Below are 72,089 nucleotides of genomic sequence, written 5' to 3' on the forward strand. Positions count from 1 at the left end.
CTATGAAATTTCTATGAGATGTCACACAGGAAATACTAAAAAACTATTACATATGGCAGTATTATTTTTATTACAAAGTGTAAGTATTTTATTTTTGAAGTTTATTTTTTAACTCTATTTTATTTCCATTATCATTTATCCTCCTTATACCCTCTCCCACCTCCACAAATCCCCCAAAGTACAAATATTTTAAAATACCAAATTACTAAATGAAGAGTTCACCAAAGTGCTTCTTCTATCACTTTAACCACCCCAGCATGGGAAATTATAATTTTAAAATAAGCCATATACAACAAGAAACTTTTGCCAATTTAGAGCTTATAAAATGAAGCTCTATGTGTTTTTAATGACACTTCCTTTAGTAAGTGAAAATAAATTTCTTTCTGTATGCATGTTTATTATTTGTTTCTGTGAATTACCCTTCATTTGTTATTTTTATTTATTGAGGAATTGATATTTTTTAAAGTTTAAGAGCTCTTTATCATACTTAATCTCATTAATTTTATTTTTTCTCATTGCACATTTATTCTATAAATGTTTCAAAAAGGCAAGCATTCTCTCTAGTATTCATTTCCTATCTATCATTCTAAAAATTTCTATTGAGTATAAAAAAGTAAAGTCTTCATTTCTATTCTATGATGTTTTATATTTTAAAAGAGATAAGGAAACCAATAATTATTGTTGTTTTTATGTACTTGAAGGGCTGACATAGAAAAAGAAACTATCCATAAGATTTAAAAAAAAGACTACTGATCTGAAGAGATAGATTCTATCTTTTTTTATGTCTTGCTCTTTTTCTTACATTTTCTATTTTTAATTGTTGTTCAAGTAGAGTTGTCTGTCTCCATTTCCCCCCTCCACTCCCACCACCCCAGCCATCCCCACCTCCCATCTTGCTATTGTTCAATTTTTATGTTAACATCAGAGATATCCAAAGAAAGAGTTAGATTTGCTTGTTAATGAAAATTATCAACATAAGATGGACCATCTCTGAACAAAAATATTGTATAGGCTACTCAGCTGTTGGGTGATTGGGTTGTGTCAATGACACCTAGCATTTATTCTGACCAAGCAATTCTATGGTGTCTATGTGTCCTTAATTATATTATCAGGTCTCACTGGCTAATTTTCTCTCTCATAACACAATTTCTATCAGTAGACCAATGTACAGTAAGCATTCCACATTGCTTTTCTTTTTATTTGTTTTCCTGTATATTATCTCAACCTGACTATGAACTCCTTAAAAGAACTATATGTCATTTCTGTCTTTAATATGTAGTATAGTATCTATAGATAGTAAATAATGGACGAATATTTGTTAAAAGAATGGAAGAAAACATGCAAAGAAAAAATATGTAAATGTGTGGATACTTTGTTGGGACAAAGCAGTCTTTGCAGTTGCTCTGAAAAATCACCAATTAATTGCTTAGATAATGAAAACATAATTATTTTCTGTTTTCATAGAGAAATTTCATGTTTTTGCCTTATATATCCCATGTTATCAAATACATAAAAAATCAATCTCTAGGGGAAGAGGCATTTAATGCCTGACCAACCATATGTGGTTCAATTTATTTTAATAAAAGACTTGTAAAATGATGAACTATCTTTTTTCTCACTGACATCAGGAATAGGAAATAATGTCTCTTAAGTACTGAACATGGGAATTTTGTTATGATATATTGTATAAAGTTGTGAGGTCCTACCTGTATAGAAACTTCCAGGTGCAATAAAAAATAGAGGATTACATTTTAAAGTGTACCAGTGATAGGGAGATAGCAAAATACTGCTGAACAAATCCTGGAAAAAACTCATTGAATAGGAGAGCCTGACATTAGGCAGATCCTCCCAGTGAGGGACTGGTTTCCTCAGTTTCAGAGAACTACCTCACCCAAGGTTGTGCTGCTTCCCATGGTTGGGTGATTGGGTTGTGTCAATGACACCTAGCTCATATAGGTGCCCAGACTTTCAGGGACTCATATAGGTGCCCAGACTCATATAGGTGCCCAGACTTTCAGGGACTTTTAGGGACTACAAAGACCTGGCTATCTTAGCCCAATCAGGGACAACCCTGAAGGACCATTCCAGCTCCAAAACTCTCTGCGAGGTTGCTTCAGGTTTTTAGACTGGCTTCACAGTTTTCCGTGTCATCTTGGGCTATTGTAGTGAACTACCATAGACTGGATGGCTTAAACGTGATATTTATTTCTCACAGTTCTGGAGGCTGGGAAGTTCAAGATAAAGGCATCCCTGAGAGTAGAGTTAGCTGGGCTTCTCAAGTCATGTTTTATTATTTTTCTTAGTGTATCTCAATTCGTAATTCAGAATTACATTTACTGTGTTGAGAGAATAATTTAATTACTTGATAGATCTCATTTTAATATGCTATCATGTATAGTATTGGCTGCCTGCGGTTAGCTTTAAAGAACACTCTATTATATCATTTTTATAGCCTGGGAAAAGGTGACAAAAGGATTATCAAAAGTACATTTATTCAAATGTGTATATAATAAACTATGGTAAAATATAACTTTAAGATAATAAAGGCATTATGATGTGACAAAAAAAAAAAGAACTAGAAGCAGTTTAGAAGCCTTCGGTGCCACCCTTCATTCATTCCACCACTAGAAGGCACACAACCTTTGATAAACTGTGCACACAGATGCTCTGTCTGTTCATTCATAAAGGACTGTTTAATATTTCCTCTTCTGTGGCGTCTTTATCTCAGATTTTATTCTCTTCCATTTCATTCCCTTCCAGTGAATTTCACTACAACCATGACTACCTCTCAGTCTTACTGCACGCTTCTCCCACCGAGCTTTGTGGAATCTTTGTGAGCAAACTGCAGCCCCAACCTCTCCCATAACACTTTCATTAACCTTAGTTGAAATGTCTTTTTCTTGGCAAGTAATACCATGTCATCATAAACTCTCTATTAAAGAATGCTTTTTTTCTCACTTGTGCTGGTTCGATGTGAGGCACACGCTAAGTGCTCAGTTTGAGCAATTGCTTGGTTGCTTAGGCGTCACCACAGGTGGGTGGCTCACAGGCCAGAGATTAACTAAAAATGTGCTTTCTGGTCTGCAGGTTATTGACTTCCAAAGCAATGGAAAGCACAGTGTTTTAATTTAAATTACTTCTAGCCCTGGCTGGTGTTGGATTGAGCACGGGCCTACATACCAAACAACCACGGTTCGATTCCCAGTCAGGGCACATGCCTGGGTTGCAGGCCAGTTCCCAGCAAGGGGACTCATGAGAGGCAACCATACATTGATAGTTCTTTCCCTCTCTCTCCTTTTCTTTCCTTCTCTCTAAAAGTGAATAAATAAAACCTTAAAAAAATAAATTATTTCTCAATATCAAAATGTATGGGAGTTTTCAATTAAAAATGAGATTTTCCAGTTCTCTTTGAAATTGAAGCACTAGTAAAAGAGCACCTGTATTTCTGCATGGCAGCAGTTACTTGAGATTAGTAGAAGCCATCCTCTTAAATGAAGCTTTGCATTATTCAGTTCACTAACATCTGCATTGGTTTCTGTTCCATCTCTGTCTTTGGTGGACAATCAGTGCCTATTTACTATCTTATATTTTGCTCTCCTTCTAGCCCCCATAGACATTTGAAGGTTTTTTTTAACTTTTTTTATTGATTATGCCATTACATTTGTTCTATTCTCCCCCCTCCGTGCCCCTCCACCCTGCATACCCCTCCCCCACCATTCCCCCCCTTTAGTTCATGAACACATGTCTCAAATTCTTTAGATTCTGTATTTCCCATACTATTCTTACCCTCCCCCTATCTATTTTCTACCTACTGTCTATGCTACTTATTTTCTGTACCTTCTCCCCCCTTCTCCTTCTCCCACTCCCCTGTTGCTAACCCTCCATGTGATCTTCATTTCTATGGTTCACTCCTGATCTAGCTGTCCTCTTAATTTGCTTTTGTTTTAGGTGTAGTTGTTAATAACTGTGAGTTTGCTGTCCTTTCACTGTTCATCTTTTTTATCTTCTTTTTCTTAGGTAGTCCCTTTAACATTTCATATAATAAGGGCTTGGTGATGATAAACTCCTTGAATTTGGTCTTATCTGAGAAGCACTTTATCTGTCCTTCCATTCTAAATGAAAGCTTTGCTGGATAGATCAATCTTGGATGTAGGTCTTTGGTTTTCATGACTTGGAATACCTCTTTCCAGCCCCTTCTTGCCTGTAAGGTCTCTTTTGAGAAATCAGCTGACAGTCTGATGGGAACTCCTTTGTAGGTGACTGTCCCCTTATCTCTTGCTGCTTCTAGGATTTATAGGGGTACCAGAAGGGGAAGAGGAACAGCCACCAGTGGAAAACTTATTTGAACAAATAATAAAGGAGAACTTCCCCATTCTGGCAGAGGAAATAGACTTCCAGGAAATCCAGGAAGCTCAGGGAGTCCCAAAGAAGTTGGACCCAAGAAGAAACACACCAAGGCACATCATAATTACATTAGCCAAGATTAAAATGAAGGAGAGAACCCTAGAAGCAGCAAGAGCTAAGGGCACATTTGAGTTTTAAACTTTGACTCAAGCCCTATTACTCAGTGCAACTATTACTTCATGAAATTGTCACTTGTACTATCCAAGTCACAGCTTCATTACTCCACCCTTTCTTACTGAAATATCAGAAATACATATACATATATTTCTTGATATTTTCTAAGCTAGCATTTTATAAACCATGTTCTGCAGATAATTTTTATTTAGGTACTAACTGATGTTCCTATAAAGCAGAGGAACATAAATATACTTGGAAAAGATGAGACTGAGCAAAATTGAATGGTCTTTTTATGGGGCTTTAAGATGCTACTCTGTGCTGCAGTCCTCCTAGAAAGAAGCCGCAGCCTGCAGCATTTTCTAACTTGTTAAACCCTAAAAAACTCTGGCATCATTCTTTATGGATTATTATCAGTTAAAAAGGTGTGGAGGTCAGGTCACTGAATTTCTTATTTGACAGATAAAGAGCTGGATGTCAGGCAAGGATAATGGATGTCTTCCCATGCTTATATTTGTGGTGATACTAACTGTTTTTGATGACCTCCCAGCCTCATGCTCTTCAACTGTTGCAAAGCCACTGTCCTTCTTGTCCCCCTGACTCTTTTTTTTAACTTATCAGCCTCAGTAAGCAGTGAAGGCTTATTTCACTTGCTACCCTGATTGTAGGAGGAACAACCATTTTAACAATGCCTAATTTGTCTGAAGAGTGATTTTTCAGCTAGTGTGGTTTGGAGAGAAAGGAGAGGTACTAACACAATCAAAATCACCTGGTGAGTTAGGGAGCTTCTAAAATATACATACCATCTCCGTGAGTCTACTCAAAGACATACTGGTTGATGAAGTTTTTTAATGGTCTCTTGAAGGGTGTAGATCGTAAACATTCTTGCTGAAAGTTTATTGATACTAGATGTGAGATGTGAGGGTTTTGTTTAAAGAAGCACTTAGTGGAACTAGCCAGTTCCACTTGATGTTGATATGGGGAGTTTTGAATCAAATGTTTCCTCCTAATAAAAAACAGTCTGGCAGACAGCAGATAGATGGATGTGGGGACTAGACATTACTAGAATCAGCATTCTGCCTTGGCTTGATTTGTGTGTGACACTGGAAATTATACTAAGCTTCTATTTTAAAGTGCTTCTCTTTGGAATTGGGTGTTGTATATTTCACAACTGTGTGTTAAAGATTACATCAGAAAGCATATGTAAAATGCTCACTGAGAAATAGCTCCTTTCTAAATGCTATTCCCTTTTTTCTGCCACTTGGAATGATTAATGAAATAAGCCACTGTTAGTTTCCTTGTGGGAGGAAGAGGTGGAGGATTAGGGCATTTCTTTCCTTAGAAAGTATTGCACTGCTTTGGAATGAGGTGTTATTTGCCCTGTAAATGATGACTTGTTGCTTTCACAGCATTGTAGGGGAGAGGAGGTCTTGCTTCCTCTCAGCAGTCCATATCAATCCCCAGGCCTGGGAGACAGGATGCTATGGCACATAAATATTGCGGAATGGGTGTTGCTCTATTATTTACTCCTTCAGAAGAGAAACATTGATCAAATTCAGCATATCTGTACTGGTGATTTATTATTCCATTTTATTCTCTTACAAGAGGATTAACGATTGAGGTAAAGGTCCATTCAAGTATTAGAGAAATAAATATATATGCTACTTGGTTACTTTTTTACGCCAAAAGAATTTCAAATCTTTACTGTTACATGGAGTTTAACATAACTTTGAGAAAGAAGTTCCAAATTTCCCCAACAGTTTTGACTTAGGGAGTCTTTTCTATTAATTTGTGTGTGTGTGTAATTAAGGTTTAATGTTCTGAGTTCTAAAATTCACAGTTGATGTTTAAAGCTCATAAATAAGTCGTGGTAGTGGAATAGTTTTAGGCATAACCACTGGAATTCTGATCTTCTGAAAAGAAAGAATTATTTCCACATGAGGATGTAGAAGGATTGAAGAAGCCTTGGTTCAGCTGTGCCATGAGAAATCACCTTGCGGAACCCAAAACTACTATGAAAGAGTGAGGTAGATACCTTTCGTCCTTTAGTTTTAGGTCTCAGCAGGCAGCAGGGCTGTAATTCATCTTGTTAATTTAGACATGTTCTGATACATCTGGGGACAGGACACTAAATATTGACCAAAGCTCTCCTACTTACTGCTGCCCCTGCTCCTTGGTGGCAGTGGTTTGCATGACTCATTTCCTACCAAATCTATCAACCACTTTCTGTTTCTTCCTCTTCCCTTGTCCATTTTAAACTTAATGATTCGTATTTTAAAATTTATTATTTGATTCATTGGGGTGACATTGGTTAATGTAATTATGTAGTTTTCAGGTATACCATTCTGTAATACATTATCTGTATACTGTACTGTATGTTCACCTCCCCAAGTCAAGTCTCCTTCCACCTCCACTGACCTACTCTTTACCCTCTTCTATCTCTCCCAACCTTCTTTTCCTCCTGTGACCCCCACATTGTTATCTGCATGTCTATGAGTTTGATTCTGCCTCTTTGCTGAATCCTTCACCTTCCTCATGCAGACCGTACCCCACCTCCCCTCTGACAGCTGTTGGTCTTTTCTCGTTATCTATAAGCCTGTTCCTACTCTGTTAGCTTATTTTTTTCATTAGATTCCACATACAAGTGGAATCATATAATACCTGACTCTCTATGACTGGCTTATTTCACTTAGCATAATATTCTCCAGGTCCATCCATGCTGTCACAAAAGGTAATATTTCCTTCTTTTTTGTGACAGAGTAGTATTTCATTGTGTAAATGTACTGCAGCTTTTTTATCTACTCATCTACGGGTGCTTTCAAGTCTTGGCTGTTCTAATACTGCAATGAGTATCAATCATGGTGCAAAAATTCCTTTGAATTAGTGTTTTAGAATTCTTTGAAAACATTCCCAGAAATGAAGTTACTGGGTCAAAGGCAGATCCATTTTTAATTTTTTGAGGTATCTCCACACTGCTTTCCATAGTGTCTGTACCAATCTGCTTTCCAGATTGCACACCAACAGCACATGAAGGCTCCCTTTACTCCAAATCCTCACCAGACTTGTTGTTTATATGATTAATTCTTTAAACTACACCCTACCAACATATTCTGTGCTCATGTCTCCTCCGCTTTCCTTCCAATCTTTTTAAGAAAAACTCAGTTCTTGGACAGTGCTATAATTTTTTTTCTACACCTGATTTTTTGTCACTTTTTAGGGGGAAAATCTCACTCTTTTGCTTACTGTTGCTAATCAATATTTATGTCCTTCAGCTCTAGCAGGATCCAATAATTAACTATCCATCATTGTACATGGACTGGTCATCATTTTTAGCATTTTTTATCAATAATATCAACCTGCACCTTACTCTTTCATTATGTTCCATGTGGCAATCTTTGACTCAGTGAAGCCAGCATGTTTTAGAAATGCAGCTGGGTCCAGCACAAAAAGCAGAGGACAGTAACCTATTGATGGGGGCAAAATCAAATTCAAGCTCTATGGGCAATCTTGTAAAATGTAAAGCATATAAGAGCATTTTTAAAAGAGATAAATAAAAAGTATGAAAATTAGTGAAATAAAATGCCCTTTCAAAATGTCTTCAGATATAGTCTTTCACTACTTTTCCATATTCTCATCTCTACAAACACAGCCATATCCATTTCATCTCCTTCTTTAATTTTAGATACCACAGACTTGAGATTTTTATTCTCTTAAAATATTCAGAATGGATCTGCCTTTTGATCCAGTGATTCCACTTCTGGGAATATATCTGAAGAAACTCAAATCACCCCTGTGTTCATCGCAGCATTATTTGCGATTTCTAGGAGATGGAAGCAACCCAAATGTCCATCAGTAGATGAATGGATAAACAAGTATGGGTCATTTAGACAATGGAATACTACTTGTAAAAAGAAGAAAATATTACTTTTTTTGTCATAGTATGTATGGACCTGGAGAATATTATGCTAAGTGAAATAAACCAGTCAAAAAAAAACACCACATGATTTCAGTCATATATGGAATATAATGAACAAACTGAACTAAGAAGTAAAATAGATACAGACTCATAGCTGGAAAGCAGATGACAGCTAGTGGGATGGGATTAAGAGGAGGAAGGATTGAGCAAAAAGAAAAAAGGCCTCATGGACATGGACAACAGTGTGGTGATTGACGGGGGAAGAGGGGTGTAAGGGGACTAAATGGTAATGGAAAAAATACAATAAAGATAAAATTAAAAAACTAAAAAAGAAAAAAATTCTAGCATGTTCTGGGGCTAGAAACAAGTATTTTCCCTGTCTCATGTATCTTCCCTGCATAATCAATCTTGTCTTCTCTTTGTCTAGAAAAATATTCAAGAGATTTCTATTCCTCGAAAGACCCCTGCTTATGGCACTTACCCCTTTTTAGTTGCCATCCAATTTTTCTTCACTTGTAATACCCAAACTTCTCAAAAAAAATGATTAGTTCTAATTTATATCTTTCCCTTTGTTCTCTAATCCACTATAATTTGGTACTTGTTCTTAGCACACTACCAAAATTGCCCTTGCCCAAATCACCAATAACCTACTAACTGCTTAATCCAGAGGACCTCTTCAATATTTCAGACCCTTAATCACAATATCCATAAAATATTTATATTAATGAGAACTAACATTTACTGGTGTTTTCTGATATACCTTGGTTTTACTACATGCTTTATACTCATTATCTCATTCAATACTCACAATTTTGCTTACAAGAAATTTAGGAGTAGGAGAGATTACGTAAATTGTTCATTCTCACTGTCACTAAATGGCAAAGTCAGAGATGAACATTTATCTTCTTTTTCTCTTTAGGTAAAAAAATTAACATTTTTAAAAAGAATGACACATTCATATAAACATCACTTTGAATTGCATTTTATCCAAAATGTGATGGAAATGTTTTTGTTTGTTAAAATATTTAATGGTATGTATAAATAATACAGACACATTCCCTTATCTTTGGGGGCATCACAGTCCTCCCTTTTTTTTTTACACTGACTCCATTCATTCTACCATTTATGTTTTCTTGGCAGATTCCCCTTTTTCATTAAACCCTTATAACACTGGTTCTCATTTATTTTTTTACACAATATAATTAACTAAAGATATTTTTAAGACTGCAGATGTTACCGACCCACCCCAAAGTCTGAGTCGGCATACCCAGGGTTGGATATTAGGCATGCCTTGAAGTGTGCAATTTAAACTCCCACACTAATTTTAAAACATTGTGTTGCTGGAGAGCAACAGCTATACAATTTTTCTAATGTCATCTAGTCTCACAATTATGCCTACCACCTATAACTAATATTTCTAAATGTCTATTCCCTAGGAAAATATCTTTTTGCTTTTACCCCTTTCCTCAGTCTCTGTTCTCTCAGATCTTTCTACCTCCTTGACAATTGAATTGGAAGGTTCTGCAGGAAACTCCTCATTTACTCCAAAGCCCTAGGATAAATCAGGACATGTGTTCACTCTGTAACTGCTTAGGTGATTTCCTTTACCTGCCAGATAAGATTTAATTTTGATATAGTGTGCATAATTCATGATAATGTCTTTTTCCTACTCTCTCTATTCCCCTCTTTAGTATATAGTCCATAACCCAAAACATATTCTTTATCTTTCCATAGTACTTATAGCTTCTTCTACATATACTTGCCATTTCCCACCCCTTCTGTCATTATGCTGCCATCTGTCGAACATTTTTCTTTGAATCTTTAGCCTGACTTTCTCCTTTCAGAATCCTATAGGTAATATCTTTTCTTGAAGTTATCTATTAATCCTTTTTCATTAGCTACACATGTTCACTAGATGTACCTCTTATACATAATATCCTGTATTTACTAACTGCCGGATCTTCGCTGCAGAATTGAACTGAAATGATAGTACCTCCACATTGCTGCATGCTGGACCCAAGCCTGAGTAGCCCTACCCATTGTTTCATGGTTTGCTGATTTCTCCCTTGGATTATAGACATTGATTAGAGTCAGAGTCTCAGACTTGATTGAGCAATTCCCTGCCTTCTTATTCTTTCCTGTTAGACCATGCAGTTAGCTGAGTTCCAGTGGGCTTGAACATGTTGCAATTATAACAAGTTTTAGTTTTAACCAATGAAGTGAACAAACATAATTTAGAATGGGACATGATAAAGGGCCATAGCAGAAGTACATAAGAGTATTAAGGGAACACAGAGAAACAACTCTTTGATTTTGCTACTGAGAGGTGGTAGCTATGCATTCCTATAATAATTTAAGTTAGAATTGGGTATAATTTGATAAATTTAGGTACTTTGAGTTTCTGGAAAATTTGAATCATGTTAGAGATGCTATATCTTTTAATAATGAATTGATTGCTGTATTGTCATTTTTCTTTAAAATCTTGATTATTCATCAGGCATCTATAGTTTCAAAGAATGCTTAATGTAGTCTACACATGGTTGGCAGCATTGAATAACTCCAGTGATACCATCAATATTTTATATTATTGCACATGATCTTGTTGACCACTCTCATTTTCATAGTGTTAATATTTATATTGTATGCTGTACAAATAGCATCCCTTAAAACTGGGTAATATAATATCCTGGTTGTAGCAACCAATACATGCATTTGCAAAACATCAGGTATGTAGCTAATCTAAAGCTAGGTCCCCTAATCTTTTGGTTAATTAAAATAAGCTTTAGATTGGCATTATTGAGTCAAGGATTTTTAGGCAAGTTTATAGAAACAAAATTTACAGGTATGTCTGACAAAAGGCAATGTCCTATGTTATAAAAATATGTGCTACATCATTGGGCATGATGTGAATTTAAAAGGCAGGAGGCAATGGAAAGTAGAATGTGAGAATGTTGCGGCAAGTCTTTTGAAACAGTAAGGGTAGAGAATCAGGGAAAGAAAATGAGTAATGCAGTCCAGGCTAAGACATGGCATATGAGATTGCAGAAATGATACCAAAATCTGGAGAGGAGTCCAGGAAATCTCTGACATTGTATTTGTTTGTGGTCAGCCAATGAGGCTGAAAATGGTATCTCACTAAGCAGTGTTAATGAGATCAGGGCTTTGTTCACTTGTTTATTCTTTTTTCAGCGTTTAATATCTTACTGTCTTGTAAATAGTATCCAGGTTTTGATAAAGAACCATTACCCATGGGCATTAATGCACACCAAGTAAACACTTATAAGGAGCAGTCGGTTCCTTTCTTCCTGGCCTTGATTTCATTTACCCAATTAATTTTTTAATCTTTAACAAGGAACACAGCCTCCCTGTGCTCTCTTCATTCCTTTGAAGTAATCAGCAGTGAAGGGAGGTGATGTAGTAAATGGACTCCGTATGGAGGGATAAGAGAGTTGCGGATAACTGTTGTTTTAAGTACCATGACTTTAACAGCAGCAACTTGGTAATAATAATAAAAAAGTAATTTATATTGAGCACATCTTGTGAAAGGTTATTATGTAGAGAATGATGACTCATTGTCCTTCATCACAAGTAGGCAGATAAAAAGATGATCTGGATTTAAATATTAGTACACTATATTATTGAAAGAGATAGTAATATTTCCCCAGTAAGACTAACATACATAAGAATGGTAATTCATCTGTCAAAAACATTTTAAGTTGAAGTCTGTATGGTACTAGGGGGGAGGGATTCAAGAACTATCTTGTAACTTAGAATCCTACAGAATTGATTTTTAGGCTAGTGTAATGTGTTGTTTATTTTATTGTTTTGTATTTAAAGCAGTTATGTAGTTTTTAAAACTTTTTTTTATTGGTGTTCAAATACAGTTGTCTCCATTTTCCCACCACTGCCTCTGACCCTAACCATCTCCACTTCCCACCCCCCGCAATTTTCCCAGAAAGAAAGAAGGAGCTCCTACCCTTTGCAACAGCATGAATGAAACTGGAGAGTGTTATGCTAAGTGAAATAAGCCAGGAGGCTAGTATACTATGTTGTTTAGGTAGTGCTTTGCATTGTCATCATAATCATTTTTTATGAGATGGATGTTTGACTCCCTATTTTCCAATGCAGTAGATATACCCTGAATGATTACAGCACCTGGTCAGTGTCATACAGCTAAGTAATAACCATGGAGTAGGAGCTCAAAACTAGGTCTTCTGACACCAAAATCACTTCTTAAATTGTACTTTTGTCATAAAGGACTCTTGAAAATATTCTATAATGATTCAAGTTATAGATGAAGAAAATGAAGCCAAGATAGTTAAAACTACAAAATTTTTCAAAGATACCCAGGGTAGTATGATGGCTTCTGCACACACACTTCCCTTGCTCATACAATTAGAAGCAGGATTTCCTTCTGCTGCTTTTTGTCCTTTTGTGATGGGATCAAATGTGAAAGTCAAAGAGTTCATAATGCTGCCCTCATCCCCTCCTGTCTCCTGAAGATGTGCTGGCTGTTAGTTAGTTGTGCTAACTAGTTTAGTTGTGCTGCCTGTTTCCCAGGCTTTTGCTGATGGTGCTAATGAAGTCAGAAGAAATCTGCTAGAAATGAGACAAGAGAATTAGTTAACTAATACCTCCATCAGAAATGGCATAGGATGCTCTGTGGAAGAAAATAATATTGAAAAAGCTGGAGGACTAAGATAGTGGAGAATGGGGTGGGAGGGTAGAAATGGCAAGAAAAGTTTTATGCAACTGCTATGATGAGAGTAATACTCAGAGGAAAGATGTCTACACAGGATTTTAAAGAAATTCTACTCTGTTTGTGCAGTTTAATTCTCATCCTTCTCCCTGATACTCTAGCATATTTACAAGGGAATTTAGTAAAATCCTGCATTGTCCTTCAATGCTTTTGAGTCAAAATTGTATTTTTGAGGTAATAAGTAGAATATTTTCAATGATCACTTTATGTGAACAGGAAGCTTAATTCCTTTGGCTTGCTCTTACATTTATGTCTTTAAACACTGAATATCATGCCTAATGTTTTATTATAACAAATGCTAAACAATTATGTAATCATCTATTTGTTTATTTATTTTTACTTTACAAATTGAGGTGTCCATTGATTTCAGCTAGAAAAGGATATTGTGGTTTCTCTTTCTTCAGCATCTTTCCTATTCCAGTTAGTTTTCATGTACACTATCTGGTAATTAACTTTACTACTTAATGCTTAAAACTACCTTCAAAGTAAAATCTGTATTCCTTCTTTGGCATGGAAAACCCATCATTGTCTAGCCATCATTTTCTAGACACAATTCAACCAGTCATATCTACTTACAGTGGGCATGTGCTAAGTGTGCTGGATTTGTGATATGTTGTACTAGTTTAAGGTCTGTAGTTGTTCTGCTGTTCTTTCTTGTCAGAGACCTTTTTTACATATGATCTTAGTGTCCTTCTTTCTGTTTGGCTTCTCCTTTTTCTTTTTCTTTTCCTCTCCCCCTCTCCCCTCCTCTTTATCTCCCTCCCTCCCTCTCTCCTTCCCTTCCTTCCCTCCTTCTTTCTTTCCTTCTTTCTTTCTTTCTTTCTTTCTTTCTTTCTTTCTTTCTTTCTTTCTTTCTTTCTTTCTTTCTTTCTTTCTTTCTTTCTTTCTTTCTATATAACCATCAAAAGCAAGTTACATAACACCTGTCTCATTTTTTCTGTATTCCAAAAGCTCAGAAGGCTACCTTCTTCGTGTTGTCTAACGATTTAGAGTGTCCCTTTGTTGTGGAACAGACCACATATTGTGATTCCAGTGATTGCAATCACAAAAATCATGCAATGATTTTTATACCTATGTGTTGTTGGTTTTGAGAATAGAGACTGTATCTTACATTTGTTTTCTTAGAACAGCATATGACATATTGTAGTTGCTAATTAATATTTTGCTGAATTAAATTGACTCAAGGGTCGAAGAAACTTCTTAAACATATAACCTATGTTTACATAGTTTGAATCAGGAAATAGAAGAAATGTGCATCACAATCCCATCCTTCTTGGGGCATATTTCTTCATTCCTTTTTGATGCAAATGAGATTGATGGGCATCTCACTGAAAGTAGATTTTTTTTTAAGATTGGTCCTTTGTCATTCATTGGAGGAGATGGCCCATAGAAGTTTACAAAGTACAAGGGTCCTGAGATTATTTTTGTGGCATATGTTGAGGAGTGAGCTGCCACCAAATGCGGGGAGAAGAAAAGCAAAGGAAGCAGGAAGTCCCCAGGTAAAGCATTGCTGGGTGACAGAAAAAACACATGGAAAACACCAACATCTATAGAACCATTACTGATTCCTAAGCTACAATTCATTTAGATTCTAGAATACTTGCTATGTGGTATACTGATTAGGTGACCTGGAGTAAATCATTCCATTTGTTTTAACACCTCCTATCTAAATCTTTAGAGAGGTGAAGACTGGTTAATATGAACAATTAAATTGGGGAAAACAGGGCAATTTCTGTGAATTAGGCAGAGAAAATTGGGTGGGGGTTTTTATCATGTGTGTATGACACCTCCATTGTGCCTGGTTTCTAATAGTTTTAGGTTTGTTCCTGCTAAAACAGACCTAAAACTAACTGTCCGCACCTCCCCCTTCCCTCCTGAGGCTTCCCTCTACCCTGGGATCACCAGAGGTAGTCTCCAGGGCCCTGTTATAATGTGGTTACTAAAAATGGACTCTGTTTGTGGCACTTAAAGGACAGTTTACCTTCAAGGACCAGAGAAGGAGAAGTGTGTCTTATCTTTGCTGCTGACCTATTAAATTTGCAAACCTAGACTTAGAAGGCACTAAGAAGTAACAAAATACCTACTGCATTCTCCCTGGTATTAACTCTACCAGAACATTACATATTTCTACAGGTAACCAGACTTCTATTTATAATGCAAAAGGCACTGCAGCATGGACCTGACAACTGTTATGAAAGAGCAAACAGCCACTGAAGACTCATTTGCTCGGGAAAATTTTACTTTGCTCTTGTCAGTATTTCATCCAGTACCTCATGCTCTGGAGATTGCCCTTATTGCTTAGAGGAAGCCTATGTGCCAATGTGCTACAAGCTGATAAACTCAATCCTTGAGGCTTTTATTTTTAATGTTTTCTATTTCATTAGGCAGTACAGTGAATTTTCTTTTCCTTTTTACCGTGGCCTCTGATGGTGATAGCAGGTATCTCCCTTTCAATTTAAGTACAATTGAACTTGAGATTAGCTGCTCACAGATGCAGGTAAACCTTGACATGTGTTGCCTAAAAACAAATTTCAACTTCAATTTGTATAGCACCTTTCACATCAGTGTCCCAAATTGTTTCGCAGTAATGCATCATCAATATTTCACAACATGGTATCACTGAGCAACATATTCAATGATTCAGCCATCGCTTCAAATAATCTAGAGAAACAACATCCAGAGGAAAGCAAGTCATCGTTTATGTTACCATATGGTGATATAAATGTAATTGTTTTCCAAGTTTTCTATCATTAAACCTTGTTTAGAAAAACAGCCGAGCAGAAATGTGGAAAACTGATCCAGAGATACCATTAATATTTGCATTGGGAAATCCAAATCAAATAAACAAACAAACCTCTGCTGTATACCTAAATATGCTTAATAGTTTTTGACACTGCAACTTTGAATACAATCTATAAAGAATCAATTTAAAAATTAAAGTTGTGTTATTTTATTTGAAAAATTAATTCAGGAGATGAATGTCTAGTTACTACCTGGGAATGCAATTTGCTCAAGCTGGGAACAAGCAAAATCATTCTGGGTTTCTTTCTTCTCCTTCTTACCACATCCAGTATTCATCTTATTGCCTGTAGAATCCATATTATTTTTAAATTTTATTGTCACATTTATAGTTCAGGTCCTCATTTTTTCCCTTGGATTATCTCAGCACTCATTGGACTGTAATTTATGTATGTATGTATGTATGTATGTATGTATGTATTTATTATTAAATATATCAAGGTGACATTGGTTAAAAGATCATATAGGTTTCAAGTATACATTTCTGTGAAGCATGATCTGTATGTTGCATTGCGTGACCACCACCCAAAATCAAATAATTTTCCATCACCATATCTTTGGCCCCCTTTACCCTTTACTACCCCCTCACCCCCACTTTTCTTTGGTAACCAACATACTGTTGTCTGTGTCTATAAGTTTCAGTTTTATGTCCCACATATGAGTGAAATCATATGGTTTGTAGCTTTTTCTGACTGACTCATTTCACTGAGCATGATGTTTTCGAGGTCCATCCTGTCATCACAAATGGCAATATTTCGCCTTTTCTTATGACTAAATAGTATTCCATTGTACATATGTGCCACATCTTCTTCATCCAATCATCTAACTAAGGACACTTAGGTTGTTTCCCTGTCTTGGCCACTGTGAATAATGCTGCAGTGAACATAGGGGGTGCATCTATCTTTGAGAATAAATGTTTTCAAGGTTTTCTGATAGATACCCTGAATAGGGATTGCTGGGTCATATGGTAACTCTATTATTAATTTTTTGAGGAAACTCCATACTGCTTTCCATAGTGGCTGTATAAGTTTATTCCCATCAGCAATGAGTGAAGGTTCATTTTTCTTCACAACCTTCCCAATACATGTTATTATCTATTTTGTTGATAATAGCCATTCTAACAGGTATGAGAAATGATTTGCATTTCTCTAATAGTTAACCATCTTTTCATATATCTACTGGTAGTTGCAATGCCTTCTTGGGAGATGTATCTGTTAAGGTCCTCTGCCCATTTTTTAATGAGGTCATTTGTTTGTTTGGTGTTACACATATATATATATATATAGATGTAAATATATATCTCGTACAAGTCAACACCAAACTTATTTGTCCATATACCATGTTTTATTCTTGGGTTCTCGATTCTGTTCCATCGATCACTGTGTCTGTTTTTCCTGCCAATACCATGCTATTTTTATTATCGTAGCTCTGTAGCATAATTTGAAACCAGGTAGTGTGATACCTGTGGCTTCATTCTTTTTTCTCAGAATTGTTTTTGCTATTTAGGGTCTTTTATGGCTCCATACAAATCTGGTGATTTTTTTTGTTCTATTTTTTTCTAAATGCCTTTGGGATTTTGATGGGAATTGAATTAAACCTGTCTATTGATTTGGGCTTTATGGCCACTTTAAACATGTTGATACTTTCAATCCATGAACACAGAATATCTTTTCATCTCATTGTTTCTTTCAATTTGTTTTAATAATGCTTTGTTAGTTTCAGTTTATAGGTCCTTCACATCCACTGTTAAGTTTATTACTAGGGATTTTATTCCTCTTGTTGCAACTGCAAAAATAATTGTTTTTTATTTCTTCTTCTGAAATTTCATTGCTAGTTATAGAAAAGCAGTGGATTTTTGTACATTAATTTTATATCCTGTAATTTTCTGTATTTGTTTATTATTCCTAATAGAATTTTGTTGGTATCTTTGGTGTTTTTTATATACAAAATCATGTCATCTGCAAAATGACACTTTTCCTTCCCAATTTGGTTGCCTTTTATTTCTTTCTTTTGCCTGATTCTCTGGCTAGGACTCCCAGAACTATGTTGAATAAGAGTGGTGAAAGTGGGCATTTTTGTCTTGTTCCTGATTTTAGAGGAAAAGCTTTCAGTTTTTCACCATTGAGCATGATATTGGTTGAGGGTTTGTCATATACGGCCTTTATTATGTTGAGGTACTTTCCTTCTATACTTATTTTATTTAGTGTTTTTATCATAAATTGATGCTGTGTCTTCTTACATGCTTTTTCTGTATCTATTGATAAAAATCATATGTTATTTATCTTATGCTTTATTAATGTGTTGTATTACAGTGATTAATTAGAATATGTGGAACCATATTTGAGCCCCTGAAATGAACCCCAGTTGATCGTGATGGATTATTTTTTAAAGTATTTTTGTATTCAATTTGCTAGTATTTTGTTTAGGATTTTTGCATTTGTATTTATCAAAAAATATTTGTCTACAGTTTTCTTTGTGTCATCCTTGCCAGGTTTTGGTATTAGAGTTATGTTGGCTTCATAAAATATGTTAGTAAGTATTGCCTCTTCTTTAATTTTTTGGATGAGTTAAGAAAAATAGTTAACAAATCTTCTTTGAATGTTTGATGGAATTCACTAGTGAAGCCATCTGGTCCTGGACTTTTATTTTTTTTTGGGGGGGGGTTGATAGTTCTTTGAATTTTCTCCCTGTTGATCAATCTACATAAGTTTTCTAAATCTTCATGAGTCAGTCTCAGAAGATTATATATTTCTAGGAACTTATCCATTTCTTCTAGGTTTTGAATTTGTGGCATATTGTCTTTCATTGTATTCTACTATGATCCTTGGCATATTTATGATGTCTGTGGTAACTTGTCTTTCATTTCTGATTTTATTTATATGAGTCTTTTTTCTTTTTTCCTTAGTGAGTCTAGCCAGGGGTTTGCCAATTTTATTAATCTTTTCAAAGAACCAGCTTTTTGTTGTATTAATATATTATAAAGTTTCTTTGTTCAATATTTTATTCAATTCCACTCTAAGTTTTATAAGTTTCTTTCTTCTGACTTTGGGTTGCTTTTGTTCTTTTTCTAATTTTTTAAGATGTGATGTTAGGTTATTTACTTGGGATCTTGTTTCTTGAGATAGGCCTATAATAATGTCATCTTCTATCTTATTACTGCTTCTGTTTCATCCAGAAGTTTTGATATGTCACATTGTCATTTTCATTTGTTTCTCTATATCTTTTGATTTCACCTTTTATTCTTTGACTCAGTATATTTTTAATAGTATCTTGTTTAATCTCCATATATTTCTGGGTCTCTTTATTTCCTTTTTGCAATTAATTCCTAATTTCAAAACATTTTGGTCAGATAATGTGCTTGGAATAATTGCAATCTTCCTGAGTTTGTTCAGGCTAGTTTTGTGACCCACCATATGGTTTATCCTTGAGAATGTTTCATGTGCACTAGAGAAGAATGTGTAATCTGTTGTTCTTGGATAAGAGGCTTTGCAATGTCAAATATGTCCATTTGGTCTAACGTGTCCTGTAAGGCTGGTATTTCTTTGCTGATTTTCTGTTTGGATAATCTGCCTAGAGCTGTCAATGGAATATTAAAGTAGGGCCACAGCTACAATTGTGCTTTTATCTGTTTCTCCCTTTGGCTCTGTCAGTAGTTGCTTTATATATTTTGGTGCTCCCTGATTGGGTGTATGTATTTTAAGAAATGCTATGTCTTCCTGATGTAGTTTTCCCTTTATCATCATGTTCATCTTTGTCTTTTATTACCTTTGTCCTCTTGAAATGAATTTTTTCAGATATAAGTACAATGACAGTTGCTTTTCTGTGGATGTTATCTGCTTTGAAAATCATTTTCCATACTTTCACTTTGACTCTAAATTTGTCTTTTCGGCTTAGATATGTCTCTTGAAGACAGAATATGGCTGGTCTTTGTTTTTTGATCCAGTCTGTCACTCTGTGCCTCTTCATTGGTGAATTCAGTCCATTTATATGTATGGTGATTACTGATGTATGAGAATTTCCTATAGCCATTTTATCTTTTGTTTTCTGGTAGCTCTTGCCTCCATTGGTTCTTTTCCTTTATACTTCTGTCTGTTGTTTTTGTTTGGTGGTGTTCCATAATTTTTCCCTCTGTTTTCTCTTTTTTAAAATTATGTGTCTCAGTTTGGGGTATTTTGTGTCTAGTTACCATTAGGTTTATAAAAATGAGAGTTTCATATTTTCAGTAGTCCTTTTTCTTTTGAGTGCATCTGACCTCGAAATTTCTTTGCAAATTCAGACTTTTACCTCCTCCCCTTTTATGTTTTTATTGTCACAAATTATTCCTTTCTATGCTGTAACTTTGTTAGTGATCTATCACTAACTTTGTGATAGTTTTGTGAGTCTTTTTAACAAATTTCAGGTAGAATAATGCCCTTGAGTATTTCCTGAAGTGGTGGTCTTTTGGTGATAAATTCCCTTAGCTTCTATATGTCTGTAAATGTTTTATTTCTTCTTCATATTTAAAGAATAATTTTGCTGGATATGTAATTCATTGCTAGAAATTTCTCTTTTAGTGGCTTGAATATTTGTTTTTTCTCTTCTGGTTGCAGAGTTTTCTGCAGAGAAGTCCAATAATAATCTAATTGGCTTTCCTTTATAAGTTACTTTCTTCTTTTCCCTGGCTGCCTTGAGAATCTTTCTTTGTCATTAATTTTTGGCAATTTTAATGCAATGTACCTTGGAGAGGTCTGTTCGGATTGAGGTAATTGGGTGTCCTGTTTGCTTCTTGGATTCAAGAATATAACTCCATAGTTTTAGGGAGTTCTCATTAACTATTTGTTTGAATATGCTCTCCGTTCTGTTCTTCCTCTCTTTTTCTGGTGTGCCTGCTATTCTTATGTGACTCTGATAGAATTAGATAGTGCGTGTAGAATTCTTTCCCTTTTTTTATGCTCAGTTCTTTCTCTTATTATCTCTGTGTCATTTCTGGATTTCTATATTTGATACCACTAACCCTTTCCTCTACCTACTCTGCTGTATTTCTCTCCTTGCTAGTTTATTCTTGATTTCTTTTATTGTATTTTTCATCTGCAGATTTTTTTGTTTTTCAAAGTGTTAATCTCTATGGTAAAGTACTCATTTTGTTTGTTATGTATTTTCTGAGCTTATTAAGTTGCTCATCTCTATTTTCTTGCATCTTGTTGAGTATTTTCAGAACTGCAGTTTTTAATTCAATGTCATTTATATCACACATTTCCATGTCTTAAGTTTTTTACTTCTGGTGATTTTTTTCTTTTCTTTCTAAGCCGTCTCACTCTCTTGGTTATTCATGGTATTTGATATATTCCTTTTCCGTCTAAGTATCTATGTATGAGTGGGACTCTCTAACAGATTAATATGAAGAGGCCTTTCTGTTATTTTCCACTAAATGTAAATGCCAAATTACATTTTTTTAGCTCTGCGACATCCCAGAGCTGACCCCTGCAGCCAGGCCCTGCCTCCATTGTAGCCACAATGCATGGGATTGGGATGGGCTGAGGATACCTAGCTGTGTTGTGCCTTCTTGGTAATGGCAACCCTGGACCTCCACAGGGTCCACCAGTCATAGAGTACACTCTTTGTTTGGGGAAAAATGTGATTCTTGGGTTTGCTGATAATGTGCTCATCACCTGACACCAAGACCAAAGGGAAGCAAGCTTTGGGAGGCAATGGGGTGGCAGAGCTCCATGGCTTTGCTTCTCTTTCAGCAATAAGCACTTGTTTATTTCTAAAACTGGGAGCTGGCTAGGGGTCAGCTATATAATTTGAACTTAGTTGACAGTACCTGTATTCAATATGTCTCTCTTTCTCCTGCTGAAATTGGAAAACCACTCTAGAAAATTTTTTTGTAAGTGAAGAGATGTAGTAGAAATAGGAAAGGTCTCTTGATTCTTACATTTGAAGCAAACACACAGTCAACCCTGTCTGCTCCTTCTGTTGGCTAATTGTAAGAACATGGTTATTTCCAAAGTGAAGAATTAAGGGAGTATTCCCATCTGCAGTGAAATCACACTAAAAGTTTTCAAAGGATACAATAACAGGGGGAGAAAAAAAATAAGACAAGAAACACAATTAATAAGTGTTTTTTCCAGCTTTCTATCCCCTGATCCTAGAACAATATCTTCCACATAGAAGATATTCATTAAATTTTGTTGAATGACTGCATGAGTAAATATTTGGCAAAATGGATAGATACTTCATTTTCTGAGGTTTAGGTACAGATAGATGCAAGTGTATTTTGTGTGTAAAACTTTCAGTGACTTAGGACCTTAATAACATTGTCATATTGTCTTTATGACTTCCAATCAAACAATTCTTGGAGGGCATCTACAAAATATATTAAACTTCAGTGTTAGGCTTCTACTTGTAGGTGAGAATGTAGTCATCTATTTTAAAACATGTTTTTATGGTTTTTCTTTCCAATTTTTTTGCCCCGTTCAGTTTTTTTAATTTATTTTTATTTTTTTAAATTAATTTTATTTAGTTATTTTCCAAGTACAGTTTTTTTTTCTATTTTTCCCATCCCAGCCTCCCCTGCCCCTTGCCCCCCACCTCCCTCCCATTTCCACCCCCCCTTAGTTCTCGTCCCTGTGTCCTTCCTATTCGTTCCTCCAAATCCCTCCCACTTTTTCCCCTTAACTTCCCTTCCTTCTCCCCTCTGGTCACTGTCCCCTTGTTCTCTATTTCAGTGTCTTTGTTTTTTTTTCTTCTTGCTTATTTGTTTTGTTGTTTAACTTCCTGTTAAAGGTGAGATCATATGGTATTTGTCTTTCAGCACCTGGCCTATTTCACTCAGCATAATGCTTTCTCAGAAAGTTAGGGTATAGTAAGATTTTCAGTTTTCTTATGAGATTTGTAAGGCTTCTCTTCATTTTGCATGACCTCTTCTTATAAAATTATTTCACCATTAATGTCAATTAGTAGAAAGCTTACATGTGTTTTCTGTCTGACATGTTTTATGTTATTCTTTTTTTTCTTTCTCTTTAAGTGTAAGAAATAGTAGCACTATTTGATTTGCTCTGTTTGCTCTGTCTTAAATTTCTCTAAATTGCACTTTGAGATTTTGATAGAAACATCACAGAAATCCAATCAATGCCTAGAAATATATGGATACCTCTAGGACCTGACAAAGATAAGAATGATACTAGAGCCCATCAAGTGATTTCTGAGGAAGTATCAATGTTTAGGTTTTACAGTCAGGGAAGACTTAGAGGTAAAACAGCAACTATGCTTCTGTTATCAGTAGTGGATATTGTAGCACAATAAAGAGATGCTCCCTTCAGGATTGACGCTATTCTTTCTCCTATTGGCTGAAGGCTTACACAAACATCTTCTTCCAAAAGCGTCCTCCGGGCACATGTATACAGACATATATATTTGTGTGTGTGTGTATGTCTACACACACGGGGTGCAAATGCATGGTTTCTGGCTTTAATTTGAGATGACTATGAAGGTTCTGAGCTCCCTGTGAGACCTACTGAGTCCTCTGTTGCAAATATATCACAATTCAGCCTCACCATCATGTCAATCTTGTTTCCTGCTCCTCTTCCAAGGCATTTTTTCACCAGATCATTCCTCAGTAATCTCCATCTTTCAAATCTCCATCTCACAGCTGGCTTTCAGTGAGCTGAATAAGCTACTACCTGTAAGAATCAATTCGGTTCACCTGGAGTGATCTGAACCACTTTGTTGCCACTATTTCCCTTCTTGTCATGTCACATTTATGATACAAAAGAGAGTGTTCTCTGCAGTCATTTAATAGGAGTTTCTAGCCTGATGCAAATAGGCCAAAGATCATCACACAAAATGATATTCAGCTACAAATACTCTGCACAAAAGAAAATTTAAAAATTGTTTTCATCTTCCATACTACATAGGGAGATGTTTTTTAACAATGGGTTATTGTGCACAAATGTACAGGACATGAGAGAAATGAAGTGCTCATATATTAAAAACAACATATGTAAGTCTGTGTTCTGACAAGCTTTTGTAAGTTTTGATAACAGCAATGGCAAAAAACAAATGCAGGGAATTTAGATTATTGATTATGATATCCAGAAGCAGATTATCAATTATGAATTATGATAATAATATTTCCAGCTACATTTTTTATTGAATATCTTATTAGTAATTATAACATGTTTCTCCCATGAGTGAAGATTAGGGAAATTAGCAGTTTTTCAGAAAAGAAAAGTGCCTTGTATTGGACCTACGCAGTAGTTGTTATACATGCTGTAATCTGAAACAATACATAATCATTGTTCTAAGGAATTAATGCACCTTCCCAAATACCAAAACTATTGCTAACATGAATCTTTTATCTTACAGAATCTAATTTACTAAACATTTTTTCTCCTTATTAAAATATACATAACTTTTGAATATTGCTTTGTAAATTTCTGGGGGGAATCTATCACCCTCATTAATTATTTTAAAATAAAATTGTGGCTTTATCTGACATTAGAAAAAACATGGTCCTTTAAAAAAGCAAAGAGAAATCAGTTCTAATATAGTGATAACACATTTCAGTGGGTATAAAATATAATAGCTATAAAGGAATAGATGGGAATTTCTGATTTAACTGAAAAAATATGGCTGAGTATACACACATACTTACCTAATTTTGTGCCTAGGTATATGAAAATGTGTGTAGCTGTGTGAGGTGCACATATATGTGTAGTTGTGTGAGGATTTTACTGTCTATAGTAGTGTAATGTGTGTGTATGCTGTGAACAGTGAATTACTCTGTACTAGAGCAGCAGAAAGAAGATTGCACATATCCTAGTTTAGTATTGAGTATTGATTTTCCTAAAAGGTAGTGAATTAGAGAATGAAAAGATATTAAAGTTTAAGTAATGTCATCAAGCTATCAAATACATTTATTGAAGGTGATTTTATGTATATCTTTATACAAATCACTTCCCTCAATAGCAGAAGAGATGGAACCTACCAATGGGGAGTTTATATTCTAGCAAAGCCATAAGCCTCCTGATTTATATGACATTGATTAATTTAATGTTAGCAACATAAATACTTGGGGACACCTTAATCCAAGCTTCTCTCCTGTAGCCACCAGGCAAATATTTCAATGAGATACCTGTGTTATTAACTTTTATTTTCAGCAACTGTCAACATTCATAGGAAAATAAGTTGATTCTCATCCCCTTAATGAGCATGTGCAACTACTGATAAAACTGCATGATTCTGTCTTGATATTTCTTTCTTACTTTTAGACTCTTTCCCTGTTTTTCTCTCCCTTTTTCTTTATCTTTCCCGTTCCCAAGTCTGTTTTTTTTTTCCTGAAACAATTACTTTAATAGATTTCCCCCCTAACATATATAGTCAGGGAGAAATCATGTAAATTATCCACTTAGTGAATGTTACAGTAGGGTAAGGATTAATTTCATACACTATTGTACATCTAAGCCTGAACTGCACCATGTGAATTTCCTGGCCACATCTCTGCCAAGACGACCACACTGAGACTCATACTTAGGTTGCCTTCTGTCGCAAGTGTATGTTTTGTGATGCAATCTTTCCTGTAAGTCATCTGGGCAACTGTTTAGCTTGCTGCTGTGGAGCAGCCCGGCACCAAGGGGTAGACAGGAGTCACATGAGGTAACTGTGCTATTCACTCAGCTTTTATTGAATGCAGGTTCACTCAAAGGAGAGCATCAATATACATTAATATCCCCATCACACATTAACAGTCTAAGAGAACTACCTTAGTCTGTCCAGAAAATATCCAGCCACGGACCATGAAAAATAGAAACATTTACTATTGTGATGAAGCTGACAATCACCAGTTGCCCATAGCTTCAGACTTCTGAATCATCCAAACAGTTTCCACACAGGAATGTTCAAGCGTAATGCAAAATTTGATGCAGATTCATTGCTCTACTCAGACATTTTGGATGTGATGGTCACACAGCACACACACCCACTCAATGGTGTCTACTGCCCCCACTGACTAGTACAGTGAAGTCATCATTGTTCATGCATGAGCATTCCAGTCCACTCTCTTGGCTTCCAGGCTACATCAATGTCATGCAAACTGTTATCATTCTATTAACAATGGTTGGACCATAGCAATCAATGGGGGATGATGAACCCAAGTCCCAGGGTCTCAGTCAACAGGTCCAGGAGACAGCACCCAGGTGGGCAATGGAGCTGTCAGCATCTTGCAAAAAAGAGTCAGCCTCGCAGGTTAAAGAGGGTAGCGTCTGAATCCACTCATGCAGAGCCTCCAGCCGCTGATGCCAAGGGAGACCAGTATGCTGTGGAGGGGCACTTTGGTGTATGGAGCTCAACTTTATCAGCAGTGGTCTGAGGTCTGCCTCAGTTATACCCTTAAGAGTGGTGTACTCTAACCTTCTGGGTCTCTTGATAAATGTCTTGGCACCCCTGTTGGTGAGTTGGGAATTCCCCCAGGAGCCTACTTATGGGTTGTCCTGCTCTGCAGACATAGCTCTTCTGGTCATATGTGCAGGTATCTGAGGCATGCCTCTTTGCCAGATATGTCTGGCATGACTTAGGTATTTTCCTTCTTGAATCAAAGTGTCATGGCTGACTGGCGGCAATCTTGCTTGACACGAGTGACTGACTCCATTTTGTTCTATGCACTTTATCTGATCTTGACTGGACCAATGCCATTTTGTTGGTCTCATCCTCCACTTTTACCCCAACCCCCACCAAATCTCTTTTTCTCTGCTACCATGGTTTGACACCAAAGTTATATCTAGATGAGTATAGCAACCCGATCCCTCATGGTCTTACGTTTTTTCACTTCAGTATCTATCTGAAGTATCACAACACCCTTCAGTCACCCTTTATCTCCTTTATACATATTTCCATACTATTCAACTCTTAATATTCTGAAACCTTTTATGGTTTCAGCTTCTCATTGAAACACCCAGCTACCTCCTACCTTAATACAGACTTATTGATACACCACTATTATTTAGTGTTATTATATTTCACACAGATGTATACTTTATGCCATATCTAATAATATGATGGAAAGCCTGAAGTGAGGTTAGCATTCTCCTAACTATCCGTTGTCATTTCCAAAGCCATTAATCATTCTACCTCTGGGAGGAGTTTCCCTCCTCTGCAATTAATACTGTATGTCTGCACCACCTCATCTTTTTTCGTTGCAATCAGTAGCCAAGATTTAAGATCTGATCTTAAATCAGATCTTCATATCTGATGAAATAGTTGATGTTTTATTTCTACTACATAATTCTAAGCATCAGCCAGAATGATTATAGTGTTCATGTTGATAATTAATCCAATACCTTAGTTCTTCCTATTTCATGTGATATCCAGGACTGAAATAAAATTTTATTTCTATTCTCCTCTAATCACCAACATGTCACTCTGTGATGCTCATTATTATTATAATCAGAAACACCAAACCCAAATACAGTCATGCACTGCTTAACAATGTAGATAAGTTCTGAGAAATGCACTGTTAGGTGATTTTGTCATTGTGTGAATATCATAGAGTGCACTTACTCAAACATAGGTGGTACAGCCTGCTACACACCTAGGTTATAGGGTATAGCCTATAGCTCCTAGGCTACAATTGTAACATAGTAGCACTTATTTGTGTGCCTAAACATGGAAAAGGTACAGTAAAATACAGTATAAAAGATAAAAATGGTATACCTGTTAGGACATTTAGCATGAATGGAGCTTACAGGGCTGGAAGTTGCTCTGAGTCAGTAAGTGGTGAGCAAATGTGAAGGCTTGGGACTTTGTTGTACACTACTGTAAATTTTACGAGCACTGGACACTTAATTTGTAAGATACCCTAAATTTGTAAGATAACATAAAAGATATACAACTGGTGATGCAATAGATTTGTTCACACCAGCATCATCATAAAACACATAAGTAATGTGTTGTGACATAAAATTTTGATGGCTATGGCTTCTCTAGGTGATAGGAATTTTTTGGCTCCATCCTAATCTTATGGAACCACCCTCATATATGAGGTCTGTTGTTGACCTAAAGATCATTGTGCAGCACACAATGGCATTTTATTTTCTGTTTATAGCCTTAGTGTTTTCAGTTCTTTCATATTCTCAACATCAACTCCTTTTTTTAAACCACACAGTCACTTCTATTTCCTTGAAGTCACAGTCTTTTCTCAGTAGTTAGTTCTCTTTGGGCTTCACTTTCATTCCTCCAAGGGTATGTTCTACGATCCCTGATCAATACAAATCACCTGTGTTGCATTCCTGTCTGTTTCATCCTCCCAGAAAAACTGCGACCCCAAGTCTATACTGCTGGCTTCCTGGGGCTAAGGGATTTTGTATAAACCTCTCTAGTCCCATAGTCACCATTCTACTTGAGACTGTTATCTTCTCTCTCCTGCACTAATAGAATGGCATCATAGCCTTCATGCCTTCATTCTTTACCTCCTTAAATCCATCCTTTCTAGTCCATTCAGAATAACCTATATAAGATGCAAATCATTACATTCACCTGCTTAACACCATTTAATTTCTGGCACATAGATTGGATTGCTAAATCTTATCATGGTTTTATGACCCCATACATGAATCTCAAGTCTTTCCACCACCTGAGTTGCCTTTTATTTCCTGATAATGACAAAAATGTCTGTTTCTTCTGCTTCAGCTATTCATTTTACATGTTATTTCTTTATATAAGTTTTTCTTTGGCCTGGACTACTTATCTATCTTTCGTTCTCTTGATGATGTTTACTTGTTATTCAAGAATCTCCCTGGCTTGCGTAACCTAGTTGGTTGGAGCATCATGCAATAACTGAAAAGCTGTGGGTGTGATTCCAGGCCAGGGCACATGCCTAGATCATAGGTTCAGTCCCCAGTTGGCACATACAGGAGACCACTGGCCAATGTTTCTCTCTTGCATTGATGTTTTTATCTCTCCCTTACTCTCTTCCTTTCTCTCTCTCTAAAAGCAGAGAAAAAATGTCCTTGAGTGAGGATCAAAACAAAACAAAACAAAATAAACACAAAACCCCTCAGTTTATGCATTTTCTCAGAGAGCTTCCCAGGAACCCAGGGTTGAATTAAGTGTAGCCTAATGTCGCTACCCTAACCTAACCCTCGGTGAAAACCTTTATCACCTATTGAATTTACCATCTCTGAAAATTGCTCTCATCATACTCAGCAGCAGGAGGCAGGGGCTGTGTTCTTTTCCTTCAGCTCCTCAGTGGCCTCTTATTATTCTGAGGATGAGTACTGAAATTGTTCAAATGACCTGTGAGTCTGACTAATCCACGTGGACTCTTTTGTGTGGCCCTTGCAGATGCTGTTCTGCCTGGAATGGCTTTTCACACTCTGACCCTCCACCTGCTTCTCCTCAAACACTGACACGCTCATTCCTTCTTGTTAACTTAAACTCCTCCTTCTACTTTTGTTTTAAATACCAGTTCATCAGGGCAGGCTTCTCTGGCCCTAAAATTAGATTAGACTTACTCTCTCATTTATATTCCCTAGGTATCCCTTATTACTGTTTCTTCATGCTAGTTTGTAATCATACATTTTTCTGATTATCTGATCAATGCCTATCTGTCCCCAGGAGAATTTAACTCCCTTGGTGAGGACTGTGTTCCCCCCTTCCCTTTCCCCCCTAATACTTTGCACAATGCCTGGTACCTAGAACACACTCGATAAGTAAACAGGTTGCATAAGCTCTCAAATGACTAAATTCTTTTTACAATGACACCAGTGCTCGACTCAATACTTCATGTGTAACGGACTGTAAACTATGCTTTTGGAACTGAAATTTAATGTTGCAAAAGGCTGACATTTCTGAGATAGTTAATGGTGAAAATGAAACTACTAGGAAACAGAAAAAGAAGTCATATTTATATTTCAGTTCACAATTGAATATTTTTCGGCAACAAGGCATGTTTAATTTATTCAGTATTTGAGAACTGCCAATCAAATAGACTAGGCTCAGATTTCTATAAATGCATGAAAATATCCACAGTCTTTCTTTGCTTAAAAGAAACTTCTCTGGGAAGTCTTGATTGGAGCTCTTCCACCCTGTGACCTGTCACACCCGATTAAATCAACTCTTTCCAGACAAGTTCTCTTTCTGTGTAGCACCAATCTCTATTATCTCACTGGAATAAGTTAGATTATTTGTTTACATGCTTGTCTTCTGGGCCGGAGTGTGGGCTGTTGGGGGAAGTAACTTTGTCACTTTAATCTTCATATTTTCAACAGCTACCATGGTGTCTGGCACAGATACATTTCCAGTTAATATTGTTTAATGAATAAGTGATTCAATTAATTAACGAGTATCTCAGAATCACTAAATGCTTTTCATAATGGAAATTATAAATAACGGAGTTACTTCATCTGATAAAAGCCCTTTTTCCCTCATAACAAGTAAGCCTAAATGTTAACATATTTGCTGAGTTTTCTTTCTGCTTAACATTTTTATGCATTTTTTATTTATTCATGTATCTGATTCGGTGTGCTATCTTTTCTTGTGGGAAACTTTTACTGATTTTGAATAAAACCTCAAGTATAAGATTGAGTATTAGGATATTTAGTATAATTAAGAAAGTTTGGTTATAATGATAAGAATAAGAGTACTTGTTTTCCATGTAGCAACTTCCTTTGAAGTCTCCAAATACATAGAGGAAAAAAGTTCTAAGTTTCATAATCTAATTCTTAAAGTGTTTATTCAAGTCAACATTCTCCCCCACAAATTATAATAATACAGTTAAACATAATGGGAAAAATAACTATGAATAATTATATAATGTCCAATCAAAAAATCTCATTGGTACTCTAAAGACAATTTATTTTGTCATGTGTGTGAGCAATTACATGTGTATACATAATTATCAATGCTTCTTTCTCAGATTGGATTGATTACTGGCTGCCAAAGGGTCTGTCCTTGCTTTTTAAACCAAGTAGTAGGCTTGGTTTAATGTATTGTTTAATGTGATATTTATACACTTTGTGTGATATTCTGTGACATGTGATAGATGCAGGATTCTTAACTTCAGTCCAGTTTTAGGACATCCTCCAAGCTCCTGAAATTTGCCACACAATGTATTTTTGACATCTAATCCCTTGGAGAGGGGTCGTTTTAGAATAAAAAATAAGCAATTCTGAATCCTGGTTCTCATGACCAGCTGTTATTACCCTTGCACTGAGTCAGTACAAAGGTTCCGATGCAGAACCCAATTCTGAGACATCTTTGACTTAGCTAGCCTTTTACACATTCCATTAACATAGTGATGTGCTTTTACTCAAGTAAATTATTTATTGATTAAGAAATATCATAATTATGCCCTTTGAAAGAGACATTCAAAATACCTTAACTGTTTCTATTTCTATTGCTTACATTTTTAATATTATTTTTGTAAACCTCAGCTACTTAGCTCAATATAGTCTGATAAACAAATGAGATTCGGGTAAACAAGCAGGTGTAGGAGTTGGTAGAAATAGTAGCACACAAACTAGAAAATACTAAGAGAGCACTGGTTGAATAATACATGACACTACAAGTTCTTCAGAGTGACAGTGTTTTTCAGATTGAAGTGTTAAGTCTCTTTGCTTCTGATATAGGCTTGTAAAGAGAAGCATTTAAGAATGTTAGTGTTGCATAAAACTAGAAATAAAAATAATACTAATAATAAACCCCATTAAAGTGAAAAGGTTAAAAATAACATGTCTCTATAGTTACTTACTTCTGTGTAACAGATGGTAGAGGCTTGTAATCATAGAAGGAAAGCAAACAAAACTAAAACATGGCTTAATCGTTTTTCCAATAACAGTAGGTTGAACTCAAACAAACCAACAAACTAAAAGATTTAAAGGGAGGAGAATGAGAAAAGCTTGCTTATGAAGCTGTTTCCCATGCTCTCGGGTTCACTTTTCTTCTGCTGGGACCTGTCACATTATGTCCTAACGTAATGACATCTTTGATAACATGGACAAACACAAGCAGAAACAGAGCAGCAGCAGCAAACAGGCTGATTCGCACTGCACCTTCCAGCGCAGGAATTAGCTTCACGTGTGAATTTTTGCTCCATGGAGGCCAAATGTCACTCTAGAGAGCAGCCTCATTTGAACCTCTTTGGCGTACTTAATATGCTCTGGCTGTCAGTGACCGTGGCAGACCGGAGGCCGAACGCTGCGCAGTGTCAAAATGTGTTTTCCAGTCGGGTGTCAGGGTCCTTTAGCACCTCGACGTTTGTAATTTCTGAACAATTCCCATAAAACTTAAGGGTTGCTGACCTGAACTAAACTCCCTATGGCTAGCGATGTCATTCTCTCTCGCGCTTCACTTTCCAGGTTGGTAAAAATCAATACTTTCTCTCATAGAATTCTGACTTTCCGAACAGCGCTCAGGTTCGTGTGAAATGTGTGCAGCGGACAGAAGGACAGGGGCAGTATTTTTATCTTCCAAAGCTATTTCCTGTATTCATCCCAGCAGGGGACGATGCTGGAAATGTTACAAGAAGCGATTATTTTGAAATATATCAGTTTTGGAATTTTCACAGAGTTAAATTTTTAAAAACGGTTCACTTGTGTTATTAACATCTATCTTTAATCAAATTACTGTTAAGATTTTTAAGCCTAATGTCCATTAACTCCTATTCTATGTTAGATTTCAATTATTGCTGATTTATTCTTAAAGAAAATGACATTAATAGCCATTGTATGGTATGCTTGGAATTTAAAAAAATCTAAAAAGAACATAGAGCTATGACCTCTCATTTGGTTTTATGCTACATCTTTTCCTCCCCCCAAAATAGGGAGAGTGAGATTTGCAAATGGCTCTTTCCACTTCTGTCCTTCTGTAAGAAGCTCTTCATGGTGTGTAGCTTTCTTAAAATTAATGTAAGCAGACATTCTGAAAGTGACTCAATTTCCTATTATCTGGACTAGTCAAAGATAATTCAATTCACCTTTAACAGGAACTTAAACAACAAAACAAACAAGCAAGCAAAATATAACCAAAGAAACTGAAATGGAGAACAGGATGACAGGGACCAGAGGGGAGCGGGGAGAGAATTTCAGGGGAAAAGGGGAAGAAGGGTTTACAGGAACAAGTATAAAGGACACATGGACAAAAACTAAAGGGGATAGAAATGGGAGAAAGGTGGGGAGAACTGGGGGGTAAATTGGAATGGGAGTAAGAGATAGAAAACTGTACTTGAACAAGAATTAAAATAAATAAATAAATAAGGAAAAAAGATAATTCAACTCAATTAAAAAATGGGCAAAGAGACTTATCCAAAGAAAACATGTAGACAGACAAGAGGCATATAAAAAGATGCTCAATGTTGCTAATCACCAGAGAAATGAAAATTAAAACCACAATGAAATATCACCTTGTACCCGTTAGAATAGCTATCATCAATAAATCAACAAACAAGTACTAGTAAGAATGCAGAGAAAGGAGAATCCTTTTGCACTGTTGGTGGGAATGCAGATTGGTGCAGTGACTGTGGAAAACAGAATTATTTACAATTGCCAAGATATAGAAGTAGCCCAAGCATCCATCAGTAGATGAGTGGACAAAACAACTATGGGACATTTACACAATGGAATACTAGTAGGCTGTAAAAAAGACAAAATGTTACCCTTTGCAACAGTATGGATGGACCTGGAGAATATTATGCCAAGTAAAATAAGCCAGTCAGAGTAAGACAAATACTGTATGGTTTCATTCATATGTGGAATCTAATGAACAAACTGAACTAACAAGGAGAATGGGGACAGGCTCACAGATGGAGAGCAGGATGACAGCTAGCGGGGGAGGTGAGGGGTGGAAAGATTGGGTTAAAAGGAAAAAGGACTCATGGGCAAGGACAAAAGTGTAGTGATTATAGGCAGAGAGGGGAGTATAAGGGGACTAAACAGTAATGCAAAAATACAATAAAAAAAGCTTATGTACTTCCTCCAGGGCTAAGGAAGGTTGAGATCTACTACCACTGTTAACACTACCACCTTTGCTGATGCTCATAATAATCCTGAGCAGTAAGGGGGGAAAAAAGAGAGTTCAATTTCTTTCATATGATAAATCCACTTTTATGACATGCACTGAATCAAGAGTTGGCAAACATTTTCTGTAAAGGGCCAGTTAGTAAATATTGTAGGCTTTGTGAATCTTTTTTTTTTATGGTGCAACACCTCAACTTCTGCCATAGTATAAACGCAAGTTCATAGATAACATATAAATGAATGAGTGTGGCTGTACTGTAATACAACTTAATTTACAAAATCATGTGTTGAACTACTTTGGCCCATAGGCCATAGTTTGCCCATCCCTGCTCAAGCTAGTGATTCCCAAACTTTAGTTCACATCAAAACCACTGAGAGTTTGGCCCAGACCTACGCTGGGGCCCCACCGTGTATCTAGTGAATAGAATGGATGCTTTCTGATTCCATATACATAATATATATGAAAGCAGAATTTGTATATTAAGGTAAGCAATTAAGGTGATTTTGATGACCCTCAAAGTATACATCATTGCTCCAAGACATATATTCATGAGAATTTCATTCCATACTTCATGGATGGGGGACTCAGCTGTCCTCACTTTTTCTGATCCTTAGGAATTATTCTTCTAGATTTACACCAGTCTATTTCCTTGACACTATTTCGCATGCTAGAAATTTTGAGTGTCATAGTGGTGTAAACCTTCTAGCAAAAACAGTATGTCAGAATACACACCCAGGTGTCATAGTGAACAAGTTCACGTAATGATAGTTGGTAAATGACCTTGAATCCTGCTGCCCAGACATTGTATGGGCAGTGTTCTGCAGGCCAGTGTATCTCAAATGAGTAACACAATAATGGTTACACTGTATCAAGTAGTTATTATGTTCCCAAGGTCACTCAAATCTTTATATCTATTCATTCTTTATATCATTTCATTCTTATATTAACCCTTTGATGTAGGTGATATTAATACCACTCCACTCCACCTTTCTTTTTTTACTCAAGTCCAACTACAGAGATCAGACTCTTAACCTCTATTCAATATGTATTTTTCTTATTAGGCAAAAACAAAATGCAAAACAGATTAAAAAAACCAACAATGTAATTCAGAAAAAAGAACATATTACTAAATCTAGCTAATATTAGGAAGTTGACTTAAAATTAATATTTTTAAAGCCATCTGATGATAATAACAAAGAGGAAACCAATGAGGTATTTGGGTTGCTGGCAACTTCCATATCATAATGTCCTAAAGTGGAACTCTTTGGAAAATACTATTTTTAATCCAAATACAAGGGACTCAATCACAGGATGTGATGTGAAGAAAAAGGAGATGAAAAAAATCTGACATTAAACAGATTCAGAGTATTTACACTTAAAGTAACGGGGAAAAAACACAAAGATGTTAGTTCTACAATGACTGTGGTTTAATTGGATTCTTTTAATAGCATGACTAGAGACTTCTAAATAAACCAATGTGAGGTTCTTGAGAATCTAGGGAACTACCTGTATATAAAGCTGGAGGTAATTAATCTATTCTGCACCAGTGTACACATGAAAGGCTAATAAACTGCAGAAGCCTGTGAAAAGTGATGCTCAGAAGAGCAGGTGGAAAGCAAGTCTAGTATTTGCACAACACAGTGAACCCAAAGAACACCTGAATTCTAGGGCTCAATTCCCGGGGATATTTGGTATATGAACTGAGCTGAATAATGTCTGTACCACACTGTCTTCTATTTTTTACATTTTAAATTTTATTTTATTTACTTGTTTTACATTTTTTATTATTGTTCAGTTACAGTTGTCCTCATTTTCCACCTTTGCTTTCCCCTGCCTCGTCCAACACCCGTTCCCAAAGACAATCCACCCCCCATTGCATTGTTTGTGGGCCCTTTGTACATGTTCTCCTTCTTCCCCCATTACCCCCTCCTCCCTCCCCTCTGGTCCCCATCTGTTCTTTATTTCCATGTCTCTGGCTCTTTTTTGCTCATTTGTTTGGTTTGTTGATTAGGTTTATTTACTGTTGTATTGCCACTGTGCCTGACGCCGTGTGAAAACTAGGATGGAAATTATACCAGTTTGGGGAAAAAAATCCATGGGCTTTTTAAACATGTGATATAACATTTAACATTTATAAAGATATCACTGAAATGCTTTTCCATCCCATGTACTGGGATTAAATGCCCATTCCTCCCAATAGTTTCAGGGCAAGTCCTTCTACCTAACTTGTTTACCTCATGCAACTCAGAAATCCAGACTGTTCTGTGGAGGTTTGTTTGCAATAAGGTAGAGAAGAGTTTCTTTACTAGTATTTAATCTTATTTATATTTCTAAGGAAATCATAGAAACCATTGAAGACCAAAATGCAATACTTATTATATTTATATGATTGTGCTATGACTGGCTTTTATCAATTTTGTGTATATATTAGATATTTTGTTTTTAGTTGATCAACTAATTTTAGACTATCCAAACTGTAAAGAAAGCATAGTAGAGAAAAAAGAATACAGAATAAAGAAAGATAGTAGGGAAAAGAATAAAGAATAAGTAAACATTCCTTTGCTAAAGCATAGCATGTGGGGAAATTTTTGTTTTAATGCAGATGTTATACTTATCAACCTAAAAAAATAGGTTTCCTTAAGCATCCAAAGGAATGACCATGCTCTGTTAAATCTTTTTTTCTAAGAAGCTGATGATAATAAAAGCTTGAAAACTAACATATATTGAAAAACCCAAATAGAAGGGGTCTTTGAAAAAGTGAATAATATGTTTCTTAATTCCGTTTCTTTACTCCGAACTGAGTCTCATTCAGCAGAGAGGACAAGAGGGCGTTTTCTCATTACAGAGCATGTTTCACCCAGACCCATCCATTTTCTTTTCTCCTTTGACACAGTTCCTAAGACTCCCCACAGAGACAATGCTGGGAAAAACTAGGAGACTCAGTATATGCACAAGAAAACGACTTATGAGCTCCTTTTTCGTACCTATGCACATTTGACTATGTGTGTTCTATTTAAGCAACAGTGGGTTGATTTCCAGAATAGAGTGAAAATGTATGTATATCTTCCTTTTCTGATAAACAGCAGAATACTAGACACCCACTTTAACTCCTCCTGTCTTTTCTTCTCTGTTTTTACAAATACTTTACTTGCTTATTTTTAGAGAGAGATGAAAAGAGGAAGAAAGAGAGAGAGACAAACATCAATAGGAGAGAAACATTGTGCCTACTGGTTGCCTCCTGTACACACCCTGACTGGAGACCGAACCCAGGCATGTGTCCTGATCAGGAGTCGAAATGGCTGCCCTTCACTTTGCCAAAGAATGCCCAACCAACTGAGCCACAGTGGTCAGTCCCCACACCCCTGTCTTTTTCACTTTTTAATATATCCCAGAGGTCATTTGTGCAGGATACAGAGGTAGTTACTCACCATTGCACAGGGTGAAAGTGCAATAGTTTATTCAACAATATGGATTTACAAGTGTCCTGATAATCAGTCTTGAACACATTATTTTCCACATTGTTGCTAGTATGTTTTAAATAGATTCCCGAAAGCAGAATTGCAGACATAACAGGTGAAATGCAAACATTCATTTTGCTAGGTATTATCAAACAAGCTATATCTGAGAGTGCTGTCCCACAGTCTCACTGAAAGAATACGCTGTCAAACTTTAAAATTTTTAATCTGCTAGTAGATAAGTGAATACTTCAATGTAGTTTTCCTTTGCAGTTCTTTATTATGACATTGTTTCTTTTACTTTTTTTCTTTCTTTTAAATTTTCTTTTAAAATTTAAAAGAAATTGTTTCTTTAAATTTTTTTCCTTTATTTTTGTTATTGACACTATTACAGATGTCCCCATCTCTCCCACTTTGCCCATCTCCACCCAGCCTCTAATCCCCCTTCCCTCATCAATTTATATTTTGCTTTGATTGTTGACTATCTAAATGATAGCATTGAATTAAGCCAGTTCAATTAAACAGAAGCCACTTCTGCATCTGTTTATTTGTGTCCAAACTGCATCTAGAAAATATATCTTTATCCAAACTCAACCAGACAATTTGTGTTATACAGAATAGATATCCCTTAAATATTGGCTTTCTTTTCTTTTCCTCTTGTCTTTAACTGGAGTTTGCTAATAGACTGGAACTTAACTAACTCATGGATTCACTTGAGGGCAAGAAGAATTAATATATTGAAATAGTTTAGGTGGCTTCATCAGGCTCCGGGGGAGTGTCTTTGATGAGTCGTGATTGCTTAGGTCCTGACGGGGGTGACAGCATGAGTGACACTCATTTTTCAACTTTGACTTACAAGGTAAGTTTCTCAAAAGAACATCATTTATTTCTTTTTAAAAATCTACCCATCTAACACTAAACATTGTTATCATATTGCACATAATAGATACTCCATATATAGTTGTTGTTTGCATGAATTATTGTTTGCGTGAGTTATTCTGTGAATGCTAATGAAACACTTATTTGTATCCACAGCATGAATCTCATGCTTCTGTTTCCTAGGCAACTTTTCCTTTATAAGAGTAGAAGATCATTAATCCCTAAAATATTGCTACATAAATCTTTCTGTGGCATGCAATTGTCACCTGTTTATATATCATAAAATAGAGTTCTGTAAGTTATCATGCGAGAGAAAAACATCTCTTTTGGCTGTATATGTTCCTTGTACAAAATAAAAATAATTTATATATATTTTTGGAGTTAACAGATGTTATAATACTCCTCAAAATAAGTCACAAAACACTGCTAAAACCCATTTGGTCAGTGTGAATTCTTGTTGATGTTTACTTATTATTTTTTCTAATCGATAAAATCACACTGCTGAAAAGAATGAAAAGAGATATCTGTAAAGAATTCATAGTGCCTAATTTTTTAAAGATTTTCTAATGAGTTATCTCATTCTTAAAACAAAATCATAATATGCCAAGCACACAGGTAGATGTTCATATTTTCATTATATTTCTAACAGTCAGTTATTGTTCTCTAGGACAGTGATTTGAAGCAGCAAGTAAAAAACACTTAATGTCAAAGCAGTTACCAAATTTCAACATGAAATTAGCCTTTGAGTGTGTGTGTGTTGTGACTGATTGTTCCTTCCCTGAGTTCTCAGTCTAATTGTTTTGGATGGTTTTTCACAAATTCGATTTCACCAAGGGTAACCATTTTTACAGACCGTGTTTCTATAGTCTCCGTGGGTTTTATTGTCCTTATCTCAAAAAGAAAATCAATCATGCATAATAGCCAATGAATGTCTCAACAATTGATTAGTAATTATATTTTTATCATTTCTCCTTTTTATTGAAGTACGTACTTCAATCCATCAAATCTGTCAGCCAAGCCACTAGGAAAATGATCTGAAAAGCTGTCATTTCTAAATAAGATACTTGACAAGTGTGGTGGAGTTTGGCAGGTAGCATGCTGCTGATATTGTAGATTTGTGAGAAGTATAAGTAATTTGATAATAGCCACATTTGGTAGCACTGGATTCAAATCCTAGCTCTGGTGTTTATTACATGACTTTTCCATCTCTCCACTTGTTCATCTATAAAATGGAGAGAAAAGGAGCTAGCTTACAGAATTGTTATTTTTTAAAGGAAATTTCACTATGACACAGACTTGAGTCCCCATGTGATCCAGAAATGTGGTTTTAAAGAAATTTTCCTCCATTCAGTGTAGTACATTTTGGATTCCAAGTGGGTCAAATAGCAGACCTCTTTCACTTCTTTTTTTCTTCCCTGGTATCAAGATCTTTGTTTTCAGACTTCCAGCCAAGATGGAGGCTTAGGTGGAAATACTGTACCTCCTCCCACAACCAAATTTAAGGATAACAAAGATTTAGAAATAAAAACACAACCAAAACAGACAGAAAATTGAACTGTACCAAAGTTGGACAAGAACAAACCATTCATCCAAACTGGTAAGAGGGGTGAAGTCTGCGGATGGTGGAGAGGGCTCGCTGCATGAAAAGGCAGTGGCTGCTGGACTGACCCAGGCACAGGCGGTGGTTGGCAGATCCCAGGCGTGGGCTGGCAACAGGCAGACCCAGTGAGGGGGCAAGGTGGCTGGCTGACTGCGGTCACACATCCACATGCAGATAAACCAGGTGAAAAGCAGACAGTGAGACAGAGCATGCAACACAGGGCTCCAGCACCAGGAAATAAAGCTTAAAAGCACTTATTGAAAAAACTTTCGGGAGGTGAGATGCTGGGAGAGGCAGGAGAGTTTGTTGGAGAGACACACAGGGTCCTAGAACATACAAAAGCCCATGTACCTGGGAACCAGCACCAGATGGGCCCAATTTGCTTGTGGGAAGTGGAAGAGGGGATCAAAATCTGAGAGGAGAGTGGAACAAATGCCATTGCTCCCTCTCTGACCCTACCCTAGTCATGACCCAGCAATTGGGTCTCCCCCACCTGGTGAACACCTAAGGCTCCGCCCCTCATAGTAACAGGCTCAAACAGACCAAATATGTGGGTCAAGCAGAAGAACAGCTCCAAGTCCCAGAGCCAATATTTCTGAGCCACAAAGATATAGCCAACTTATCAGATACACAGTTCAAAACACTGGTGATCTGGATGCTCACAGAACTGGTTTGATTTTAGTCGAAAATTAGATTAAAAATGACTACACTGAGTAAAATGAAGGAAAAGGCACAGGGAACCAATAGTGAAGGGAAGAATAGTGGGACTCAAATCAATGGAGTGGACCAGAAGGAAGAAAGAAACATCCAACTGGAAAAGAATGAAGAAGTAAAAATTTTAAAAAAGGGGAGAGGCTTAGGAAACTCCAGGACATCTTTAAATGTTCCAACATATGAATTATAGCAGTACCAGAAGGGGAAGAGGAAGAGCAACAAGTGGAAAACTTATTTGAACAAATAATAAAGAAGAACTTCCGCAATCTGGTAAAGGAAATAGACTTCCAGGTAGTCCAGGAAGCTCAGAGAGTCCCAAAGAAGTTGGATCCAAGAAGAAACACACCAAGGCACATCATAATTACATTAGCCAAGATTAAAATGAAGGAGAGAATCCTAGAAGCAGCAAGAGATAAGTAGGGACAGTCACCTACAAAGGAGTTCCCATCAGACTTTTAGCTGATTTCTCAAAAGAGACCTTACAGGCAAGAAGGGCCTGGAAAGAAGTATCCCAAGTCATGAAATCTAAAGACCTACATCCAAGATTGCTCTATCCAGCAAAGCTTTCATTTAGAATGGAAGGACAGATAAAGTGATTCTCAGATAAGGTCAAGTTCAAGGAGTTCATCATCACCAAGCCCTTATTATATGAAATGTAAAAGGGACTTATCTAAAAAAAAAGATAAAAAAAGTTGAACAGTGAAAGGACAGCAAACTCACAGTTATTAAGAACCACACCTAAAACAAAAGCAAACAAAGAGGACAGCTAAATCAGGAGTTAAACCATAGAAATGAAGATCACATGGAGGGTTAGCAACAGGGGGGTGGGAGAAGGAAAGAGGGAGAAAAGGTACAGAGAATAAGTAGCATCGATGGTAGGTAGAAAATAGACAGGGGGAGGGCAAGAATAGTATGGGGAATGTAGAAGCTAAAGAACTTATGACACATGGACATGAACTAAATGGGGGGGGGGAATGGAACAACTGTAATGGAGTAATCAATAAAATATATTTTAAAAATCTTTGTTTTTATGTGTGTGTGTATGTGGGTATATGTGTTTACTAGATATATTTCAGGAGGTTTCCCTACCTGCTCATATTTATGATTCTTTCTCCAGAGTGTTCCAAATAAATATTGTCAGGTTTAAGGGTCTTCCTTACGTAAATAATTGTTGTTTTAATGAGATTTTTGGTACTATAGGCTTAAGTCAGGTTGGAATTAATACATTGTTATGCTGATAATCTACAATACTCAGCTGAAACCAGAGCCTTGGGAGTCTACTTCAGTTATATACTAGGGTATGGTGCCTTCTCATTCTCTAATAGTGGTGGGGGAAAACATTCTATGGCTTTGGGCACTATAGGTGTTTTCTCCTCTAAACCAAAGATCATGGTTCTTTTCAGTGACAGAGGCATGGGAAACAGCAGTAGAAACATGTAAGGCTTAATCTCATCTTTAAGTAGAACCTAATGAACAAAACAAAAAATGAGCAAAACAGAACCACGGACAGGGAAATAAGGAACAAACTGAAAATGACCAGAGGGGAGGGAAAAAGGGATAATGGGGGAAAGAAAGAGAAGGGTCTAGTCAAGGAACATGTATAAAGGACCCATGGACATGGACAACAGGGTGGGGACTGATTCAGGGAGTAGCAGGTGGGTAGGGCAGGGGAGAGCAACTGGGGAAAAATTGGGACAACTGTAATTAAACAACAGTTTAAAAAAAGAATGTCAGTTAAGTAATTTGGTTATGGGGGTGAGGGCTTCTTCATCCACATGAGCAATTACTTGATGGGTTCATATATTGCACAGAGAATGGAGAAGAATGCCGGATTTAAACAAATAACCAATGGTCACAGAGGACAGTCATTCTCTGGAGCGTAGCGGTAGCCATGGCTCATGCTGGAATCAAAACACATGCTCTTATAGAAGATACAAGGTATGTAAGACACAATATACAGACACACAAGCCTGTTTCACTTTAAGGGGGACTCTAATCTCAATCTCCTACCTGTAACAACTAGTCATTGTAACTTGTAATTTATGTCCATCAATGTGAAACAGAGACTTGAAAGCACTTTTTATGTATAAAAGCACTGTATAGCTCAAAGCCCAAGGTTACCAGCAGGCAGCATCACAGCTGAAAGTACATATTCAACAACAGGCCAAAGAGACACTTATCGTCAAAGGAAGAGAAGAGAATCCTACAGCTGGTGATGAGCATCAAATTGACTACCCTGTTTATAGCACCAGTTTTGTGTTTGTCCCACGGAAGGTGGGATCAACCTTCCTTCCCTTAAATTTGTTCAGATGTCAAGACTGATAACAGCATGTGTGGCCCAGAGGATGAAAAGGTTTATTTCTCACAAAATGGGGCTCTCTGAGAAAAGGGGTCAAGGGAAGGTACCAAAGCTTGTCCTGAATGCCTTGAGAAGTGTGGAAAGCAATGGCTTTGGTTTGTGTTATGGCTACATGATGGGGTGGAAGAAATGGTATTATATGTGGATCAGAGTTTGCGTGGTTTGGTCTAGCCTGTCAGTGCCATGAAGGAACACAGGCTTATGTGGGGCAACAGGGGATGAAAGGGGGTGAGTCCTGAAGGCTGCCAGAGGCCAAACATGAAAAGTGGAGTCAGATTTTTTGTACCTAAGTTTTCAGCTTATGGAACCTTTGGTTTCTAATGCTTTTTTTTTCCATTGTTCACCAATGATTTTCTTTTTTCATTTCCACTTCTCCATACTCAAATGACATCTGATAAAAAGGAAATGATATACTTCTCCCTAAATTTCTCTCCATATTAAATATATAAGGATTAAATCAATTTCCCAAATCTTACTTACAATAACAAGTGTTTTTCTTTACTATTCAATGATAAGTTCCCGGAATATAAGAATAGTATTGCACCATTGACACATAGTGGACACCCAAAAAGATTAGTTAAATGAGTTTTGAATATAGCACCTGCTAGCTACGCACTACACAGAAAAGTTGCTAAATTAGTTTAATCCAATGAGAGACTAATCTCTTAAAAATTAATAATCCACAATGCCAAAATAAACAAAACTCACAAGTTTGGACCTATGTTGTCTTTAACAAGACATATAACATCTTTGAGCCTCATTTTCCTAGCCTGCAAAATGGGAAAGCTCTTTCCCTTGAAACTGTCAAATTTTTCCTGAGGTTTTACATCTGAAGGGAATCTAAATAATGAATTAGTGCTTAAATATTAATAGGACTTTGTCATTCCTTCAGCTGAATAATCACAGTTTAATGATAAATAATAATAGTCTGAGGGTATTAGGCTCAAAGGTTGGATATACAATACATTTTAAGAGGAGAATAGAATTTCACCCCACCTAATACTGAGTTCTGGCCACATAAATGAGAGGTCCTGTGTGCCCTCTTCAATGGTTCTTCAGAGTCATTGCTCACACACCTTAACAAGCATCACAGCACAATTAGAGTGAAAAATCGTTATGTGAGCCCTTCCTATTACTGAGTTGTAACCATTTGATATGGCAGTGCCCGAAGCCACTGCCGAATGCAGTGGAGCAACTGCATCTCTGTGGAGCCCACAGACCCTTAACTGCAGCCTGCAGGTTCCACACAAGAACCTCCCCTCAATTAGGATTTCACCACCTGTGAGAGCAGAGGAGACTGTCAATCATTCATTCCAATGTCCTATCAATCTTGTCTATTGAAATAGTCTGATTGTTTTCTACATGAATACTACATCCTCTTAGTAGAGAAATATGATGGGGAAATAAAGTGGGAGAAACTAATTTTTACAGGAGATTAAAATGAAGCCCTTAAGGAATTGTTTTAGACCACCTCATTATACCTGTAACTTAATGCCTTGGGGATAGGAAGGGCTCCTTTGGAGGGCCTCATTTTTTTTATTGCAGCAATTTTAACCAACTCTGCCCTTCAGGTCAGGAGGCATTGTGTTTGTGGTTGAGGGGCACATGGCTGTGGTTTCGAATCCCAGCTTCACCTCTTATGAACCTCATAACCTATATTCACTATCACCCTTGCAAGTCAGTTTTCTTTTACCTAAGAGGGGCAAATTATAGTACTTGCTACAGGTAAAGAGTACAAAAATTAAGTAGAGCCAATGATCTTGTGTATCTAGAATATTTGGAACATGATATTATTTTAAAATGATAGCTATCATTTTTTCTCTTATTCTCTATTATCTTGACAAGCTAACTTCAGTCCCTCATGATAAAAATTAGGTCAAAAATGAAATAAAATAGACTTTCTGAAGATCAAGATCATTGGGATGCTATCTAGAATTAGTCATCATTTTTTGAAGCCATAGAGTTTGATAATATCTACTGATGCCAAAGTGAGCAAACATTGTTTATCTTTGCTTTTATTTTTGTTTTTTATCTTTTTTTGAAAATTTGGAGATTAAATTTTAACTGCTTACTAAATTTATTAAATATAAGTAAGATGAGTATAAAATATTTATTAGCATTCTTTTTAATTTTTATCATTTATTCTACTGCTGTTGTTGCGTTTTTCCTTCTTGTGCCCTCTAACCAGTGTACCTCCCACCCACAGTCAGTCCCCTCTCTGTTGTCCACGTCCATGAGTGATTCATACTTGTCTTTGACTAATCCCTTCCCCTTCCTTTTGCCATTGCTCTGTTCCCTACTCCCTCCCTATAGCTATCAGCCTGTTCCATGTTTCAGTGTCTCTGGTCCTGTTTTTCTTGTTAGTTTATTTTGTTCATTAGATTCCATTTATAAGTGAGGTCATATGGTATTTCTGTTTTGCTAACTGGCTTGTTTCACTTAGCATAATACTCTCTAGTTGCATCCATGCCATTGTAAAAGGTCAGACTTCTTTCTTTCTGCTGCATAGTATTCCATTGTATAAATATACCCCATTTTTAAACTACTCATCAACTGATGGGCACTTGAACTGTTTTCAACACTTGGCTAATGTAAATAGTGCTGCTGTGAATATAGGAATGCATAAGTTCTTTTAAATTGGTTCTTAAGAATACTTAGGGTATACTCACAGCAGTGGAATCACTGGGTTAAATGACAGTTCCATGTTTAGTTTTTTGAGTAAATTCCATACTATTTTCCACAGTGGCTGCATCAGTGCAACAGTGTACTAGGGATCCCTTTTCTCTACATCCTCACCAGCATTGGTTGTTTGTTGATTTATTATTGATAGACTTCTGACAGGTGTGAGGTGATAACTCACTGTGGTTTTAATGAACATCTCTCTGATGGCTAGTGGTGTTGAGGATTTTTTCATGTCTATGGGCCATCTCTATGGATTCCTTAGAGAAGTGTCTATTCAGGTCCTTTGCCAACTTTTTTTTTTATTTGTGCTGTTTGCCTTCCTGGTGTTGAGTCATATGAGTTCTTTATATATTTTGGTGAATAAAACCTTCCCCCATATATTACTGAAAAATATGCTTTCCATATAGTCAGTTCTCTTTATTTTGATGATTTTTTTTAGCTGTGCAGAAACTTTTAAATTTGATATAGCTCCATTTGTTGTTCCCTTTATCCCTTGCCCTCAGAAATATATCAGCAAAAATATTGCTATGTGAGATATCTGAAATTTTACAGGCTATGTTTTTCACTAGGACTTTTATGGTATCATGACTTATATTAAAGTACTTTATCCATTTTGAGTTTATTCTGGTATATGGTATAAGTTGGTGGTCGAGTTTCATTATTTTTGCATGTACCAGTTCAGTTTTCCCAACACCATTTATTGAAGAGACTGTTTTTGCTCCAATTTATACTCATGGCCCCTTTGTCAAATATTAATAGACCATAGAAACTTGGGTTTATTTCTGGGCTTTCTATTCTGTTCCATTAAACTATATGTCTGTTCTTAAGCCAGTACCATACTGTCTTAATTACAGTGGTCTTGTAGTATAGTTTAATATCAGGTGTTGTGATCCCTCCTACTTTGTTCTTCTTTCTCAGGATTGTTGAGGCTATTTGGGATCTTTTTTGGTTCCATATACATTTTTGGAATATTTGTTCTAAATCTATGAAATATGCCATTGGTATTTTAATCGGAATTTCCTTAAATCTATGGATTGTTTTGGGTAGTGTGGACATTTTAATTATGTTAATTCCTCCAATCCATGAAGACAGTACATGCTTCCATTTATTTTTATCTTCTTCAATTTCTTTCTTCAGCATTCTATAGTTTTCTGAGTACAGGTCTTTTACCTCCTTAGTTAAATTTCTTTTTAGGTACTTTATTTTTCCTGTTGTTATAGTACATGAGATTTTTTCCCTTAGTTTCTCTTTCTGATAATTCATGTTGGTGTACAAGAACGTCATCAATTTCTGAATATTGACTTTGTATTCTGCTACTTTGGCAAATTCACTTATTAGATTGAGTGATTTTTTTGATAAAGAGTATAGGGTTTTCTATGTATACTATATGTCATCTGTAAACAATGACAGTTTTACTACTTCTTTCCAATTTGATGCCTTTTATTTCTTTTTCTTGTCTAATTCCTGTGGCTAGAACTTCCAATACTATGTTGAATAAGAGTGGTCAAGAAGGTAACCTTGTCTTGTTCCTGATATTAAGAGAAACACTTCTAGTTTTTACACATTGTGTATGATGTTAGCAATAGTTTCTCATACATGGTCTTTATCATGATGAGTTATGTGCCCTCTATTCCCATGTTGCTGAGTGTCTTTATGACATATGGGTACTAGATTTTACCAAATTCTTCTTCAGTATCTATTAATATGATCATGTAATTTTTGTCTTTCATTTTATGTGTGATGTATTACATTTATTGATTTGTGAATGGTACACCCTCCTTGCATCCCTGGGTTAAACCTCACTTGATTGTCATGTATGCTCTGTTTAATGTATTACACAATCCGGATTGCCAATATTTTGTTGAGGAATTTAGCATTAGGGGTCTGGCACAAATAACGCCCCTCTTTATTACAAAATCTATTATTAAAAAATCATAAGCATGTAATTCTGTAACATAACAATAACACACTCAAATGTACCATATAACATTTTAGGTGAAATGTTCAAATTAAAACAATAAATTATTATACCCAAATTATTACCCTACCAACCATACTCAAGCATCTGCTGGACCCTGTAATGTTCATCAGAGATATTGGCCTATAATTTGCTTTCTTTGTTGTGTCTTTACCTAGTTTTGGAAATAAGAAAATATTGTCCTTATAAAAGGGGTTTGGGAGTCTTCCCTCTTCTTTGATTTTTTTGTAACAGTTTGAGAAGGGTAGGTGTTAGTTCTTCTTTGAGTGTTTGGTTAAATTCCCCTATGAAGCTATCCAGTCCAGGACTTCTGTGTGCCAGGAATTTTTTAAATACTCCTTTAATTTTGCTAGTTGAAATTGCACTGTTAAGGCTTTCTGCTGCTTCTTAATTCAGTTTTGGGAGACTGTATGTTTCCAGCAATTTGTCCATTTCACCTAGGTTGTTCAGTTTCTTGGCATAAAGTTGTTCGTAGTGATTTCTTACAATCCTTTGTATTTCTGTGGTATAAGTTGTTACTTCTCCTGTTTTGTTCCTGGTTTTATTTGGATTCTCTTTCTTTTTGTCTTTATGAGTCTAGTTAAAGGTTTGTCGATTTTGTTTATCTTTTCAAAGATCTGGTTCCTGAATTTATTTTTTCTTTGGACTTTTTATTTTTAGTTTTTATTTCATTTAATTATTCTCTAATGTTGATTATTTCCTTCCTTGTACTTGCTCTGGGCTTTATTTGTTGTTGTTTTTCTAGTTGTTTTAGATGTAGAGTTAGGTTGTTTATTTGAGATATTTCCGTCTTCTTTAGGTAGGCCTGTATGGCTATGAACTTCTGTCTCAGGACTGCCTTCATTGTGTCCCATAGCTTTTGGCTTGTTGTGTGTTCATTTTCATTTGCTTCCAGATATTTTTTATTTCTTTCTTGATCTCATCATTATTTAAAAGCATGTCACTCATTCCCCATGTATTTGAATGTTTTTGAATTTTTTCTTGAAATTGGTTTCTAGCTTCAAGCCATTGTGATCTGAAAAGATGCTTGATATGATTTCAATTTTCTTGAATTTGTTAAGGCTTGATTTGTATTCTACCCTGTGGTCTGTCTTTGAAAATAATCCCTGTGTATTTGAAAAGAATATATATTTTGCGTCTTAGGTGTGAAATGATCTATAAATATCAGTTAAGTTCATTTGATATAGAGTGATGTTCAGTGCCACAGTGTCCTTGCTGATTCTGTGTTTCGAAGATCTGTCCCTTGTTCACGGTGGATGGTAAAATCTCCTGTAATGACTGTATTGCTGTCAATCTCCTTCTTAAAGTCCTCCAGGGTTTTCCTTATGTATTCAGATGCTTCTATGTTGGGTGAACATATGTTTACAAGGCTCATATTCTGTTGTTGGACAACTCTCTTAAGTATATGTAGAGACCTTTTTTGTCTCTTGTTATGGATTTTGTTTTGAAGTCTATTTTGTCTAAGTATTGCTTCCCTAGATTTTTTTCATGTCCATTTGCTTGGGATATTCTTTTTATCCCTTCACTCTCACCTATGTAGGTCTTTTGTTCTGAGGTGGATCTCTTGTAGACAGTATATAAACATATTGTGTTTTCTTATCCATTCAGCTACCCTATGACTTTTGACTGGAGCATTTGACCCATTTAGATTTAAAGTTATTGATAGGTACTTGTTCTATGCCATTTATTCTTTTTGTACCTGTGTTTTACTCTCTCCATTTTTTTTCTTCTTAAAGCAGTCCCTTTAGCATCTCTTGCAGTGCTGGCTTGGTGGAGATGTACTCTTTTATCCTTTTTTTGTCTGGTAAGCTCTTTATCTCACCTTTCATTTTCAATAAGAAGCTTGCTGGATAGAGTAGTCTTGCTTGCATGTCCTTGCTTTTATTACTTGGAATATTTCGTGCCAGTCCCTTCTGGCTTACAGTGTTTCTATTGAGAAATTTGCTGGTATCCTAATAGGAGCTTCCTTATATGTTACTAGCCATTTCTCCCTTGATTCCTTTAAGATCCTCTCTTTGTCTTTGAATTTTGCCATTTTAATTATGATGTGTCTTTGAGTGGTCCTCTTTGGGTTCATCTTGATTGGGACTCTATGCTTTCTGAACTTCTGTGACTTACATGTCATTATCTTTTCATACAGGTTTTCTACCCTGCTCCTTTTCTTTTTTATTTGCTATTCCTATGATGAGAATGTTATTACGTTTCATGTTCTTTTGAAGCTCCCATAAGCTGTCCGTGTTCTTTTTGATCTTTTTTTCATTTTGTTGCTCCGACTGAGTGTTTTTTCTCCCTTGTCTTTATTCTTGCTTATTCAGTCCTCTGCTTCATACAGCCTGCTTTTAATTCCTTCTAGTGTATTATTCATTTCATATATTGTATTCTTCATTTCCTCCTGGTTCTTACTCATAGTTTCTATGTCCTTTTTAATAAAATTTTAAGGGAAAAACAAGCCCCCGTCGCTCTATGTCCTTTTTTATGATGCTGTAGTTCCCACTAAGTTTCTTGTAGCTCCCATAAAGTTCCTTGTAGTTCTCATTGAGTTCCTTCGGCATCCTTATAACCATTGTTTTGAACTCTATGTCTAATAGATTACTTGCCTCAAATTTCACTTACCTCTTTTTCTGGGAATGCCTTCTTTCTTTCCAATTGAAGGTTGTTTATTTGTATCCCTCATTTTAGGTGATTTCTTTATGTTTTTCTACATCTCAGGGTGGCCTTCTGTGGTAAGAGTTCTGTGGGACTCCGTGGTGCAGTCTCTTTGATTCTTGATCTGATGCTCTACGGTTGCTCTTTATTTAGTTTATATGGACTCCTGTGTAGTACTTGGGCTTTGATTATTGATGGCTCATTTGTGATGGGTTCTCCCTGCCGACTGGCTGACTGAGAGTACAACCACCACTATGTCTTGAATGTCGTTGCATAGGTGCTGGCAGAACAAAGCACAACTACCCACAAAACCAAACCCACACTAGCAAGAATACTCCTCCAACCACATCAGCAAAATCAACAGCAAATGAGCAACAGTTAATAAAGGTGGAAAGAGATGAAGAATATTGTAAGATAGGGAAAAATGAGATGACTAAAGGAAAGAAAAATGATTTTGAAAGGGAAGAGGAAAGAGAAATAGTAAGTGAAGGGGATAGAAATAAGGCAAAGAAAGGGAGAAAATAAAATTTAAAATGCAAGTAAAAATGGGAAGGGAGTTGGTAACATGGAGTAAGAAAAGGGAAGATTATAACATAAGGTTTGAAATAAAATGAAAAAAAGATAGTGAACCAATAGAAACAAAATTGAAGAAAAACCACAAAGGACCAATAATGATGACAGATGAACAAAGATTAACAAAGGTGGAAAGTGAATAAGAATATTCTAAGAAAGAGAAAAGAGGATATCAGATATCTACAGTAAAGAAAAATAATTTCGAGAGGACAGGGGGAGAAGAAATAAGAGTAAGGAGTAGAATCCAACTCCTTACTCCAAGAGTAAGGAGTAAGAAAGGGAGAAAGTAAAATTTCAAATTCAAATAAGCAAGGGCAGGAGGAAGGCAAAATGGAGTAAGACAGAAAGTAACCTATGAGATTTGCAATAAAAAATAGTGAACAAATAGGAATAAAATTGAAGAGAAACAGCAATGACTACAATATCCATGCCAAACATGCAATAATTAATAAGGGTGGAAAGAACATAAGAATATTATAAGAAAGGGAAAAAGAATGTGAGCTGGCTAAAGGAAAGAAAAATGATTTTGAGAGGATAGAAAGAGGAGAAATAGTAAGAGTAAGGAATGGGAACAAGGCATAGAAAATGGGGAAATGAAATTTAAAACAAAAATAAGAAAGGGAAGGAAGAAGGCAAAATGTAGTATAAAGTGAGATTTGAATAAAAATAAAATAAAAGTATAAAAATATAAGTGAGAAGAATAAAAAATAAAAGACAAAAATCGTGAATTAGTTGAAATACAATTGAAGAAAAATGTTAAAATGTAAAAGAAAAATAATGCAGTTACTGAAGGTCAAGATGAAATTTGTCTCAGCAGAGTCTGTTTGCCTTCAGTCTTCTTTTGGATATGCCTCTGTGTTTTACCAGCTCAAGGTCCGGAGGTGGGTCAGCCAACTTCTGGCAGCACTGCCTGCACCAACTTCACCTGCCTCTAAATGGAGTTTCTTTAGTGATCAGAGGGATGGGACCCTTGGATCTCCCCTGGGAGGCACTGTTCAGTCTTCTGGGAAAATAATGGGTGTGTTTCCCTGCCCTTGTGCCACCCATGGTGGTTTCTTCCAGCTTATTTCAAATAATGTGTAGTTTCTGATGAGCTAGTTGTCCATTCAATGGAAGGGCCAATCTGCAGTGTCAGCTCTTTCCTGCTTGGTGCTAATGGCAGACCTGTGTGAGAGCCAAGGCAGCATGGGGCCCTGATTCTCCCTTGCTGCACTGATTTCTGATCTCTCTGCCTTGCTGGCCTCAGTGGAATAGGGAACCAGTCAGTGTATTTTGTCTCCCTTAGAGTAGTTCAAAATAGGCCCTTTTGGCAGTTCTCCTCCTGTCTTTCTCTCCCAGATATGTACCCTCCCAGGGGTTCTTGAGCCTGTTTTGATTGTTCTGCAGCTTCTCTGTTGGATGTGGTACTTGCAATCTTGCAGGAGGTGGGGGATGGGTACCTCCTTCCCTTTCCAGAGGTTTGAACTCTACCAGGGAAGGGGGTTCCCGCATGGCTGTAAATAATCTCAAGCACTCACCTCTTGCCTGTCTAATTCCCAGCCCACTGCCCTCACAGTAGACACAGTCCAGAGCTCTCCATTTTGCACAGCCCTGGATAGCTAGCTGCATTGGGCTGATGCCCAGAAATCCCTTTGCTGTGCAACTCTCTGATCTCCCTGCCCAGCTGAATTTAATGGGAGTAAACTGCACTTTCAATCCTGTCTCTTTTCTGGAAAGGCAGCTGTGCATGGGGTCCCTACCCAGCATGCTTTAGCTCCCTTTTAAAAAGTCACTCTGTAGCATCCCCACTGCAGTACCAAGCACTGAGTCACTGTCTAGTTCTCTGTGCACACCACCTCTCCAATAAGCCAAAAATTTCTCACAGTCATGGCCGGCCTCAGCCTGCCTCTGCCTCAGACAGGTGTGGCTCTTGATCATTTTGGGAGAAAGTCCCTCTGTCTATGGCACTGTCCTGGCATTTGGCACTGCAGCCATGGATGTGCTGCTCAGTGTATGTGTAGCCTGGATCTCTCTGACTCCATATATCCTCTCATGTCACTCCTGGCCAGAGTCTGGGGGTTACAGGCATGGAATTTGGGCCCCTATTTCATGGGAGGGGAGGGAGCCACAAAGCTGCAATTTCTGACTAGTTTCTCCACTGCTACAGGTACCACGAACAGAGTATTTCCCCTCCAACTTATAAAATATTCTTGCCACCCATTGTGAAGCATCTTCTGCATGGCTTGGCTTTAAAATTTCATATCAACTAGGATTCCATTCACTGGTCCATTATTTGTCTAAAGAGCAGGCAAGAAGCTGAGTTGGAGGCAAGAGCAAGTAGACTCAACTTCCAACTACTTGGTCACCATCTTCTCCCCAATTTACTAGCATTAGATCCTCATCTTTGTATTAGACCTCCAACAGACCCCATAGCAAGTGCTTAATTGCCCTTTATTAAATGAGAAACAAATACGTGGCTGAATGGGCAATACCCTACTATCAGGCCAGGTTTCAACTCTATCTTTGTATTCAGGGGATGGTAGTTTTTTTAAAGCTTGCAGTGAAGGGCATTTCACAAAACTTTCTGACTCTGTGTTAAATTACCATTTCTGTCAAGAAATATTCTTCTTCTTTAGTTGTAATTGTGTGTACTTTTAGGATAATTTCTTGAACTTTAGTCTTATAAGGAAACATAGAACCCATTACTGGTAATATAATAGCTCACATGTATTGATGAGTATTGTCTTTACATCTCTTACTTTCCAATCAAATAAACAGTAATATCCTCTATTTTTTCTCCACACCATTTTCATATCTCCTCACCATAAGAAAATTAGATAACAATAAACATGTAATAATGAACAAAATAAAATAATAAGAAACATAATAAAGATAAACTAATAAGAAACATAATAATAAACAACATAAGATAATAATTAATGTATAATAATTGACATGTACTAAGTACTCTTAAAACACTTTAGAAATATCAAATCATTTAATTTTTCACAGTACTCCTATAAGAGGTATTATTGCTATCCATTTTTGACATCTGGGAAAACTGAGGGAAAAATATTTGAATGGTTTTTAATAGGGCCACATAGCTAATAGTTAGCAAGTCAGGATGTAAACCCATAATGTGCCTCTTGTTCGTTAAGCATCTAAGTTGTTTTTTCCTGAGTGAAAACTCTCACTTCTATGAGGTTTACTTGTGTGATATTGGTACCTATGATAATGCCAAGTCACACACTTTATCCTGCAACTTGGAGGTATAGGGTGAAAAAGACATGAAGTCTCTGGCTAGTGTAGTTCAGTGGATTGAGTGTGGGCTGTGAATCAAAGGGTCACTGGTTTGATTCCCAGTCAGGGCACATGCCTGTGTTGTAGGCCAGGTCCCCAGTAGGGGGTTCATGAGAAGCAACCACACCTTTGTGTTTCTTTCCCTTTCTTTCTCTTTCCCTTCCCACTCTCTCTTAAAAACAAAAGAAAAGAAAACAAACAAACAAAAAACAAAACAAAACAAACTATAGGAGGACTTTTGCTGTTGGTCAAGGAAGAGTAATTGCCATTAGAGTCACACTCCATACAACCTGAAAATTGGACAAAATATATGAAACAATGATATTTCAAAATGAGGCAACAGGCAATGCAAACCTATGATATCCAAAGAAAGGTTAAAAAGTGAAGTCAGCCAGTGGTTGTCTCACGTTACTACCTAAAAATTTCCAGGCTGCCATAGGGGAAATTAGGGAGAGAAAGAGATCCTAAACAGAGCCGAGAAATCACCCAGAACTAGGAGCATAGAAATCAGAGTATCAGGAAAACAGGTGGCTAGAATGTAGAGGATATAGTACAGTACAGGAGACCAGGGAGAAAGAGCTGGAGATGTGTAAAGAGGTTACTCTCTAGTCTTTGCCTATGTACTTATTTGGCTGTTACTGATTAAAAAATACACAAAGGAAAAAATCCCTAATAGTAATAACTGAACAATTTCCAGAGCATCAATTTGCATTTCACTTATCTTTATCAAAGAAATACAATGTGCACACTGTATTATTTGAAAACCTTAAGAATATAGAATGTATTAATGCTAAGTTCTATAAGAACAAAATACTTTCCCCTCTTATCATTAACTCCAGTGAGCTAAATCAAATTTCTCAATCATGCTGGGCATTCATAGGTATTTGGTACATTAACTTCATATATCAAAATATCAACAATAACTAAAACAAATATATCGTGTGAATTTGCAAAAGAAAAGGTGTCAAATGCATCACTTGTCTTCACTTTTCAGTATGGTTTAACCTACATAAACACCGTCATGCTTCACTGCCTCCTTAAGGAGCCCAGTTCCATGAATTGTTCATTTATCAGCTTGCTTGTAAGTAGGGAAGATATTAACAGATAGAGTACCAAGTTTTATTTCATCATACAGACTGGAAACATTTTAGTAAAATATTATGAGACAGTGAATAGTTCATGCATGACATTCTTCAAACACTAAAATAAGATTCCAAATGTCAACTTGTATGAGTGATAATTGTTTGAATGTGCAGTTGAAATATTCTTTCCATTTCAGTTTCAATTAGTTCTTTTGTTAGAAAGGCTGGAGGAATCCAGCAGTATGATTAAAAAGACTGTTAAAAGGAATGATCAATTTATTTATTTATTTATTTATTTATTTATTTATTTATGTTGATACAATGGTATGAAAATTAAAGCCATTAGGGAAAAAGCAAAAGAAGAGTAAATTGCAAATGGTACAAAGCACTGTGAAGGGTGTGGGCAGAAGAATGTTCTCCTGGCTACATACATCTGAATTTTATGACTCTGTAATTGATATGCATTTGAAAAAGTGATGATGAGAGATTTTCTAATAATGACGTAATTCTAATCCATCAGGGCTGGTCATCCATTAAAGCTTTGTGATGCTGTGATTGATGGAATTAGAAGGAAATCATTCTCTATTTTAGCTAGATAGCTAAATGAAGGGACAAATTCACTTTAAAATTGTACTCTGCTTTCAAGATAAAAATAAATATTAATCAAATGGATGCTATCAAATAAATAGCTAACTGGTAACAGATCCTTAGGGTTTGTAATAGAAATAAAAAAAAAATGTTATTCAAGTACAGTTTTCTGCCTTTACCCCCCACCCCTCCCCACCACTCCAGCCCTCCCCACCTCCCTCCCCCATCTGCACCCCTCCTTGTTATTGTCCATGTGTCCTTTATACTGGTTCCTGTAAACCCTTCACCCTTTTCCCCCATTATCCCTTCCCCTCTCCCCTCTGATCACTGTCAGCCTATTCTCAATTTCTTTTTAAAAAATTTATTTAATTATTGTTCAAGTACAGTTTTCTTTCATACTCCCATCCCAGCCCACCCCACCCCCAGTGTTCCCCACCTCCCTCCCATCCCCCCCCACCCCGCCTTAGTTTTTGTAAATGTGTCCTTTATACTTGTTCCTGTGAATCCTTCCCCTTTTCCCCTGAAATTCTCTTCCCTCTCCCTTCCGGTCCCTGTCAGTCTGTTCTCTATTTCAGTGTCTTTGGTTATATTTTGCTTGCTTGTTTGTTTTGTTGTTTAGCTTCCTGTTAAAGGTGAGATCATATGGTATTTGTCTTTTACTGCCTGGCTTATTTCACTCAGCATAATGCTTTCCAGTTCCATCCATGCTGTTGCAAAGGGTAGTAGCTCCTGTTCTCAATTTCAATGTCTTTTGCTACTTTGCTTCCTTGTTCATTTCGTTGATTAGAAATTAATGCTGCTGTGAGAACAGCATAAACATAAACACCACGTTGTGTTGAATCCCCAGTGGGCCTGAGGAACTGATGAGTAGATTCAGGAGTGCTTCAGGGGTACCTGGCTCTTGGTCACATAAGACATCCATAACTTTGGGAGCCAGAGTAGCTTCTTCACAAAGTCTTTTGAAGAAAGTTAGTGCCTGGAGCTAAGAAGGGGAGATGAGAGGATTAGAAAAACAAAGAAATCAAGGGTAAGTGATCTGGATTTATCCTGGAAATGGGAAGACAGTACGGAAATGTCTGTGTGAAGGAAAGTTCCATTTGAGGTGAGCAAGATGGAAAGGAGAGTGTGTTCTTGTTTATGTACTCTCTCATTACTGGAGAACATGTGGATGGGGTGGGCGAAAGCAGGTTTCCAGCTGTGAGTACACAAAACAGTTTATGCTTATGTTTTTATTTTAATTATTGTATTATTTATTATTATTAACCTACTTTGGCCATCCCTGTATTCATGAGACAAGTATATCCACATAGGATAAGTTATCGATGATGTATATTAATTTAATTGGGATAATTTTAGAGTAAATGGATACCGTTACTGGAATTGATACCTAAACACTGTGACCCACAGAATCACACAGACATTTTCTACTTTGTTTTATTTAGAATTAGATTACATTATTGGATACAAAATGAGAACAACATTTAAAAATAACAATATTTTACCAGGTGGTTAAATAAGAACATTTGATCAAATCAGAAAAGTCCTATAAGCACAGTTTTCCAAAATGAAGAGCCAGGAAAAAAATGAAAAAAATTTAAGGAAATATTTGAAAATCAATGGTATGATCCCTTGTCAAAATTGAGATTATAAAGGGTCAGGTTATTGAGATTGAGAATTTCTTTAGAAAGACTCTACTATTGACCCTGCCTTCTAATGCAAGTATAGATTACACCTCTGGAAAGGGTGCCATGTGCCCTCTGCCTTGGAGTAGCAGGGATTGAGGATACCATGGACTAATATCTGAATCTACCTAAATGGTCAGGAATGAAGTGACTCTGTGGGGATGGGTTTGAATTTCTTGAGCACATGAGGGCTAAAGATGAATGAGTATGTTACTTGAACTTGATGTGGACACTGGTGAGATTGAACTTGAGTAAAATTCAAGTCCTGTTCAAGTGGGTTGCCTAGAGGAGCAAACAAACTTAGCACAACAATGTTTGATGTGAATTGCCAGACTCTGATGGGCTGAGGAAGAAAGAAGTGGTACGGGGAATGTATGGCCCAAATGAAGAGTACCACAGGTGAGAAGTCCTTAGCAACTGTACCAGAACTAACAAATGAGCCCACGCAAGAAAAAGTCAGCTTCAAATAGCAGCCAGGCCTAGAGAATATAGAAGCAGCTATGACAGTACCTAACAATCAAGGACAAATGTTCTCCTCCCTAATTAACACTTATTTCCTATGCTCATCCTTCCTATGCTCCAACTTCAGAAGATTCAAAAACCGTGGTAGTAAATTGGCAGGGAAATAGAGGGAGGAAAAAATATGTATGTCCTCTTATTTGGCTCATTTGTTTTTCTGTCTGCTATAGGCCCTAGCAGGGAGCAAAGTCCTAGTTGTATGCAAATTTTGACCTCAGGAGAGGTCAGTGCCACTAACCCTCCTGTTATTCAAGAGTCAGAGGTACTTGTAACTTTGAATAAAAGTGGAACTTTGGATTATTACATTAGTCTGGTTATGTTAAGAAATGAATCAAGTCCTTTTTTGCTTTAAGTTTGTTTATAATACATAAATTTTGAGCACTAAGCATATTATACCCAGATTGGGAAAAATTTCTTTTCTGAACAAAGGTAAAAAGCTAGGGTAAAAGAAAATGAAGTAACTTTGAGATTGGATTCTACTAGTCTTACTTGTTTATGTTCTGGTTATGTTATATGTTGGGTACATTCAGAATTTTTTAAAACAATCTACATAGATTACTATAGAATGGAAGATGCGCATCAGGGTGACAGTATTTTTTTAGCTTCGGGAACATGAATTTCTTGAAGTAAGTGTACTCACTGACTTTTCAGTATTATAAGCTAAGAAATTCCCTTTCTCATCTAATTGTTGGGTTTGCATTGGGTTCCTTTCATTCTCTACCACATTGACTAAAACATCTCTTAATTCCTGAGTATTTCTCAGTTCCCTAATATTTCTGGTTTAACATCATTACACTGAGAAAAAAAGAAACAGGGGGATGCTGGGAAGATGGTGACAGAGTAAGACGGAGCTGATGCTAGCTCCTGTAGTCATGGGTGAAAATCCTGGCAGATCTATAGAGAAACAGCACAATACACCATCGGTTACCCAGCATTTATGAAATTAAAATACAAGAGATTGTGACTGATGCTGAAACACCAGACAGCGTCAGAGTCAGCTACTGGAGCTGGGATACACGCGGCCCCTGTGCTGCCACCAGAGCAACAGGCCTGGGAGCTGGGGAATCAGGTACAGGAGCCGGACACTCCAAGCCCCTGAGACGGTCCTGGGAGACAGAGGAGTCAGGAACCGGAGCGGGGACATTCTCGGCCCCTGTGCCGATGCCATAGCTACCGGCCTGGGCAACAGAAGAGTCAGTTGCAGGAGCTGGGACACCGGAGGCCCCTGTGATGCCGCCATAGAGACGGGTCTGGGCCCAGAGGAGCCAGCTACGGGACCCGAGACGTTCTCAGCCACTGTGCCGCTGCCATAGCGACTGGACTGGACACCGGGGAGTCAGGTACGGGAGCCGGGACACTTCAAACCCCTGTGATGGCCTGGGCGGCAGAGGAGCCAGCTACGGGAGCCGGGAGCCGGGAGGTTCTCAGCCCCAGTGCGGCTGCCATAGCGACGGGACTGGAGGCTGGGGAGTCAGGTACCGGAGCTGAGACATTCTAAGCCTCTGTGCCACTGCCGTAGAGACAGGACTAGATGCCAGGGAGTCAGGTACAGAATCCGGGACACTCCAAACCCCTGTGACGGCCCTGGGCGGCAGAGGAGCCAGCTGCGGGAGCTGGGACATTCCCAGCCCCTGTGCCGCTGCTGTACTAATGGGCCTGGGCGCTTGAGGAGGTGGCTACTAGAGCCGGGACATTCAGCAGAGGTAGGCGACCAATGCAGGGACCAGCGCGAGGACCAGAGTGAGAGTAGGTAGAGACGAAGAACATCAAGAAACTTCAAGGAGTCTGCACCACTGAACTTCACAAGGATCATACCACAGAAGTTCACACCATAAAACCAAGGTTTCAGAACAGATCAATTTTAGAAGCAGAGACTAACAAGAAGAGTCTCAAACAATGGGAAGGCAAAGAAACAATCCCCAAATGAAAGAAAAAGCAGAAACTTCAGAAAGAATGTTAGATGAAATAGAGGCTGATCAACTATCAGATAGTGAATTCAAAGCACTGGTTATTACGAAGTTCAAAGAGCTCACAGTGAACTACGAGAAACTACAGGGGAACTACAATGATCTCTCTGCAAACTACATCAACATGAAAAAGGAAATGGAAACTATCAGCAAGGGACAAGAGGAAATGAAGAATACAATTTCCGAATTGAAGTACACAGTAGAAAGTTTCAAAAGTAGGATAGATGAAGTGGAGGATAGGATTAGTGAGTTGGAGGACAAGGTAGAAAGCATCTCACAGAAAGAGCAAGAAAATGAAAAGAGGCTCAGAAAGAATGAAGAGGGATTAAGAGAAATGCAAGACAATATGAAATGTAATAATATCTGAATAATAGGACTACCAGAAGGAGAAGAAGAAGAAGAAGGGATAGAAAACCTATTTGAAAGAGTAATGAGAGAAAATTTCCCTAATTTAATAAGAGAAAAAGTCACACAAATCCAGGAATCACAGAGAGTCCCAATCAAGAGGAACCCAAGGAGGCCCACCTCAAGACACATCATCATCAAAATGGCAAAATTCCAAGACAAAGAGAGAATCTTAAAGGCAGCAAGGGAGAAAAAAGAAATAACATACAAGGGAGCCCCAATAAGGTTAGCTACTGACTTCTCAATGGAAACACTTCAAGCAAGAAGAGAATGGCAAGAAATATTCCAAGTAATGAGAACCAGAGACCTACAGCCAAGGCTACTTTACCCAGCAAGGCTCTCAATCAAGATAGAAGGCCAAATAAAGAGCTTCCAAGACAAAAGAAGTCTAAAAGAATATGCCTCCACCAAACCAGTCCTACAAGAAATACTAAAAGGACTGCTTTAAGGAAAGGAAGGAAAAGTGAGAGACAGAGAAGAACACAGGTACAAAAATGGCAATGAATAAGTACCTATCAATAATAACCTTAAATGTAAATGGATTAAATGCTCCAATAAAAGACACAGAATAGCTGAATGGATAAGAAAGCATGACCCACACATATGCTGCCTACAAGAGACCCACCTCAGGACAAAAGACCATCACAGACTAAAAGTGAAAGGCTGGAAACAAGTTTTCCAAGCAAACGGACAAGAAAAAAAAGCTGGGGTAGCAAATCTCATATCGGACAAAATAGACTTCAAAAAAAAGGCCATAAAGAGAGACCCAGAAGGTCACTTCATAATACTCAAGGGAAGAATCCACCAAGAAGACATTAACATTGTAAACATATATGCACCAAACATAGGGGCACCCAAATATATCAAGAAAATCTTAGAGGACTTCAAGAAAGATATTGACAGCAACACAATTATAGTAGGGGATTTGAACATCCCACTATCAAAAATGGACAGATCTTCCAAACAAAATATCAACAAAGATATTGTGGCATTAAACAACACCCTAGATGAAATGGACTTAACTGATATATATAGAGCCCTTCATCCCAAAGAAGCTAAATACACATTCTCTTCAAATGCACATGGAACATTTTCAAAGATAGACCACATGATAGGACACAAAACGAGCCTCAACAAATTCAAGAAAATTGAAATCATACCAAGCATCTTCTCTGACCACAAGGGACTGAAATTGGAAACCAACCCCAAAGAAAAAAACCCAAAACACCCGAAATCATGGAGACTGAATGGTATGCTATTAAACAACAAATGGGTCAAGAATGAAATTAGGGAAGAAATCAAAACGTTTCTGGAAACAAATGAAAATAATCTCACAACAACCCAAAACTTATGGGACACAGCGAAGGCAGTCTTGAGAGGAAAATTTATAGAAATACAGGCCTACCTAAAGAAGATAGAAACATTTCAAACAAACAACCTAACCCTACGCCTGCAAGAACTCGAGGAACAACAACAAAGACAGCCCAGAGCAAGCAGAAGGAAGGAAATAACCAAGATTAGAGCAGAATTAAATGACATAGAAACTAAAAGCACAATTTTAAGGATCAGTGAATCCAGGAGTTGGTTCTTTGAGAAGATAAACAAAATAGACAAGCCTTTAAGTAGGCTCATCAAGAAAAGAAGAGAGAGGACTCAAACAAACACAATCAGAAATGAAAGAGGAGAGATTACAACTGATACCACAGAAATAGAAGAGATCGTAAGAAATTACTATGAAGAACTGTATGCCAAGAAATTTGAAAACCTAAAGGAGATGGACACATTTCTAGAAAAATACAATCTTCCAAAACTCAGTGAAAAAGAAGCAGAAAATCTAAATACACCAATAACAGCAAAAGAAATTGAAGCAGTAATCAAAAAACTCTCATCACACAAAAGCCCTGGACCAGATGGTTTCACAGGAGAATTCTACAAAGCATTTAAGGAAGAGCTAACCCCTATTCTCCACAGACTATTCCAAAAAATCCAGAAGGATGGAAAACTCCCAAATTCTTTTTATGAAGCCAGCATCATCTTAATTCCAAAACCAGATAGAGACACAACAAAGAAAGAAAACTTCAGGCCAATATCGCTGATGAACATAGATGCCAAAATCCTCAACAAAATATTGGCAAATCGCATCCAACAATATATCAAAAAGATCATACACCATTACCAAGTGGGATTCATCCCAGGGATGCAAGGATGGTTCAATATTCACAAATCAGTAAATGTAATACATCACATAAACAAAAGCAAAGACAAAAATCACATGATCATATCAATAGATGCGGAAAAAGCTTTCGATAATGTACAACACCCATTTATGATAAAAACACTCAGCAAAGTGGAAATACAGGGAGCATTTCTCAAAATAATAAAGGCCATATATGAGAGACCGACAGCCAATTTCATACTCAATGGGAAAAAACTAAAAGCTTTTCCACTCAGATCAGGAACAAGACAAGGATGTCCACTTTCACCACTTCTATTCAATATAGTATTGGAAGTTTTAGCCACAGCGATCAGGCAAGAAAAGGAAATAAAAGGCATCCAAATAGGAAAGGAGGAAGCAAAACTGTCACTGTTTGCAGATGACATGATAGTGTACATGGAAAATCCTATAGACTCTACCAAAAAACTGCTCGAACTAATTAATGAATTTGGCAAAACAGCTGGTTACAAAGTCAATATCCAGAAATCAAAGGCATTTTTGTATACCAACAGTGAATCAGCAGAAGCAGGAATCAAGGAAAAAATCCCATTCAATATAGCAAAAAGAAAAATAAAATATCTGGGAATAAACCTAACTAAGGAGGTAAAAAACCTGTATGCAGAAAACTACACAGCACTGAAGAAAGAAATCAAGGAAGACACAAACAAATGGAAACATATACCTTGTTCATGGATTGGAAGAATTAACATCATCAAAATGTCCATACTACCCAAAGCAATATACAGATTCAATGTAATACCTATTAAAGTACCAATGGCATATTTCACAGACATAGAACAAACACTTTGAAAATTTATATGGAACCATAAATGAGCCCGAATAGCAGCTGCTCTTTTGAGAAAGAACAAAGTAGGAGGGATCACAATACCTGATATCAAACTGTATTACAAACCCACTGTAATCAAAACAGCCTGGTACTGGCATAAAAACAGGCACATAGACCAATGGAACAGAACAGAGAGCCCAGAAATCAACCCAACTCTCTACAGTCAATTAATATTTGACAAAGGGGGCAGTAACATAAAATGGAGTAAAGATAGCCTCTTCAACAAATGGTGTTGGGAGAATTGGACAGCTACATGCAAAAAAATGAAACTTGAGCACAGACTTACACCATACACCAAAATAAATTCAAGGTGGATAAAAGACTTAAATATAAGCCGTGACACCATTAAAGTCCTAGAGGAGAACATTGGCAAGAAAATCTCAGATATTTCACACAGCAACATTTTTACAGATATGTCCTCTAGAGCAAGGAATATAAAGGAAAGAATAAACAAATGGGATCTCATCAAAATAAAAAGCTTCTGCATGGCTAAAGAAAACAGTATTAAATTAAAAAGACAACCAACTGTATGGGAAAACATATTTGCCAATGATATCTCAGACAAAGGTTTAATCTCCAAAATATACAAAGAACTTACACAACTCCACTCTAAGAAGACACCCAACCCAATTAAAAAATGGGAAAAGGACTTGAACAAACACTTCTCCAAGGAGGACATACAGAACATTCAGAGACACATGAAGAGATGCTCAATATCGTTAGCTATCAGAGAGATGCAAATTAAAACCACAATGAGATACCACTTTACACCAGTCAAGATGGCTATCATAAACAAAGCAACAAACAACAAATGTTGGAGAGGTTGTGGGGAAAAGGGGTCCTTAGTCCACTGTTGGTGGGATTACAGACTGGTACAACCATTATGGAAAACAGTATGGAATTTTCTCAGAAAACTAAAAATGGACCTGCCTTTTGACCCAGCAATTCCACTGCTGGGATTATATCCTAAGAATCCTAAAACATCAATATCAAAGAACCTATGCACCACAATGTTCATAGCAGCACAATTTACAATAGCCAAGAGTTGGAAGCAACCTAGGTGCCCATCAGTAAATGAATGGATCAAAAAATTGTGGTACATATACACAATGGAATTCTATGCTGCAGAGAGAAAGAAGGAGCTACTACCTTTTGCAACAACATGGATGGAACTGGAAAGCATTATGCTGAGTGAAATAGGCCAGGTGCTGAAAGACAAATACCATATGATCTCACCTTTGACAGGAAGCTAAACAACAAAACAAACAAGCAAGCAGAAAAACAAAACAAAACAAAACAAAACAAAACAAAGACACTGAAATAGAGAACAAGGGGATAGTGACCAGAGGGGAGAAGGAAGGGAAGTTAAGGGGAAAAAGGGGGAGGGATTTGGAGGAGCAAATAGGAAGGACACAGGAACGAGAACTAAGGGGGGTGGAAATGGGAGGGAGGTGGGGAGCAAGGGGCGGGGGAGGCTGGGATGGGAGAAATAGACAAAAAACTGTACTTGAAAAATAACAATAAAATTAAGAAAAAAAAGAAACATATTTTTGGAACATTAAAAAATCTAGCAATATGTTAATGTTTATGGAAGAAAGAATACATAATTAATATACACTCAATTATTGAATTAGCTTATAATTATAACTGATTGATTGTTTTCTGGATTGTCAATTTATATCTTTGAAAGCACTTAGTGCATGTAAGTGATCAAAAATACCTGTCACATGCATGAGTGCTTTGTGTATGCAGGATGGACACGTTTTTTATGTAACTGTGACTAGTCACATATGTTGTATGTATTTTTACAAACTGGATACTGCTTCACTGTTTTCATTAGAATGCTATGAAACTTTTATCTTCATAAATACAGGAAGTGTTTTACTATGAAGAGTAAACTTTCTGGTCATAATGGTAAAGGGAGGATAGTTTTGTATGTGGCATGTGTATCTCTGTTTCTGTGTTCAGATTTATAATGGGAAAGAAGAAAGAAAGAAAGAACTGGTATTCTAAGGAGAAGCCTCTACCAATTGATAGAAAAAGGAAAACTTCGTATTTTTCCCTAAATTGCAAAGAACTGTCACCCATTGAGAACTACCTGGTAGGCTACGAAATAATAAAGATAAGTTACACATTCCCAGGATGATAAGACATCTCAGGTGAAAAAAAACCTGTAATCTGCAATGGTTTCCTAAATTGGTCTCCCTACTTCCACTCTTGCCTTCTGCCGGTCAGCCAGTGTAATCCTGTGACAACATAAATGAGACTCTGTCATTCATGTGCCTTATATAAATCTTTCCATGGCCTATAGGCTTTATATGACTTGGCTCCTTGCTGCTTCTCTGCCTTCATCTTCTAATAGCCAGTAATGGGTAGTCAGTTAGCCAATGACGGGTAAGATTCCCCAAGGGGGGAACAACCTAAGACAGGCATGATCATGTGGAGGCCCCGCAGAAGGACTTGGGGGGCTATGGAGAAAAGGGGTGATGGGCCCTTGCCCCTCAGGTTTGACCAAGCCTGACTCCCCTGAGTCTGTGAGAAGTCTCCAAAAATTTTTCTCTTCCCTTTGCTCTTACTCCCTTTTGAGTAGGAACATTGGTGTCCTTGCAGTCCCATTAAGCAGTCCTCATGTTCTGCTTAGAACACTCATCCATCCCCTAGAAACCAACATGACTCACTGTCTTATTACCTTCTGGTTGCTGCTAAAATGGCATTTTCTCAGAGGCACCATCCAACTTACTCTTTAACATGGCCAATTCCCCCCACCATCACTCTTTATTCTTTTATTCTGACACATTGTTTATTTTCTATTTGCCCTCACTTGAATATAAACTCCAGGAGGACAAGAATTTTATTTTGTTCACAGCTAATAGTATTCCCAGTTCTCAGAAGAGTGTGGAAACATAACAAAAACCTATTGAATAAATAAATTTTCTCAATACAGAAGTAAAAAGCACAGATTTCATTTTATGAGTAACTAGACAATCACCTGTAAATAAAATTATTCATATCTAACTTTCACTAATGATCCCGAGACAGAGTTCAGGAGATTTGCAAGAAAATTAAAACACATTAAAAAAAGAACCAGGTCCAGGATATTGGGAACCACCCTGCCTGGTTTTAGGAGCTGTAAATGCCCCTGCCTCCTATGGCTAAGGCTGAGTGAGCAACCTTTGGACCATAAGATACTAAGCAGACAAAGCTTATCTACCTGGCAGGAGCACCGCTTCTACTCCTTTTTTGATAACTGGCCCCCAGTGCTTGATCAGTTAGCCAATGACAGGTAAGATCCCCCAAGGGGGGAACCACCTAAAACAGGCGTGATCACGTGGAGGCCCCAGGGAAGGACTTGGGGGGCTATGGAGAAAAGGGGTGATGGACCCTCACCCCTGGCTTTGATGAAGCCTGAGTCCCCTGAATCTGCAAGAAGTCTCCAAAACTTCCTTGGCTATCTGCCTCCTCTGCCTGACTTAAGCCTGAAACAATGACAGAGGGTGGTGCAGCCCTTTGCTGCACAGGGCAGGCTCCCCAGGGTGAGCAGGCCTGAGAAAGGATATGTAAAATCCCGTGAAGCCTGCTTCAGTAAGAATGCTCTTAGTTAAATGATAAAGGTCCAAGCAGAAAATGAGTTTGTTTCCCAGAGTTTTATAGCCTTTTAGCTGATAGACCCTGACTCAGAAGAAGCCCTAATAGTTCTCTGTATGCTATCTACTGTTTGATCCTTACTGCCTGACAATGATTAATGAGTGGTACCTGTATTCCTGTGCAAATAAAACCCGATAAAAGCCTGTCTTTTTAGCCCCCCTTGATGGAGTAGCCATGCAGTCCCTTTTCCTCCACAGGACTCGGTAGTCCGTGTGACTTTGTCTCATGTCTCATCCATGATGCCACGGGCACTGCAGGCCAGTGCACAGGTCGCAGAGACCCTGTCTTTACAGTTTCTTCTTTTTTCCATTTTTCCCACATCCTGTGAGGAAGAACCAGCTGGACACCCAAAACATAAATCAGTAAAGCTTTCGACACCTGACAACAGGTCAGAGTAATAAGCTGCTTTATTTATAAGAAATTATGCTCAGAGAGAAAGAAATCCATGTGGTAGAGACTAACTGTTGAGTGTGATGTAACGGAGCTTGGGGATATGCCACAGCACAGTCTGAATTTAGCTTTCAAATCCCTTCCACAATGTCACGAGGCATTATGCATTGTTAAAGACCTGCCAGCTCCTTCCCCAGAGGAGATGCCATCTTTGTGATGGGTGAAACAATTTTCTCCGCTGATCTGCAAAGTTCTTTGGCCCGTGAGTTCTCTGGGAATATGAATGCATGATATTATGAATGCAAAATGTTAAAAACAATAACTACTTATTCATGCCATTCAAATGCAATTTGTTTGCAGGAAAGACCTGACTTGTTTTTTGGAGTGGTGTGTTAAGGTTTCAAATTAAATACTTATAGTAAGAAATGTTATCTTATCATCTGTGTAATTATAGATTAGCTCTCAATTCTTTTGTTATCTTCCGGTTAATGTGCTCAGTAAACACAAAGAAGCAGTTTAAGAACATTCAGTGCAAGATATCCTTCCGGCTATGCTCTCTACCCCCCACCCCTCCCCATTCTTTCATAGAATCCAATTTACTGAGGTATGTTATTGAGTGCAGAGGGTCAATTTCCCTCCACGTGTGTCACTGACCCTAATTTATAATATTTCTCTTTTTATTTTTAAGTGTAGTAAGTTGGAAGACATTTTTCAGTGAAAGAACTGGTTTTGATTAAAGACAATTTAGCAAGATGGAAGAGTAAAATATAATACATGGCAAGAGATAAAGAGCTAGAGAAATAGTGAGGAAAGGTGGCTCATAGGGGCAGAATGCAATGAAAGAAAAGGAAAAGAAATGAGAGAGTAACACATGGGGGTGAATGCTGCGGTCGGGCTGCAGCGGGTCTAAGGGTCCCCTCGAGGTGAAGGTTGGAGTCGGCGCAGAAATCAGGCAACTACGCAGCTCAAGGCAGGTGATGCTCTGAAGACCTTTATTGAAAGTAAGGCTGAAGCTTTTATACTATTCTAGCTGGCAAGCGATTTCAGCTGGCAAGCGATTTCGGATTCGTTGGCTTTTGCAGTTACTGTTACTATGCTTCTTGGTCTGAACAGGAACTTGGCTGTCTGCCTTGCTTAGGCTGTCACAGGGGGCCTATTCTTATTCTGCGTTTTAGATATGTCTAAAATTGACTCGGGGGGGTAAACATGCCCTCCATGCCACATCCACCAGGTTGGAAAATGCTTCTTTGAAGTCTTGGACCTCCCCTCCTGACTTTGTCAAGGAAGGGATCCAACTGTGGACATGGCAGGTGAGGAAGAAGTGAGGTTTGCAATTGACCTTGCCAAGGAGCACTTCTTCCCTACCAGCCTCTGTCTTTTTCTCTAAATGTCCAGGGATTCCTCTGTCTGTGACACCTAATGCCTTGAGTTATTGTCAACACAGTTTTCTAGAAGGTGGAACACCATTAGCAAGTTGGAAAGGAGGGCATATGATAGATTACTTTCTCATTGTTTAGGAAGTTGTGCCAGGTCGTGGCTGGTTTTTCTTTTTTCAAGGTACGACATTTTGATTGTAATTTTTAACTTGAATTCTTTATATTTTAAAATTATTTTTCTCTCTTCTGTGTTTTGTTACCTCAGATTTTTGAGAAGTGTGATTGTTGTGAAGTGGCACTTGTGAGGGACTCACTGACCAAAACTTTTGGCCTTCACAAATTGCCTCGACCTTGAATTTAGACTTGCACAATCCTATTCCATTGCAGGGAATTTTGGTTGAACTGGTGAGCTAACATTTGATCCATATAGAGTAGCCCAGAGTGCCCACTCTATCTTTTGTTAGGGGTGATTATAGAAAAGGGATAGAGTGCTTAACAAGACTGGACGTGGCTCCTGTCACAGTGTTATATTTCATGCAGCACACGGACATATAAGAAATTGTTCAAGTGGGATGTGTGTGGTAAAGGAGAAATACAGAATATAGATGTTTGTAAAAGACAGAAGGTCTCTGAAGAAATAACATTTAAGGTGAGACTTGAAAGTTAGCAAGAGTTAGCGAGTGAAGGTCAGAGTGGGAGGGAAATTCTAGGCAAAGGCAGGTGAAACTGATAGAGAAGATCATGAGGTACTAAGGACTGAGGAAACAGCGCTGAGGCGTCCATTATGAGAGGGAATGTTCTGTCTAACTGAGGCGGTAGAGGTAAGCAGGGACCAGAATACTGAGTTCTTAGAGGGTATGAAAAAGATTTTGGGTATCACCCTACTGTTAATGGAAATTTACTGAAGGTATTAAGCAGATGAGTGGCATGACTGCATGACTAATTTAAATATTTGAAAAGTTTTTAGAGTTTCTCAGGATACTGGAGAAGTTCAAGTATAAATATAAAAACCTATGGAGTGATGGCAGATTCAAGTTGGGTTGAAAAGAAGTTTGATAGTTTCTCTCTCTTAAAAAAGATTTTCTTTATTTATTTTTAGAGAATGGAAGTGAGGGTGAAAGAGATGGAGAGAAACATCAACGTGTGGTTGCTTCTTGAATGCCCGCAGATGGGGGACCTGGACTGCAATCCGGGCATGTGCCCTGACTGGGAATCAAACCAGTGACCTTTTGCTTCACAGAGAGGCACTCAATCCACTGAGCCACACCAGCCAGGACAGAAAGTGATAGTTTCAAGGGATGTTATAGAGTCAGTTAAAAACCAAGAAATTCAATTGCTTTTGGAGGAAAGGATGAATCAGTGGCAGATGTGCATTATCTGAATTCAAAATTGAGATTCATCTTCTGATAAATGCCATAATATTTTTAGAAAAAGGGATAGAATGTTTAAAAAAGGGTGTGTCTCAAAAGACGAGGGAAGTATGGTGACTGTCTACATGGGAGTGTTAGGTGGTTATACTATGTCTCAACAGAGTTTTCATACAAACTGTAATCTTTCTGAATCTAATAGCACTAAATATACTTTTTACAGTTTTTCACTACTAGTTCAGTAAGTGCCAACTGAACTAGTAGTGAACTACTTTATTTGCACCATTTTGATTGCTGTTCTGATCCTTCCAATCCAAATATCAACAATTCTTTTTAACGCCAGTTCTTTCTTTTAGTATCTAAGTGAACTTAAAAATTACTAGAAAATTGCCTTTTATTTTTTAACTCAGGAATAAGATGTATACTATTTGTATGCCTAATGATCATTATTCTAAATATGTATAGGATATTATCGTAGAACTTGCTCTAATGTATACATGTACCAATGTAACAGGTCCAGTGTGTAGTTTTGTATAGAAGGCTTGCATTTTCTTCTATCCCAATGGTTACATTCCAGATTCATTTAAGTAGAGGCTGCTTGGTAGGAGTTAAAATCACATTAAATAATTTTAAGAAAGCATGGGCATTATTAAAATAGAATAGGGGTTGCAACTTGAAATTATGACACAAGCTGCCACTGTTAGTGAATTATTTATTAATGTCTGATAGTTAAACCCCATATTTCAAAACTTTTTTTGTAGGTTTAAACAACAAAGAAATGATTAGGAGTTGATTTATGATGAATTAAATGTTTTCTTTGTAATTTAGTTTCCAACATCTTCAACTAATTGCATCATTCATGTTAAACACTTCAGAATTGCCTCTATTTAAAATTCCATTTTATTAAATGCCTTATCATTAAATAGCCCCACCAGTAGTTAAAGACTCCCGTCCAGAAAAAATGCAGCCATTATTAATACAATGAGAATTGTTTGTGTGACATCAGTGTAACCTGGCAGCTGAGGAGAGTGAACTGGAATGTGCATGCATGAATAATGATGACTTCACTGTACTAGTCAGTGGGAGAAGTAGATGCCATTGAGTGAGCACGTGTACTGTGTGGCCATTGCCTTCAAAGTGACTGAGCAGGTAGAATGATGAACCTGCATCAGATTTTGCATTAAGCTCAATCACTCCTCTGCAGAAACTATTTGGATCATTCAGAAGGCCACAGATATGGGCAACTGGTGATTGGCAGCTTCATCACAATAATGTGTCAGCTCATGCATCACGTCTCATGTAGAGTTTTTTTGGCAAAACATCAAATCACCCAGGTGTCTCACCCCACTAAAGTCCAGATTTGGTGCCCTATAACTTCTGGCTTTTCCTGAAACTAAAATCATCTTTGAGAACCTATGCACCACAATGTTCATAGCAGCACAATTTACAATAGCCAAGAGTTGGAAGCAACCTAGGTGCCCATCAGTAAATGAATGGATCAAAAAATTGTGGTACATATACACAATGGAATTCTATGCAGCAGAGAGAAAGAAGGAGCTACTACCTTTTGCAACAACATGGATGGAACTGGAAAGCATTATGCTGAGTGAAATAGGCCAGGCATTGAAGGACAAATACCATATGATCTCACCTTTGACAGGAAGCTAAAGAATAAAACAAACAAGCAAACAGAATAAAAACAAAGACGCTGAAATAGAGAACAAGTGGGCAGCAACCAGAGGGGAGAGGGAAGGGAACTTAAGGGGAAAAAGGGGGAGGGATTTTGAGGAACAAGTATGAAAGACACAGAGATGAGGACTGGCGGTAGGGGGGGGGGGAATGGGAGGGAGAGGGGAGACCG

This window comes from Artibeus jamaicensis, unplaced genomic scaffold (assembly GCF_021234435.1).
Source record: "Artibeus jamaicensis isolate MK-2021 breed Jamaican fruit bat unplaced genomic scaffold, CSHL_Jam_final contig_908, whole genome shotgun sequence".
Classification (NCBI taxonomy): Eukaryota; Metazoa; Chordata; class Mammalia; order Chiroptera; family Phyllostomidae; genus Artibeus; species Artibeus jamaicensis.